Consider the following 62629-nt stretch of genomic DNA (forward strand, 5'->3'; position numbering starts at 1 on the left):
GTCAGCATGATCGTCCTAAGGAAAATGAACTCGGACACGCCCAGCCTCAGAATTCTCGCCCTTCCCGAACAGGTGTTGAATGTCCCTTGTCCTCGCTGCCCCCTGAACAGGACCCCGTGGCTGCTCCGTCCCCGGGGAGCAGCTGCTGCCTGGGAAGAACCTCGTTGCCTCTGTTGCTGCCCATGGATTGCCCTGCACTACTGCCTCTGTGCCTGCAAGTTAACTGATTTATGAGTTTAAGAGAAATCCATTAGGTCATAAATTTGTGGCTGGAGAAACATGAAGGCCTCAGTGTGGGTTCGGGCACCTGTGCTCACACACCGAGGAGGGGAGCGCTGGGAGCCTGAAGGAGGCAGCTTGGAGCCGCACGCAGGGCCTGGGCTGAGTCCTGGCTCCTGTGCCCGGGGCTGCCACTGCCTTGGTTTCCCAGCCCCTGGGGCTCTGTTTCTGGCTCTGTCAAGGGGGTGTGAGTGACAGGAGCACCTGCCTCCCAGGAAGCACCTGGAACAGCACCAGACTCCCCTGGCTGCTGGGTAGGGCTGGGTCCTTAGAGGCCTTGATGTCTGGTGGGGTTCTGGGAGCTGTCAGCCTCTGTGGGTCTTGGGCTGTGGGGGAGCTGGCTCCTTCCTGTGACCCCACTGGCCTTTCCTTTGTCCTTGCCCCTTCTCCTTGCCTCTCTGTCCCTCCGCTGTTGGAGGCCCCAAGCCTGATTTGGGGCTCTCTCTCCCCTTCTCTGTCCTCTGTTCCTATCCAGTCCAGGTGGCCGCTGTTCCTCCCCTGACCTGGGAGCCCTGGGGTCAGAGCCCTGGGCGTCAGCATCCGGGAGCAGATGCCAGGAGCTGGCTCAGGGCTCAGGTTCAGAGACAACTCTTTCCCGGGACTGAAGGAAGCTCCTTAGGCCAGGTGCATGGAGTGGATTCTCTCTGAGGACAGCATTATCACAGAGAAATGTTCACGAGTCAGGCAGCTCCCAGAACTGGAGCAGGTGCTGAGGACCCCACTCCATGACAGGTGGGACAGCCTTGCTGGACAGCAGGAAGTGAGGTGGGGAGATCAGCACCAGGGCTCCAGTTCAGTCCCACACCTGCCAGTCGGGCACCTCTTAACTAGTTAATTGTTCACAGCCTCATTAATGAACTGCCTCTGGGTCTTGTGCCGCAGCCCCAGCCCCGTGGCCCTGATGAATCTGTTTGGGTTGGGAGTGTGGGCCCAGTGCTGGTGCCTGGTCCAAGTCCATGATTCCCATGAATTTTCTTTAATACCTGGTAAGGCTTCCCTGATGTCACCTTTTCATCCATAGCTGGAGCAGAGGTAGGCTAGGTGACGTTTCATCAAATTAGGAACGTCCGAGCGAAGGGTCTTGTTAGCACATGAGTTCCAAGACTCTGTTAACTTTAGATGCTACCCCGGTCCGGTGTCTCCAGAAACCAGATAGGGGAGGCCCCGACAGCTGGGTGCAGGGTGGAGCCTTGGGGCGTCCTAGGTGCTGGGCCCTCCCTTCTGGGACTACACAGCGCCATCACCAGGAGAGCCCCTCCCTTGCCTGGCTCTCTGTGCTGTGGTCTGGCTCCCTGCAGAGGGTGGTGGGATGCATTCTGAATCCTCTGGTTACCTTGCTGGGTGCACTGCTGCGGGAGAGGCCGGCATGGGAGTTCTGCGGTGCGGGAAGCTTCCGGTGGTGCCCAGGACAAGGCCCTCCATCTGGCGTCCTCAGAGTGCCCTGGGGATCCCTGCAGTGGTTCGTGCAGACCCAGAGGGCGCCTGGAGCGGGGTGGATGGGAACCCCGGAGCCACCCCTTGCACAGGCGTCCACTGAGCAGCTGCACACCAACGGGGCCGTGGCAGTGGGCAGTTCTTTCCACTCTCTCGCCCCGGGATTAGAACCACCTGCAGGCTGGAAGCCACAGAGGCCCGGGCATCTCCCCAGGGAGACGCAGGTGTTCCATATCAGGGAGAGTTTGTAGTGGTCACCTGGGTCCTAGGAACCGCTGAGCGCGGCCTTGCCTTGGTGTGGGTGATTTTGGGGATGTGAGTTTGGGCACAGCTGGGAGCAGGCCTGGGGCTGTGGGGTCCTCCTGGGGCAGGGCGGCAGCACCTCTGATTTAGCCCGCAGAACTTGTTTCTGTCTTCCCAAAGCCCAGTCCCACGACTGCACACTGCACAGAGGGGAAGCCGCAGGGCGCATGCTCCTGACCCAGCGCCCTGGGGAGTCTCTTTCCAGACCTCTTACTGCGCATCCGTGTGTCCAATCAGGAGCTGAGGACGACCGTGGTTAAGAACCCAGGTCAGGGCCAGGCCACCCTGCTTGGAGTCCTGGTTCTCCTGTCTGTGCCTGGTGTCCTTGGCCGTGCAGCGTCTGTGTGGGGCCACTATCTGTGAGGTGGGCACAGGCTGTGAGGAGGCAGCGTGGGTGTGGGTAACCAGCAGAGCACATGTGGGGCAGGTGCGGCCTGGGCGGGCTCACTGCAGTCACTTGATCCTGGAGGCTGCTCCTCGGGGCCTGGGTCCCTCGGCTGTCACAGTGCCCAGAGGAACCGCCCCTTCTTGTCTCCACAGGGTGGTGTCCGAGCATGGACACCCAGGATTCGGCACGGTGCCTCTGCTTTCACAACTCCCAGGGGTCTCAGAGCAGGCGTGCACACACCCTGCACACGCAGCCCCGAGAGGGTCTCTGGTGGACACAGCTGGGAGTGGGCGGGTTCATGCAGAGGCCGCGTGTACCTGGCTTGTTAGGAAGGCCGTGCCCCGGCCCCCTGTGCAGCGGCACTGAGGGCTCTCACCCCACAGGCCAGCGGGCAGGATGAGTGCTGTCCCTGCAGATGCTGCGGTGTGGGTGCTGGGGTCGCATTCATGGGCCCCCTGTTCCCTGTAACGTGGAGCGTCCGTGTGGCCAGGCCGTGTGGGTGTCCTGCAGGATGTCGCGTCATGGTCTCTGCCTGTGGCAGTGTCTGCAGCTGTGGATTCTGAGGTCTTGTCACGACAGGCAGGTCCTCATGTGTCACCAACACCAATTCTTTGTGATTGCAAACACTTTTTTAAATACATTTTTTAAAGATTTATTTATTAATTTCAAAGTCAGAGTTATACTGTCTTTCTCTCAATCACCCTTATATCCACTGGTTCCCTTACCAATTGAAAGCAATGGCTAGAGCTGTGGTGATCTGAGACAGGGAGCCAGGAGCTTCTTTTGAATCTCCCAGGTGGGTGCAGAACTTGGGCCATCTTCTACTGCTTTCCCAGGCCATAGCAGAGAGCTGGATCCAAAGTGGAGCAGGCGGGACTCAAACCAGCGCCCAGATGGGATCTGGCCACAGCAGGTGGTAGCTTTACCCACCACGCCTCAGTGCCAGCCCCAAGCACTTCCCTCCTGCCTGTCTTGTCTTTCATATGTCTTATTTACGGGGCCTTCCTTTGAGGTATCTCACGCACTGTGGACGTGACCCTGTGACTCGTCCCCCACACTGGTTCTAGGTGTACACCTGTCTCTATCGAGCTCACTGTGTGAGAGCTGGGCTCAGGGAGGCTGCAGATGGCGCAGTGACAGAGACACTGGACTCAGATCCCTTTCTTTCTCCCTTGCTTTCCTCTGCCCCACCAGGGCGTCTGCAAACCTAGCCCTGGGAGAGTGGAGGGAGGGTCTGACACAGGCCAAGTGAGCCTGAGTAGGAAGTGCTAGTGTGGCCGGGGCTGCTCCCTCCTGGCTGCATGGGCGCTGCTGGGGAATCAGAGCCCCGGACCCCACAGGGCGGGGGCACAGGTGAGCCTGGCATAGGGACCCTTGGAGAGTGCCCAAAGTGCACCCCAAGGCAGCACTGGACAGACGGGGTCTCTACTATTTAGGAAAGTACTGAAGGCTAAAAGGTCACTGCTTAAGATGAGCCCCACCCATTCTATTCCTTAGCTCAGGTCACAGCCTCTGTCCCCATCCGGGCACAGACACCAGGCAGAGTGACCAGGGTCATGCGGGAGGGGCCCAGTGTCCCTGATCTTCAGTGGTTCAGGGCTGTCCCTGGGGACGTCCATCCGCAGGCCCCTCCTCCTCCTTTGTGTGCAGGGAAAGTGAGTTCTGGCATCTGGACGCCCACGTGACAGTCTGCCTGAGTTCCCTTCCCTGACACCAGGGAGGCAGAGCAATTCCCTCCCTTGGGAGAGGGGGCCTCAGGCTCCAGGTCCAGGGGCTGCCTCCCCTCCCCCACTGGCTCCCTGTGGAGCTGGGCCTCTGCCTCAGGCTCAGCTTGCATTCACAGCCTCAGCCCCACCCCTGCAGACCTGGGCTGTGGGCATTGGCCCCTCCTTAACAAACAGGGAAACTGAGGCCAAGAGGAAGAGCCAGGCCCCTCCCCAGTGAGCGGTTCCTCCCAGGCCCAGGTGGCTGCTGATTCCTGCCCCACACAGGGAGCAGCTGGGGCAGAGCCGGGGCGTCAGCACCCGGGAGCAGCTGCCAGCCCTGGGCCCAGGGGCTCAGTGTGGGGGAGACAGCTCCACCTGTGACAGAGGAACGTCCTTAGGCCAGTGCATGGAGTGGAGTGTATCTGAGAAGAGCATCATGATACAGAAGTGATTCACGCATCAGAATCAGGTTCTGAGGACTCTATTCCCGTGATTTTTTTTAGCACCTGAGAAGGCTTCCCATGGTGTCCTTGTTCTTCCTCCTAGAGGTAGAAAGAGGTGGCTAGTGATGTTTAATTGAATTATCAACGTGCAAACACAAAGCTGTGTTTTAGGATCTAGGTTCTGTGACTCCTTGTTGACCCTGGCCACTGCCTTGGGACAGTTGTTCCGTGGGACCCAATGACTGGATCCGGGCAGGCAGGGGGAGCCGGGCCCAGGGTGGAGCCTCAGAACTCGGCAGTTGCTGAGCCCGCCCCTCTCCTGCCCCCGGGATGGGAAAGAATGAGCAACCCGGGGTGTCTTTGAGTTTCTGTGGAGCCCAGATGGGTGTCTCCAGCACCGTGGGGATGTGCCCTCGCCATGGGCAGCACCACCCAGCCCACCCAGAACTCGGAGAGAACAGGGCCGCAGGGCAGGGGCAGCTCGGGGCTCTCATGGAGCCTGCGCGTCTCAGTGCTCCCCCTCAGGGCTCAGAGCCCCCGGTGCTGTGGCTTTTCCACTCTGCAACTCACACCTGTGACCTGAGACGACCAGCTGCAGCCTTAAGCCAAGAACCCCGGCGACTCCTTGTGCAGGGTCCTGCGGACTTGGTCTGTGTCCGCTCCAAGCTCTCCTGGGTTCTTATGGGCAGATGGCCACCCCTGGGACTTGGCAGCCCCTATTACAGGTGAGCCCCTCCCCCTGACAGACCCCTTCACCTGCACCGCCTCTTGCGCCATGTGTTTGGCTCCCAGGTAACTGTGGCTGGACCGGATTCTGAATCCTCTGGGGAACATTGCTGGGTGGAGAGGTGGGGAGAGACGGGGTTGGGGTTTCTGTGGTTCTGGAAGCTCCCAGGTGGGTGGGGGTCAAGGACCTCAGTCAGGTGTCCTCAGAGCCTCTGTGGATCCCTGCTGTGGACAGTGAGAACCAAGAGGGCCCATGTGTCTGGGTGTACGGAGACCTGGGAGCTGCCCCTTGCACAGGGGTCCACTGACCAGCTGCAACTATTGGGGCGTGGTAGCGGGCGGCTCCTCCCTCCATCGCCCTGGAATTAGAACCAGCTGTGAGCTGGAAGGAGCAGTCGGGGCATCTCCCCGGGAGATTCAGGTGTTAAGCACTAGGAATATTTTATATTGAGTCACCTGAGTCCCAGGAAAGATTGTGTCTGGGTCTTGCGGTGGTGTGGGTATTTCATGAGTTGTGAGCATGGGCATTGCTAGGAGCAGGCGTGGGCTGAGGGTGTCCTCTTGGGCCAGGGCAGCAGGACCACTGATTAGGCCCCAGTTAGGTTCTGCCTCGTCAAATTCCAGTCCCCTCTGACACCCACACGTGGACGTGGGGAGGTCTCAGGAGAACGGGTGCCTTCTGGGTCTGCAAGGTGCAGGGCCACCCTGAGGGCAGGACCAGGAGTGCGCTCTGGGCTGAGCTGGTGGCCCTGGTGCTTGTGCCTCCTGTGCCCAGGGCTGGCAGGAGGGGCCAGGGCCACGGGCAGTGGAGAGAGGGAGGTGGACAGGTCTTCTGTGTGTCCTGTGTGCTGTGGCCGTGGGCGTGTGGCAGCCCTGGCAGGCTGCAGCCCCTCCAGGGTGGGGGCAGACACAGCACCGCCCTGGCTGACTCCTGCCCCCCACCCCAGGGTCCTCATCTCCAGAGGGGCGGCCTCGGCCTCTGCCAGCACCCGCATGTGTGTGCAGGAAACTGCTCAGCGCAGGGCACGCCTGGGCCCGAGGCGTCCAGGACCAGGAGGTGGGGAGCCCAGCACCCTGGGGCTCAGTGCTCTGAGGGCTCCGGGGACTCCCACTGGAGGAACCAGGTGATGTCAGCTCCCAGAGTCTGTTGCCTGGACAGCGTGTGGGTGCTGCCTTGGATACCCATGTGGAGTGTGCCTCGTCCTCACTGCCCCAGGCACAGGACCCCAGTGGCTTTTCCGTCCCCCGGGGAGCAGCTGCTGCCTGGAAAGAACTTGTAGCCCTGTGTGGGTGCTCACGGATGTCCCTGCACCACCGCCGCTGCTGCCTGCAAAGTGCCTGGTTTGTAATTTATGACAGATGTGATGTCGAGAAATGTGCATGGAAAATCGTCAGGACTCAGTGACCATAATGGGCACCTGTGGCCACACACGGGGAGCAGAGCACTGGAGCCTGGACAGCCAGCTTGGAGCCGCGCCCGGGGCCTGGGCTGAGTCCGGCTCCAGTGCCCGCTGCTGCCACTGCTTGGTTTCCCACCCCCTGAGTCTCTGTCTCTGGCTCTGTTAAGGTTGCATGAGCAATAGGAGCCCCTGCCGTATAGGGTGGCCCCCCCACCCCGGGAGGCACCCAGAATAGTTCCCAACTCTCCTGAGCTCCTGAGTGGTGCTGGGTCCTTAGGGGCCATGGGCAGCCCGGGCGGGGTTCTGGGAGCTGTCAGCCGTCTGTGGGTCCTGGGCTATGGGGGAGCTGGCTCCTTCCTGTGACCCCCACTGGCCTTTCCTTTGTCCTTGCCCCTTCTCCTTGCCTCTCTGTTCCTCCCGTGTTGGAGGCCTCAAGCCTGATTCGGAACTCTCTCTCCCCTTCTTTGTCCTCAGGGAGAACCAGGAGCAGCCAGGCCAGGAATACCTGCACCTCCCAGAGCTCCCTCTTGTTCTCCTACACAGGGAAGCCCCAGTGCCTACTGTGGCTGTCTTCCCTTGGCTGACCTATCAGCTGTACCCCTGCCCAGGACTCCTGGCTCTCTGGGTGTCCCACATCCAGTATTGACCTGACCCACAGCCCCCACACTGGGAAATGGTGGTGGTCATCCTGCCTCCCAGGCTGGGGCCAGAGTGAGTGAGGTTATGGCTGCGAAGCTCCAGCAGGGGACGAGCCCATAGGGGAGTCCTCAGGGCAGACAGAGGCTGTGCTGGGGTCTCCCCCAAGATCCGGGACACCAGGACCTGCAGGAGCCCCCCCCCTTCATGTTGCAGTGGATTCGTTTCTGGGAGGAGGAGCACGGTGGGGGCAAGAGGCGCAGAGTCACCACACACCCCGGGAGTCGGGTGAAAGCAGGCCTGAGGCAGGCAGCCTGCAGACTCTTCAGTTGCTACAACAGCTTATATAGCCAAGGCAGCCAATCTGGTGAAGGGGCGGTCTATGCCCTAACCAATCACAGCCTGTTGCCAGGCAGTTTCTGAAGCCATCCAATCACAGCCTGTTGCTCGCGGCCATGTTGGCCTGGCAATCTCAGTCCACCACACCTGCAGGCTCTGTAGGAGAGGTTTCCCCACCAGGTTGCACACTGTGGCCTGTGGGATGGGCCAGGTCAGTCATGTTTGCTGTGGGTTTTGTGTACAAAGTTAGTGGTGCTGACATTTCTCTCTCCTCTGTCTCCCTGTCTCTGTCCTCCTCTCCATCTATTTGCCTTCGAATAAGTAAGCAAATCCTTTTAAACAAAAAGGGAAGTGAGCAGCTGGGACCTGAACAGACACTGGTACGGGACGCAGGCCCCGTGAGCCGTGGCTTTACAGCTCCGTCACAGCACCGCTGACTTGAGTGACAGAACATTTGATGTAGCGTCGCGATGCCAGTGACGCTGCACCATGGTTTGAGAGTGATCATCCAGGGGGTGAAGAGAAAGGAGTGGATACACTGAGTCTGCAAAAGGCAAAATTATGGAAGATGCTAAGACTAGAAATGAAAAGGTTTTGAAATACCCTACAGGGTTTAATTTCTCAAAACACTAATATCTCTCTCTTCAACCTAAGAAAGAATTGTGCAGTCTTTGTCTTACTCAAGTGGAAAGGTTCCTGTGCAAACCAGCAGAGGGCAGCACCGGCTGCGGTTTCCTGCTCTGACATCAGAGGGCACCATTGTGACCTCATGCCCGCTGCCTGCACAAAGCCTTGGCTGGGCCTGGGTTCTGTCATTTGCCCAGGAAGCGCTGTCCCGGGGACCTGGGGCTGGGAACAGCTGCCTGTGTTTCCCTTGTTTGTTTTTTTTCCTCCTGCTGCTGTTGTTTTAGTCAAATATGTTTTTTCTTTTTCCATTTTGATTATTTTGTTTTCTTATTTTGTTTATTTTTTTCCTCCAACATTTATAGTCTCTTGTAGCTTTCTTATTGATTTTCCTAGAATATTTCATTTCCATTTGGATTTCTTGTCACTTTTTCATTGGCTTCCTCTTGTTTGTGGTTTTTCTTTGTATTTTCTCCCATTGTTGGGTTTCTATTTTTTCATTCTGTGTTTTTTTCTCTTTTTTATTCCTTTTTTTAAAATAAGACCAGGAGGCCATCTGCATTACTTGTTATATAGTTCAGGTTCTTGGGATTTTTTTCTTTGTGCTTTATTATTGATTTATTTGTGTTTTCTCACTTTTAACGGTTCTGATAGGGTTAGTCTCAGTTGTGAGTCTAGTTGAGTTCATTCAGTTCATGTTTTCTGTTCGTGATGTGAGCTGACGTTGTCCATTTTATGTTTTGATTTCTGTTCACTTCATTTCTGTTTATTTCATCTTCTTTTGTGCTCAAGGAGTCAGAGCCATGAGAGCTGATCTGTGTCAGCTGCTGGCTCGGGGTCTCCCAGACGTCAGCCCTGCTGACCCTTCCTGGGGGAGCCCTGGAGAGGGAGAGGAATCCGGAGGAAGAATCGGATCCTGCTGCTGCTGTTGGGTCAAATTTGTTTTTTTCTTTTTCCATTTTTGATTATTTGTACTTTTTCTATTTTACTTTGTTTCCTGCCACCATTCATATTCATTTAGTTTTTTCTCATTTTAACATTTTATTCCACTAGAACAGTCTCCATTGTTGGTGTGGTGTAGTTGATACAGTTCCTGTTTTCTGTTGGTGATGGGAGCAGAGTGAGTTTGTTCATTTTTGTGTTTTGATTTCTGTTCATTTGATTTCTGTTGTTGCATTTTCATTTGTGCACCACTCGTCTCCCTTCCTGGGAGCCCCGGGAGAGGGAGCAGAATCCCGAGGCCAGAATCGCATCCTGGATGGGGACTTCCTGGGGGGGGGCCTGACTGCGGTCCCCCAAGCCCTCTGTGTCCCCAGTGGCTCCCGCGTCCCTCAGCAGAGCGGGGCAGGAGGTGTCCATGGCGGCTCCTGGGGCCCGAGCTGAGAAGGCTGTCAGGTGGGACAGGTGCTGTCTGCACGGGGGCGGGAGAAAGGGTTGTTACTGCGAGGTTCTGCCTGCGGGGGACTCTGTTGTGGTCTCCCATGTTTGCAGGGCAGGGGTGGTGGCAGTGCGGGCCCCTCTGTCCTGTGCACAGGTAACTACTGCCCAGTCTGGGTGGCTCTACAAGGTTTAGGATCCAAAGAAGCCCAGAAACCTGATCTGCACCAGCAAGAAGACTTCCTGTGGAAGGACCTCTTGGTGGTGAGGGACTCACCCTCAGGGACAGGAACCAGGGACCAGGCCATTGCATGCCAAAGCCCATGTTCCCCGCATGTAAGCTTGTCCCTGGCCAAGCCCTCTGACCTCTCAACTCCAGGAGGGTCCTGGGGCCACCAAACGGTCTACACAGCAGATGCTGCAGCTGAGCTGTGTCTCTGGTGCCCCCAGGTCACCACGATCTTCCATGGGAAGACAGACTCTGAGACGTCCAGCCTCCAGAATCCTTGCCTCGGTGCTCTCTAGCATAGAGTGTCCCTTGTCCTCGCTGCCCCAAGGACAGGACCCCGTGGCTTCTTTGGCTGCCCCAGGTCACCATGATCGTCCACGGGAAGATGGACTCTGAGATGCCCAGCTTCAGAATCCTCGCCCTTCCAGAACACATTTCGAAGGTCCCTCATCCTCGCTGCCCCACGGACAGGACCCTGTGGCTCCTCCGTCCCCGGGGAGCAGCTGCTGCCTGGGAGAACCTCGTTGTCTCTGTTGGTGCCCATGGATTGCTCTGTACTACTGCACTGTGCCAGAATGAACAGATTTATGAGTTAACAGAAATCCATTAGGTCAATAAATTGTGAATGGAAAAACATGAAGGACTTAGTGTTGGTTTCGGGCACCTGTGGCCTCACACGGGGCTCGGAGCGCTGGGAGCCTGGAGGAGGCAGCTTGGAGCCACACCGGGTCCAGGGCCTGGGCTGAGTCCTGGCTCCACTGCCTGCTGCTGCCCACCTTGGTTTCCCTTCCTCTTGGCCTCTGATTCCATCTCTGTCAAGGGGGTGTGAGCAATAGGAGCCCCTGCCGTGGAGGGTGGCCCCCACCCCGGGAAGCAGCCAGAATAGTTCCCACCTCCCCTGGCTGCTGGGTAGTGCTGGGTCCTTAGGTGCCATCAGCAGCCTGGGCGAGGTTCTGGGAGCTGTCAGCCGTCTGTGGGTCCTGGGCTGTGGGGGAGCTGGCTCCTTCCTGTGACCCCTACTGGCCTTTTCCTTTGTCCTTGCCCCTTCTCCTTGCCTCTCTGTCTCTCCCCTGTTGGAGGCCCTGACCCTGATTTGGGGCTCTCTCTCCCCTTCTTTGTCCTCAGGGAGACCCAGGAGCAGCCATGCCGGGAGCACCTGCACCTCCCAGAGTTCCCTCTTGTTCTCTTGACACAGGGAAGCCCCAGTGCCAACTGCAGCCATCTTCCCTTTGCTGAGCTCTCGGCTCCACCCCAGGTCAGCAGTCCAGCCTCTCCTGGGTGTCCCACATCCTGCATTGACCTTACCCGCGGTCCCCTCCCTGAGATGGTGGTGGTCACCCTGCCGCCCAGGGCTGGGGCCAGAGTGAGTGAGGTTATGGCTGCGAAGCTCCCAGCAGTGGACGAGACATCTGAGGAGTCCTCAGGACAGAGGCTGTGCTGGGATCTTCCCAGACATCCGGGACACCAGGAGCAGGCAGGAGTCCCCCTGCCGTCTTAGGAGAAGTTTGCACACACCAGGTTGCAAACTGCCAGCCCATGGGCCGGACCTGCTCCCTTGAGTTTGCTGTGGTTTGTGCTGTGTGCAAAGTTGTGGTGCTGAGGTTGAGATCTTCAGATACCACGGAGCTGTCGGGGCTTCTCTGGGCACAGGGGAAGGTGTGGCAGCACCAGGCCCCGGGGTCTGTGGCCCCAGTGGCTGCATGTGCTCAGACACGCCCCCGCCCTCTGCAGGTGCCCCCAGAACCCCTGGCTGGGAGAGGCTGGGGTTGGTTGGGCCAAGAACCTTTCCGTGTGCAGTGTCTGAGACTCGGCCAGGTGATTCCCACTGACAGAGCCGCGCTGCTGGGTACTCAGAGCCCCAGAGGCCACAGGCGTGAGGGGCACAGGTGAGCCTGGACCTAGGCTGCCTTGGTGCTGGGTGCCCACCCCTCCCCCACTGGCTCCCTGGCTCCCTGTGGAGCTGGGCCTCTGCCTCAGGCTCAGCTTGCATTCACAGCCTCAGCCCCACCCCTGCAGACCTGGGCTGTGGGCATTGTCCCCTCCTTCACAAACAGGGAAACTGAGGCCGAGATGAAGAGCCAGGCCCCTCCCCAGTGAGTGGTTCCTCCCAGGCCCAGGTGGCTGCTGATTCCTGCCCCACCCAGGGAGCAGCTGGGGCAGAGCCGGGGCGTTAGCACCCGGGAGCAGCTGCCAGCCCTGGGCCCAGGGGCTCAGTGTGGAGGAGACAGCTCCACCTGTGACAGAGGAACGTCCTTAGGCCAGTGCATGGAGTGGAGTGTATCTGAGAAGAGCATCATACAGCAAAAATGATACAAGAACCAGGCAGCTCTGGACATGGAGCAGGTTCTGAGGTTGCTCATCCAGGACAGGTGCACAGCACTGCTGGACCGCGGGAAGTGGTTGTCGAAATAAGCGCCATGGCTCCAGGCAGTGCCCACAGCTGTGGGGCGGTCACGGCTGAACTAGTTAATTTCGAATTAGTACACTAGATACAGGGCCTTGTGCCACAGCCACAGCACAGGGCCTGGATGAAGCTGTCTGAGTTGGGTCTTGGGCCCAGTGCAGGTGCCTGGTCCAAGTCTATGTCTTCCTTGAATTTTATTTAGCACCTGATAAGGCTTTTCCGTGCAGAGGTAGAAAAGAGATATCTAGGTGACATTTTATTAAATTAAGAACGTCTGAGTGCATAGACGTGTTTAGGATCTCGGTCTGTGACTCCTTGTTGACCCTGGCCACTGTGCTGGAACGGTTCTTCTGGGCTCCTGCAATGAGGATATCTGGGGAGGCAGGGGGAGCCGGGCCCAGGGTGGAGCCTCAGAGTGCCTGCAGGTGTGGAGCCTGCGCCTCTCCTGGCCCCTGCGATGGGAAAGACTGAGCGAACCGGGGTGTCTGTGAGTTTCTGTGGGGCCCAGATGAGCGCGTCCAGCACTGTGGGGATGCGCCCTCGCCGTGGGCAGCACCATCCAGCCCACCCAGAACTCGGAGAGAACAGGGCCGCAGGGCAGGGGCAGCTCGGGGCTCTCATGGAGCCTGCGCGTCTCAGTGCTCCCCCTCAGGGCTCAGAGTCCCCGGTGCTGTGGCTTTTCCACTCTGCAACTCACACCCGTGACCTGGGACTCCGGCTGCAGCCCGAGACCGAGAAGAACCCGGCGGCTGCTGGGTCCTGGGTCCTGGGTCCTGCGGACTCGGTGTGCACCTGCTCCCAGCTCTCCTGGTTTCCTACTTGGCAGAAGGCTGCCCCTGGGACTTGGCAGCCGCCATCACAGGTGAGCCCCTTCCTCTGACAGACCCCCTCCCCTGCACCCCTCCTTTGCACCCTCTCTTTGGCTCCCGGGAACCGTGGCATGACGATTCTGAATCCTCTGGGGACATTGCTGGATGCAGAGGTGGGGGAGAGGTGGGGTCTGGGATTTCTGGGTTCTGGAGGCTTCCATGTGGGGCAGGGGACAAGGACCTCTGTCAGGCGTCCTCAGAGCCTCTGCGGATCCCTGCTGTGGACTGTGAGAACCAAGAGGGCTCGCGTGGCTGGGTGGTGGGGCTCTGGGGGCTGCCCCTGACACAGGCGTGCTCTGACCAGCTGCACACTGAAGGGGCTGTGGCGGCGGGTGGCTCCTCCCACACCCCTCCGGGATTAGAACCACTTGCTGGCTGGAAGCCACAGAGTCCTGGGCATCTCCCCTTGAGGATCCAGGTGTTAAATATGAGGAATGTTTTCCACTGACTCGCAGAGGTCCCAGGAAATGTTGAACCTGGGCCCTGGGTAGTGTGCGGGTTATGTGGGGTGTGGTTTTGGGCACAGGGAAGAGCAGACTGGGGCTGTGGGCGTCCTCTTGGGGCAGGGGCAGCAGGACCCCTGATTAGGCCCCAGTTTTGTTTCTCCTTGGTCAAGCCCAGTCCCCTCTTACACCCACGTGGACTGCGGGGATCTCAGGAGAACGGGTGCTGCCGGGGCCTCGAGGTCCATGCGCAGCCCAAGGGAAGGCCTGAGCTCTGGGCTGCGCTGGTGGCCCGGGTGCTGTGACTCCCTGGCCCAGTTCTGGCAGGAGGGGCCAGGGCCACGGGCAGCAGAGAGGGAGTGAGGTTATGGCTGCGAAGCTCCCAGCAGTGGATGAGCCCATAGGGGAGTCCTCAGGGCAGACAGAGGCTGTGCTGGGGTCTCCCCCGAGATCCGGGACACCAGGACCTGCAGGAGCCCCCCCTGCAGCCTCTGTAGGAAAGGTTTCCCCACCAGGTTGCACACCGGTAGGCTGTGGGATGGCCCAGGTCAGTCACGTTTGCTGGGGCTCCTGCTGTGCAAAGAGTTTGTGGTGCTAACACGGGGACCTTCTCTGTCTCCCTCTCTCTGTCCTTCTCCATCTGCCTTCGAATAAATAAAGAAATCCCTTTAAAACTAAAAGTGGAGCAGCTGGGACCTGAACAGACACTCGTTCGGGACGCAGGCCCAGTGAGCCGTGGCTTTACAGCTCTGTCACAGCACCGCTGACTTGAGTGACAGAACATTTGATGTAGCGTCGCGATGCCAGTGACGCTGCACCATGGTTTGAGAGCGATCATTCAGGGGGTGAAGAGAAAGGAGTGGATACACTGAGTCTGCAAAAGGCAAAATTATGGAAGATGCTAAGACTAGAAATGAAAAGGTTTTGAAATATCCTCCAGGGTTTAATTTCAAAACACTAATATCTCTCTCTTCAACCTAAGAAAGAATTTCTCTTTTTTTTTTTAAGTGGAAAGGCGCCTGTGTAAACCAGCAGAGGGCAGCACCGGCTGCGGTTTCCTGCTCTGACATCAGAAGGCACCATTGTGATGTCATGCCCGCTGCCTGCACAAAGCCTTGGCTGGGCCTGGGTTCTGTCATTTGCCCAGGAAGCGCTGTCCCGGGGACCTGGGGCTGGGAACAGCTGCCTGTTTGTTTTCTTGTTTTGTTTTTATTCTTCAAGCTGCTGTTGTTTTGGTCCAATTTGTTTTTTCTTTTTCTGTTTTGATTATTTTGTTCTTTTTTTCTATTTTATTTATTTTGATTTCCTCCAGTATTCGTATTCTTTTTCCCTTTCTTATTGATTTTCCTTAGATATTTCATTTCCATTTGGATTTTTTCTTCACTTTTTTCCTTGGCTTTCCTCTTGTTTGTGGTTGTTCTTTATATTTTCTCCCATTATTTGGTTTACCTTTGTTCACTTTGAGTTTTTTTCTCATTTTTATTCCCTTTTTTTAATAAGACTGTGAGTCTGCTTGGATTTTTATTACAGTGAAGTTTTATGAATTTGTTTCTTTATGATTTATTCCTTTTTTGTGTTTTCTCACTTTTAACTGTTTCGATGGGGTTAGTCTCAGTTGTTAGTCTAGTTGAGTTCATTTAGTTCCTGTTTTCTGTTGGTGATGTGAGTTGAGTTTGTCCATTTTCTGTTTTGTTTTATGTTCATTTGATTTCTGTTTGTTTCATGTTCGTTTGTGCTCAAGGAGTCAGAGCCGTGAGTTCTGATCTGTGTCAGCTGCTGGCTCGGGGTCTCCCAGGCGTCAGCCCTGCTGACCCTTCCTGGGGGAGCCCTGGAGAGGGAGCGGAATCCGGAGGAAGAATCGGATCCTGCTGCTGCTCTTTGGTCAAATTTGCTTTTTCTTTTTCCATTTTGAATACTTTGTCCTTTTTCTATTTTACTTTGTTTCCTGCCACCATTCATGTTCATTTTGTGTTTTCTCATTTTAACATTTTCTTCAAAAGAACAGTCTCCGTTGTTGGTGTGGTGTAGTACACACAGTTCATGTTTTCTGTTGGTGACGGGAGCAGAGTGAGTTTGTTCATTTTTGTGTTTTGATTTCTGTTCATTTGATTTCTGTTGTTGCATTTTCATTTGTGCACCACTTGTCTCCCTTCCTGGGAGCCCCGGGAGAGGGAGAAGAATCCCGAGGCCAGAATCGCATCCTGGATGGGGACTTCCTGGGGCAGGACTGACTTCGGTTCCCCAAGCCCTCTGTGTCCCCAGTGGCTCCCGTGTCCCTCAGCAGAGCGGGGCAGGAGGTGTCCATGGCGGCTCCTGGATGAGCTGAGAAGGCTGTCAGGTGGGACTGTGGTGTCCCCGGGGGGGGTGTGTGGAAGGGTTGTTACTGCGAGATTCAGCCTGGGGGATTCTCCGTTGTGGTCTCCCATGTTTGCAGGGCAGGGGTGGTGGCAGTGCGTTCTCCTCTCTCCCCTGCACAGGTAACTAATGCCCAGTCCAGGTGGCTCTAAAGGTTTAGGATCCAAAGAAGCCCCGGAAACCTGATCTGTACCAGCAAGAAGACTTCCTGTGGAAGGACCTCTTGGTGGTAAGGGACTCACCCACAGCTGGCGGGGTCACCCCAGAGAGCCAGGGTGTCCATTGGCTTTGCATCGGTGTGCAGGAATGGAGCAGGTGCATAGAGGAGGGGGGAAGGACTCACACTGATGCCCATGGCCCTCCTTGGTCAGGGGAGAGTGCAGAGGGGCTGTGGGCTTCACCCCTGCCGGTTCTGGAGGCTCCAGCAGCATGAGCCATCCCGCGTGGGCTGGCTGTGTGCAGCTCTGTACCAGGGTCTAAGGAGGGGAGAGGCCGTGGCAGCTCCTGACAGGCCCCAGGCTGCAGCAGCCGGGGGTCCCTCTCCTGAGACGTGGAGCCGAGGTCTCGGCACTGCTTGTCCTTCCCCTCTGCCCCAGCCCTGGGCCAGGCAGTGTGGCCAAGCGCCTAGGAGCATCCTCACCGCCATCCCATCCTCAGGACAGACAGCCTGCCCCGGGGTCTCCATGGGAGATGCAGCAGCTCCCACCTGGACAAGGGAGCGCAGACGCTGGGCAGGTGGAGGTGGGGCTGCCAGGTGCAGGGAGACCGTGTCCTGGGCATTTCTGTCCTTCCTGCAGGCCATGGCTCCTGTGCCGGAGGCCCCTGGCCCATTTCCCAAGGGCGGGGAGTGAGGGGAGCGCATCTGTTCCTCTGAGACTCAGACATCCGGGTCCCGTCCCTCCTGAGAGCCCCTGACCTTCCAGTGGGGCCCTTCAGTCCTTGGAGCCTCACCGTGCCCCCCTGGGAGATGGGTGTCTCTGAGGGCCACAGTGGCCCCATGAGTCTTGCACACAAGGCCCTGCAGGTGTGCGACGGGCGGTGAGCACGTGAGAGAGGGGACCCCTCTGTGGCTGCCGGGCTCGGTGTTCCCTGCCATGAGCTGTAGACCAGGCCAGCAGCCAGGGCTGTGCTGGGCCCTGGCAGGGGCGCTGGCATCCCTACAGCTCTGTTCTGCCAGCACTGTCTCCCCGTGTCTGTCCTCGGGGGGCTGAGCCCCAGGGTGGTCATCTCCTCTGGCTTTGATGAGGCACCTGCCACCTCCCTGCTGGTCTGTGGCCTTGTCACTAGTCAAAGTGCCCTGGGGTGTCACAGGACAGGAACCAGGGACCAGGCCATGGCATGACAGGGCCGTGTTCTCCCCTTGTCAGCTTGTCCCTGCCCCAGCCCTCTGACCTCTCAAATCCAAGAGGGCCCTGGGGTGACCAAAGGGTCTACCCGGCAGATGCTGCAGCAGAGCTATGTCTCTGGTGACCCAGGTCTCCCCATCATCCACGGGAAGACGGACTCCAAGACTTCCAGCTTCAGAATCCTTGCCTCTGAGGTCTGCAGGAGTAGAGTGTCCTTCTTTCTCACTGCACCAAGGACAGGACCCTGAGCTTCTCTCCCTGCCCACAGGTCACCACCATCGTCCTCTGGAAGCTGGACTCCGAGACTCCCAGCTCAGTATCATCGCTCTTCCAGAAGAGGTGTTGAATGTCCCTTGTCCTCGCTGCCCCAAGGACAGGACCTTGTGGATTCTCTGCTGCCCCCAAGTTACCACGATCGCCCACTGGAAAATGGACCTGAGAATCCCATTTTCAGAATCCTCGCCCTTCCTGAACAGGTGTTGAATGTCCCTCGTCCTCGCTGCCCCAACGACAGGACTCTGTGGCTCCTCTGTCCCCGGGGAGCAGCTGCTGCCTGGGAAGAACCTTGTTGCCTCTGTTGGTGCCCATGGATTGCCCTGCACTACTGCCTCTGTGCCTGCATGTTAACTGTTTAAATAGGAGTTTAAGAGAAATCCATTAGGTCATAAATTTGTGGATGGAGAAACATGAAGGACTTAGTGTTGATTCGGGCACCTGTGCTCACACACCGGGGAGGGGAGCGCTGGGAGCCTGAAGGAGGCAGCTTGGAGCCGCGCCCGGGGCCTGGGCTGAGTCCTGGCTCCAGTGCCCGTGGCTGGCACTGCCTTGGTTTCCCACCCCCTGGGGCTCTGTTTCTGGCTCTGTCAAGGGGGTGTGAGTGACAGGAGCACCTGCCTCCAAGGAAGCCCCCGGAACAGCACCAGACTCCCCTGGCTGCTGGTAGGGCTGGGTCCTTAGGCCTTGATGTCTGGCGGGGTTCTGGGAGCTGTCAGCCTCTGTGGGTCCTGGGCTGTGGGGGAGCTGGCTCCTTCCTGTGACCCCCACTGGCCTTTCCTTTGTCCTTGCCCCTTCTCCTTCTCTCTGTCCCCACCCCTCCTTGTTGGAGGCCCTGAACCTGATTTGAGGCTCTCTCTCCCCTTCTTTGTCCTCTCTTCCTATCCAGTCCAGGTGGCCTCTGTTCCTCCCCTGACCTTGGAGGCCTGGGGGTCAGAGTCCTGGGCGTCAGCATCCAAGAGCAGATGCCAGGACCTGGCTCAGGGCTCAGGTTCAGAGACAACTCTTTCCCGGGACTGAAGGAAGCTCCTTAGGCCAGGTGCATGGAGTGGAGTCCATGTGAGGACAGCATTATCACAGAGACATGGTCACGAGTCAGGCAGCTCCCAGAACTGGAGCAGGTGCTGAGGACCCCTCTCCATGACAGGTGCGACAGCTTTCCTGGACAACAGGAAGTGAGGTGGGGAGATCAGCACCAGGGCTCCAGTTCAGTCCCCACACCTGCCAGTCGGGCACCTCTTAACTAGTTAATTGCTCACTACCTGATTAATGAACTGCCTCTGGGTCTTGTGCCACAGCCCCAGCCCCGTGGCCCTGATGAATCTTTGGGTAGGGGGTGTGGGCCCAGTGCTGGTGCCTGGTCCAAGTCCATGATTCCCATGAATTTTCTTTAACACCTGGTAAGGCTTCCCTGATGTCATGTTTTCATCCCTAGGTGGAGCACAGGTCGGCTAGGTGACGTTTCATGAAGTTAGAAGTGTTCGAGCGAAGGGCCTTGTTAGCATCTGTGTTCCAAGACTCTGTTCACCTTGGCTGTTGCCCCGGTCCGGTGTCTCCAGAAACCAGATAGGGGAGGCCCTGAGAGCTAGGTGCAGGGTGGAGCCTCTGGGTGTCCTAGGTGCTGGGCGCTCCCTTCTGCTGCTCCCAGACGGGAAGATTGGGTGACTGGATGCAGCTTTAGGAGTGTGTGGATCCTAGATGGGAGTCTGAGCAGGCATGGGCTCCACCTCCGAGTGGGCAGCACCATCATCACTGGGGACCTCGGAGACAGGAGGGCGGCAGAGGAAGGGCGAGCTGGGCTCTCTCTGTGCCTGCGGTCTTAGCTCTCCCAGCTCAGGGTCAGAACCCAGGTCCTGTGGCTTTCTGATCTGGAGCTCGAACCCGTGGACCCTGGGCTCACAGTGCAGCCTGAGTCTGAGAAGGACATCAGGGGGTCAGGATCCTGCGGGCTCAGTCTGTGCCTGGCCCCCAGCGCTCCTGGTTCCCCGCCTTGCAGACAGAGCGCACTGGGACTACACAGTGCCATCACCAGGTGAGCCCCTCCCTTGCCTGGCTCTCTGTGCTGTGGTCTGGCTCCCTGCAGAGGGTGGTGGGATGGATTCTGAATCCTCTGGGGACCTTGCTGGGTGCACTGCTGCGGGAGAGGCCGGCATGGGAGTTCTGGGGTTCGGGAAGCTTCCGGTGGTGCCCAGGACTAGGCTGTCTGTCTGGCGTCCTCAGAGCGCCCTGGGGATCCCTACAGTGGGACATGCAGACCCAGAGGGCGCCTGGGGCGGGGTGGATGGGAACCCCGGAGCCTCCCCTTGCACAGGCGTCCACTGAGCAGCCGCACACCAACGGGGCCGTGGCAGCGGGCGGCTCTTCCCAGTCTCGCCCCGGGATTAGAACCACCTGCAGGCTGGAAGCCCAGAGGCCCGGGCATCTCCCCGGGGAGACGCAGGTGCTCCATATCAGGGAGAGTTTGTAGTGGTCACCTGGGTCAAAGGAAATGCTGAGCGTGGCCTTGCCTTGGTGTGGGGGACTTTAGGGGTGTGAGTTTGGGCACAGCTAGGAGCAGGCCTGGGGCTGTGGGGGTCCTCCTGGGGCAGGGCGGCAGCACCTCTGATTTAGCCCTGCAGAACTTGTTTCTGTCTTCCCAAAGCCCAGTCCCACGACTGCACGCTGCACAGAGGGGGAAGCCCCAGGGCGCATGCTCCTGACCCAGCGCCCTGGGGAGTCTCCTTCCACACCTCTTACTGCGCATCCGTGTGTCCAATCAGGAGCTGAGGACGACCGTGGTTAAGAACCCAGGTCAGGGCCAGGCCGCCCTGCTTGGAGTCCTGGTTCTCCTGTCCGTGCCTGGTTTCCTTGGCCGTGCAGCGTCTGTGTGGGGGCCGGCATCTGTGACGTGGGCACAGGCTGTGAGGAGGCAGCGTGGGTGTGGGTAACCAGCAGAGCACATGTGGGGCAGGTGCGGCCTGGGCGGGCTCACTGCAGTCACTTGATCCTGGAGGCTGCTCCTCGGGGCCTGGTTCCCTCGGCTGTCACAGTGCCCACAGGAACCGCCCCTTCCTGTCTCCACAGGGTGGTGTCCGAGCATGGACACCCAGGATTTGGGCACAGTGCCTCCACTTTCACAACTCCCAGGGGTCTCAGAGCAGGTGTGCATACACCCTGCACACGCAGCCCCGAGAGGGTCTCTGGTGGACACAGCTGGGAGTGGGCGGGTACACGCAGAGGCCGCATGTACCTGGCTTGTTAGGAAGGCCGTGCCCCGGCCCCCTGTGCAGCGGCACTGAGGGCTCTCACCCCACAGGCCAGCGGGCAGGATGAGTGCTGTCCCTGCAGATGATGGGGTGTGGGTGCTGGGGTCACATTCATGGGCCCCCTCTTCCCTGTAACGTGGAGCGTCCGTGTGGCCAGGCCGTGTGGGTGTCCTGCAGGATGTCACGTCATGTTCTCTGCCTGTGGCAGTGTCTGCAGCTGTGGATTCTGAGGTCCTGTCACGACAAGCAGGTCCTCTTGTGTCACCAACACCAATTCTTTGTGATTGCAAACACTTTTTTTAAATACATTTTTTAAAGATTTATTTATTAATTTCAAATTCAGAGTTATACTGTCTTTCTCTCAATCACCCTTATATCCACTGGTTCCCTCACCAATTGAAAGCAACGGCTAGAGCTGTGGTGATATGAGACAGGGAGCCAGGAGCTTCTTCTGAGTCTCCCAGATGGGTGCAGAACTTGGGCCATCTTCTACTGCTTTCCCAGGCCATAGCAGAGAGCTGGATCCAAAGTGGAGCAACCGGACTCAAACCAGCACCCAGGTGGGATCTGGACACAGCAAGCAGCGGCTTTACCCACCACGCCTCAGTGCCAGCCCCAAAACTTCCCTCCTGCCTGTCTTGTCTTTCAACTGTCTTATTGTACGGAGCCTTCCTTTGAGGTATCTCACGCACTGTGGACGTGACCCTGTGACGCGTCCCGCACACTGGTTCTAGGTGCACACCTGTCTCTATCGAGCTCACTGTGTGAGAGCTGGGCTCAGGGAGGCTGCAGATGGCGCAGTGACAGAGACACTGGACTCGGATCCCTTTCTTTCTCCCTGGCTTTCCTCTCCCCCACCAGGGCGTCTGCAGACCGAGCCCTGGGAGAGCGGAGGGAGGGTCTGACGCAGGCCCAGTGAGCCTGAGTAGGAAGTGCTAGTGTGGCCGGGGCTGCTCCATCCTGGCTGCGTGGCGCTGTTGGGAATCAGAGCCCCGGACCCCACAGGGTGGGGGCACAGGTGAGCCTGGCATAGGGTGCCTTGGAGGGTGCCCAAAGTGCACCCCAAGGCAGCACTGGACAGACGGGGTGCCTGCTATGCAGGGAACTACTGAAGGCTACAAGGTCACTGCTTAAGATGAGCCCCACCCATTCTATTCCTTAGCTCAGGTCACAGCCTCTGTCCCCATCCTGGCACAGACACCAGGCAGAGTGACCAGGGTCGTGCGGGAGGGGCCCAGTGTCCCTGATCTTCAGTGGTTCAGGGCTGTCCCTGGGAACGTCCATCCGCAGGCCCCTCCTCCTCCTGTGTGTGCAGGGAAAGTGAGTTCTGGCATCTGGACGCCCATGTGACAGTCTGCCTGTGTGCCCTTCCCTGACACCAGGGAGGCAGAGCAATTCCCTCCCTTGGGAGAGGGGGGCTCAGGCTCCAGGTCCAGGGGCTGCCTCCCCTCCCCCACTGGCTCCCTGTGGAGCTGGGCCTCTGCCTCAGGCTCAGCTTGCATTCACTGCCTCAGCCCCACCCCTGCAGACCTGGGCTGGGGCATTGTCCCCTCCTTCACAAACAGGGAAACTGAGGCCAAGAGGAAGAGCCAGGCCCCTCCCCAGTGAGCGGTTCCTCCCAGGCCCAGGTGGCTGCTGATTCCTGCCCCACCCAGGGAGCAGCTGGGGCAGAGCCGGGGCGTCAGCACCCGGGAGCAGCTGCCAGCCCTGGGCCCAGGGGCTCAGTGTGGAGGAGACAGCTCCACCTGTGACAGAGGAACGTCCTTAGGCCAGTACATGGAGTGGAGTGTATCTGAGAAGAGCATCATAATACAGAAGTGATTCACGCATCAGGAGCAGGTTCTGAGGACTTCTTTCCTGTGAAATTTTTTAGCACCTGAGAAGGCTTCCCATGGTGTCCTTGTTCTTCCTCCTGGAGGTAGAAAGAGGTGGCTAGTGATGTTTAATTGAATTATCAACGTGCAAACACAAAGCTGTGTTTTAGGATCTAGCTTCTGTGACTCCTTGTTGACGCTGGCCACTGTCCTGGGACGGTTGTTCCGGGCATCACCAATGACTGGATCTGGGCAGGCAGGGGGAGCCGGGCCCAAGGTGGACCCTCAGACCTCGGCAGGTGCTGAGCCCCCCTCTCCTGCCCCCGGGATGGGAAAGACTGAGCACCCGGGGTGTCTGTGAGTTTCTGTGGAGCCCAGATGAGCGTGTCCACCACCCGAGGGGATCCGCCCTCACCGTGGGCAGCACCACCCAGCCCGCCCAGAACTCGGAGAGAACAGGGCCACAGGGCAGGGGCAGCTCGGGGCTCTCATGGAGCCTGCGCGTCTCAGTGCTCCCCCTCAGGGCTCAGAGCCCCGGCGCTGTGGCTTTTCCACTCTGCAACTCGCACTCGTGACCTCGACTCCCGTATGCAGCTTGAAGCCAAGAACCCTGGCGACTCCTTGTGCAGGGTCCTGCGGACTTGGTCTGTGCCCGCTCCCAGCTCTCCTGGTTTCCTACTTAGCAGATGACCACCCCTGGTACTTGGCAGCCCCCATTACAGGTGAGCCCCTCCCTGTGACAGACCCCTTCCCCTGCACCACCTCTTGCGCCATGTGTTTGGCTACTTGGACACCCTGGCTGGACCAGATTCTGAATCCTCTGGGGAACATTGCTGGGTGGAGAGGTGGGGAGAGACGGGGTTGGGGTTTCTGTGGTTCTGGAAGCTCCCAGGTGGGTGGGGGGCAAGGACCTCAGTCAGGTGTCCTCAGAGCCTCTGTGGATCCCTGCTCTGGACCGTGAGAACCAAGAGGGCCCACGTGGCTGGGTTGACGGAGACCTGGGGGCTGACCCCTGCACAGGCATCCACTGAGCAGCTGCACACTAATGGGGCGTGGTAGCGGGCGGCTCCTCCCACTGTTGCCCCAGAATGAGAACCAGCTGCTGGGTGGAAGGAGCAGTCTGGGCATGTCCCTGGGGAGATTCAGGTGTTAAGCACTAGGAATATTGTGTATTGAGTAACCTGGGTCCCAGGACAGGTTGCGTCTGGGTCTTGCGGTAGTGTGGGTATTTTATGAGTTGTGAGCATGGGCATTGCGAGGAGCAGGCGTGGGCTGAGGGTGTCCTCTTTGGGCAGGGGCAGCAGGACACTGATTAGGCCCCAGTTAGGTTCTGCCTCGTCACATCCAGTCCCCTCTGACACCCACACGTGGATGTGGGGAGGTCTCAGGAGAACGGGTGCCTTCTGGGTCTGCAAGGTGCAGGGCCACCCTGAGGGCAGGACCAGGAGTGCGCTCTGGGCTGAGCTGGTGGCCCTGGTGCTTGTGCCTCCTGTGCCCAGGGCTGGCAGGAGGGGCCAGGGCCACGGGCAGTGGAGAGAGGGGGGTGGACAGGTCTTCTGTGTGTCCTGTGTGCTGTGGCCGTGGGCGTGTTGTCCCGCCCTGGCAGGCTGAAGCTCCTCCAGGGTGGGGGCAGACACAGCACCGCCCTGGCTGACTCCTGCCCCCCACCCCAGGGTCCTCATCTCCAGAGGGGCGGCCTCGGCCTCTGCCAGCACCCGCACGTGTGTGCAGGAAACTGCTCAGCGCAGGGCACGCCTGGGCCCGAGGCGTCCGTGACCAGGAGGTGGGGAGCCCAGCACTCTGGGCTCAGTGCTCTGAGGGCTCCGGGGACTCCCACTAGAGGAACCAGGTGATGTCAGCTCCCAGAATCAGTCTCCTGGACAGCGTGTGGGTCCTGCCTTGGATACCTGTGTGGAGTGTGCCTCGTCCTCACTGCCCCAGGCACAGGACCTCCTGTGCCGGAGGCCCCTGGCCCATTTCCCATGGGCGCAGAAGGAGGTGAGCACATCTGCTCCTCTCTGAGACTCAGACCTCTGGGTCTCGTCCCTCCTGAGTGCCCCTGACCTTCGAGTCGGGCTCTTCAGTCCTTGGAACCTCAACGTGCCCTCCTGGGAGATGGGTGTCTCTGAGGGCCACAGTGGCCCCATGAGTCTTGCACACAAGGTCCTGCACGGTGCTGGACGGGCGGTGAGCACGTGAGAGAGGGGACCCCTCTGTGGCTGCTGGGCTCGGAGGTCCCTGCCATGAACTGTAGAGCAGGCCAGCAGCTGGGGCTATGCAGGGCCCTGGCAGGGGCGCTGGCAACACTAAGCTCTGTGCTACCAGCACTGCCTCCCCGTGTCTGTCCTCGGGGTCTGAGCCTCATGGTGGGCATCTCCTCTGGCTTGGATGAGGCACCTGCCACCTCTCTGCTGGTCTGTGGCTTGTCACCAAAGTGCCCTGAGGAGTCACAGGGACAGGAACCAGGGACCAGGCCATGGCGTGACAGGGCCATGTCTCCCCTTGTCAGCTTGTCCCTGCCCCAGCCCTCTGACCTCTCTAATGCAAGAGGGCCCTTGGGCGACTAAAGGGTCTACACGGCAGATGCTGCGGCAGAGCTATGGCTCTGGTGAGCCCGGTCTCCCCACCTTCCACGGGAAGACAGACTCCAAGACTTCCAGCTTCAGAATCCTTGCCCCTGTGGTCTCCAGGAGTAGAGTCTCCTTCGTCCTCGCTGCCCCAAGCACAGGACCCCGTGGCTTCTCTGGCTCCCCACAGTCACCACCATCATCCACAGGAAGATGGACTCTGAGACGCCCAGCTCAGAATCCTCGCCCTTCCAGAAGAGGTGTTGAATGTCCCTCGTCCTTGCTGCCCCAAGGACAGGACCCCATGGCTGCTCCATCTCTGGGGAGCAGCTGCTGCCTGGGAAGAACCTCTTTGCCTCTGTTGGTGCCCATGGATTGCCCTGCACTACTGCCTCTGTGCCTGCAACGAACAGATTTATGAGTTAGACAGAAATCAATTACATCAATAAATAGTGGCTGGAGAAACATGAAGGCCTCAGTGTGCGTTCGGGCACCTGTGCTCACACATGAGGAGCGGGGCGCTGGAGCCTGGAGGAGGCAGCTTGGAGCCGCGCCCGGGGCCTGGGCTGAGTCCCTGCTCCTGTGCCCGGCTGCCACTGCCTTGGTTTCCCACCCCCTGGGGCTCTGTTTCTGGCTCTGTAAGGGGGTGTGAGTGACAGGAGCACCTGCCTCCAAGGAAGCCCCCGGAACAGCACCAGACTCCCCTGGCTGCTGGTAGGGCTGGTCCTTAGAGGCCTTGATGTCTGGCGGGGTTCTGGGAAATGTCAGCCTCTGTGGGTCCTGGGTTGTGGGGGAGCTGGCTCCTTCCTGTGACCCCCACTGGCCTTTCCTTTGTCCTTGCCCCTTCTCCTTGTCTCTCTGTCCCTCCCCATTGGGAGCCCCCAAGCTTGATTTGGGGCTCTCTCTCCCCTTCTCTGTCCTCTGTTCCTATCCAGTCCAGGTGGCCGCTGTTCCTCCCCTGACCTGGGAGCCCTGGGGTCAGAGCCCTGGGCGTCAGCATCCGGGAGCAGATGCCAGGACCTGGCTCAGGGCTCAGGTTCAGAGACAACTCTTTCCCGGGACTGAAGGAAGCTCCTTAGGCCAGGTGCATGGAGTGGAGTCTCTCTGAGGACAGAATTCTCACAGAGAAATGGTCATGAGTCAGGCAGCTCCCAGAACTGGAGCAGGTGCTGAGGACCCCTCTCCATGACAGGTGGGACATCATTGCTGGACAACAGGAAGTGAGGTGGGGAGATCAGCACCAGGGCTCCAGTTCAGTCCCACACCTGCCAGTCAGGCACCACTTAACTAGCTATTTGCTCACAGTCTAATTAGTGAACTGGATACAGGGCCTGTGCCTCAGCCACAGCACAGTGCCTGGATGAAGCCATCTGAGTTGGGTCTTGGGCTCAGTGCATGTCCCTTATCCAGTCCGTGGCTTCCCATGAATTTTATTTAACATCTGGTAAGGCTTCCCGTGACGTTGTCTTCCGTCTAGAGGTAGAAAGAGGTGGCTGGGTGACGTTTAATTGAATTCTGAAATCGGAATACAAAGCCTTGTTTTAGAAACTTGGTTCTGCGACTCTGGTTGACCCTGGCCGGTGTACTGGGACGGTTGTTCCGGACAACCAATGACTGGATCTGGGGAGGCAGGGGGAGCCGGGCCCGGGGTGCAGCCTCAGAGCGCCTGCAGGTGCTGAGCCCCCCTCTCCTGCCCCTGGATGGGAAAGACTGAGCACCCGGGGTGTCTGTGAGTTTCTGTAGAGCCCAGATGAGTGGGTCCAGCACCCGAGGGGATCTGCCCTCGCCGTGGGCAGCACCACCCACCCCACCCAGATCTCGGAGAGAACAGGGCCGCAGGGCAGGGGGAGCTCGGGGCTCTCATGGAGCCTGTGTGTCTCAGTGCCCCCCCTCAGGGCTCAGAGCCCCCGGTGCTGTGGCTTTTCCACTCTGCAACTCGCACCCGTGGCCTGGGACTCCCGGCTGCAGCCCGAGACCGAGAAGAACCCGGCACCTGCTGGGTCTGGTCCTGGGACCTGGGGACTCGGTGTGCATCTGCTCCCAGCTCTCCTGGTTTCCTACTTGGCAGACGGCTGCCCCTGGGACTTGGCAGCCGCCATCAGAGGTGAGCCCCTTCCTCTGACAGACCCCCTCCCCTGCACCCTTCCTTTGCACCCTCTCTTTGGCTCCCGGGAACTGTGGCATGACGATTCTGAATCCTCTGGGGACATTGCTGGATGCAGAGGTGGGGGAGAGGTGGGGTCTGGGATTTCTGGGTTCTGGAGGCTTCCATGTGGGGCAGGGGACAAGGACCTCTGTCAGGCGTCCTCAGAGCCTCTGCGGATCCCTGCTGTGGACTGTGAGAACCAAGAGGGCTCGCGTGGCTGGGTGGTGGGGCTCTGGGGGCTGCCCCTGACACAGGCGTGCTCTGACCAGCTGCACACTGAAGGGGCTGTGGCAGCGGGTGGCTCCTCCCACACCCCTCCGGGATTAGAACCACCTGCTGGCTGGAAGCCCCAGAGTCCTGGGCATCTCCCCTTGAGGATCCAGGTGTTAAATATCAGGAATGTGTTCCACTGACTCGCAGAGGTCCCAGGAAACGTTGAACCTGGGCCCTGGGTAGTGTGCGGGTTATGTGGGGTGTGGTTTTGGGCACAGGGAAGTGCAAACTGGGGCTGTGGGCGTCCTCTTGGGGCAGGGGCAGCAGGACCCCTGATTAGGCCCCAGTTTTGTTTCTCCTCGATCAAACCTAGTCCGCTCTGACACCCATGTGGGCTGCGGGGGTCTCAGGAGAATGGGTGCTGCCGGGGCCTCGAGGTCCATGCGCAGCCCAAGGGAAGGACTGAGCTCTGGGCTGCGCTGGTGGCCCGGGTGCTGTGACTCCCTGGCCCAGTTCTGGCAGGAGGGGCCAGGGCCATGGGCAGCAGAGAGGGAGGGAGAAGGGGCTTCCTGGGGGCCCTGGGGGCTCTGCTCTGGCTGTGGGAGTGCGGTCCCGTCCTAGTAGGCTGTAGCTCAGCAGGGTGGGAGCAGACACAGCACCGCCCTCCTGAACTGCGTTGCCGGGTGCTCATCTCTGCAGGGGCGGCCTCAGCCAGCTTGTGTTTGCAGGAAGCTGCTCAGCGCAGGGAACCCCTGGGCCCAAGGCTCTGTGACCAGAGTTCCGAGGAGCCCAGCACCCTGGGTCTCAGTGCCATAAAGGGCTTTAGGGAGCCCACGAGCTGTCACTTCCACGTGGGTTTCTCTGCTTTGTTGGATGTGGCGCCCATTTCCCGGAAGGGCCCAGCAGTCATGCTCACCACCTTCAGGAAGCGCTGGGACCCGAGCCAGCCCTGCCAGTGAGGGATCTTGCAGTCTACAGCAATGCTGGCACCTGCAGCTACACGGCCCTGTCCATCAGTGAGGAGGTGCTGGCAGCACCTCCACTGCTCTGGCGGGTTGGGGTTGGCCCTCCAGCCCTGAGGCAGACCTGTGGCTGTGTCTTGGGGGCATGGCTCAGAGTCCCCAGACCCTGGCCCATAGGGAGGACAAGGCAGACAGACATGGCACTGTAGCACGCCCTCCCTGGAGCAGCAGGAGCAGCGGCTGTGAGTGAAGCACGTCCTGCAGCTCACCACGGAGCCCACCAGTGGCAGCGCTGTGGGCCCCAGGGACCATCAGAACAGGGCTCACTCCAAGACAGAGCTCAGCCCAGGCAGGTGGCAATGAACCTGGACCCAGTGCCCAGAACCCTCAACAGCCAATGCCAGTCATAGCTCTATAGTTGGCAGAACAAGTTTGAGTCAGGGACAGAACCCTCAGCAGGGGCACCTCCAGGGACACCACCACCTGCCATCAGGGTCACCATCCTATGACAGCCTGCGGGGACAGACGCTCAGCAGCTGACCTACCACAGGGTCACCGCAGAAGCCAGGACTCGCCTGCCCTCGGCAATGACCTCATCCCAAGAGGCAGAGCCACCTCTGCCCAGTGTGAGCGCCCACCAGGAGGGTGGAGCAGGGGAAGAACAGGGCCAACAGCGGTCACAGCCCTGGGCACTGACCAGGCCACCAGGGTGGGATCTGCCTCCACCTCTGCCCCTGGTCCTTTGCACCCACCGAGTTAGAACTTCAGAGTGGGCGTGTGTAAGGGAGGCCACTGCACGGTGTCTGTGGTTGGGGGAGATTGGAGCCCTGGGGCTGTCCCTGTCAGGAAAGTGGCAGATGCTCACTGGCCCTCAGGGGCAGAGTGGGGCCTTCCAGTGGTAAAGGGACTCGGGTGAGGGACGTCGGGCCCCTGGGTCAAGGTTCTGTCCTCACATCTGGCACCAGGTCTTCAGGCCATGTCCAGCCCTGATGCCAGGCCCAAGGGCAGGGGCAGCCCGAATGCAGGGCCCAAGGCTCAGGGAGGCAGGGCACCAGGCCCCAGGTTGCCCTGTGACCTGGCTGCATGGGGTGAGCGCCCCCTGCTGGGTCCCTGGAGAGGTGCTGTTGGGCAGTGCTGAGTGCAGGCCCAGGAGGGAGCAGGCACTGCTGAGCTGACCTTCTTGGCCCCTGCTCTGTGCCTCTCTGTCCCTGCCCTGGGGGAGGCCCTGAGCTGAATTTGGGGCTCCCTGTCCACTTCTTTGTCCTCAGGGGGACCCAGGAGCAGCCAGGCCAGAGGCACCTGACACTCACTGTGTCCTGTCCTCTGCTCTCCCACAGGGAACCCCCAATGGTTGCTCGTCCCGTCTTCCCTTTCCTGGCCTATGGGCTCCAACCCAGGCCGGGACTGCTGCCTCCCTGGGTGTCCCATATTGATCCCGTATGGACCTGACACACCCCAGGCTGGGAAATGGTGGTGGTCATCCTGCCTCCCAGGCTGGGGCCAGAGTAAGTGAGGTTATGGCTGCAAAGCTCCCAGCTGTGGACGAGCCCATAGGCTAGTCCTCAGGGCAGGCAGAGGCTGTGCTGGTGTCTTCCCTGAGTTCCGGGACACCAGGACCTGCAGGAGCCCCCTGCAGCATCTGTAGGAAAAGGACTCCCCACCAGGTTGCACACTGGTAGCCTGTGGGATGGCCCAGGTCAGTCATGTTTGCTGTGGCTCCTGCTGTGCACAGTTTGTGGTGCTAACACGGGGACCTTCTCTGTCTCCCTCTCTCTGTCCTTCTCCATCTGACTTCGAATGAATAAAGAAATCCCTTTAAAAAAAAAAAAGTGGAGCAGCTGGGGCATGTACAGACACTGGTACGGGACGCAGGCCCCGTGAGCCGTGGCTTTACAGCTCCGTCACAGCACCGCTGACTTGAGTGACAGAACATTTGATGTAGCGTCGCGATGCCAGTGACACTGCACCATGGTTTCAGGTGATAATTCAGGTGTTGAAGAGAAAGGAGTGGATACACTGAGTCTGCAAAGGGCAATATTATTAAAGATGTTAATACTAGAAATGAAAAGCGTTTGAAATATCCTACAGGGTTTAATTTCTCAAAACACTAATATCACTCTCTTCAACCTAAGAAAGGATTGTGCAGTCTTTGTCTCACTCAAGTGGAAAGGTTCCTGTGCAAACCAGCGTGGGGCAGCACCTGCTGCAGTTTCCTGCTCTGACATCAGAAGGCGCCATTGTGACGTCATGCCCGCTGCCTGCACAAAGCCTTGGCTGGGCCTGGGTTCTGTCATTTGCTCACGAAGCGCTGTCCCGGGAACCTGGGGCTGGGAACACCTGCCTTGTTTCCCTTGTTTGGTTTTTGTTCCTCAAGCTGCTGTTGTTTTGGTCCAATTTTTTTTTCTTTTTCTGTTTTGATTATTTTGTTCTTTTTTTTCTATTTTATTTATTATGATTTCCTCCAGTATTCGTATTCTTTTTCCCTTTCTTACTGATTTTCCTTGGATTTTTCATTTTCATTTGGATTTTTTCTTCACTTTTTTGTTGGCTTTCCTCATGTTGGTGGTTGTTTTTATATTTTCTCCCATTGTTGGGTTTCTCTCTGTTTACTTTGAGTTTTTTTCCTTTTTTTAATTCCTTTTTTTTTATTAAGACTGTGAGGCCGTCTGCTTTGCTTGTTATTCAGTTCAGGTTCTTGGGATTTTTTTCTTTATGTTTTATTATTCATTTATTTGTGTTTTCTCACTTTTAGCTGTTTTGATAGGGTTAGTCTCAGTTGTGAGTCTAGTTGAGTTCATTTAGTTCCTGCTTTCTGTTGGTGATGTGAGCACCTCTCTAACAGGTGCCCCCAGAACCCCTGGCTGGGAGAGGCTGGGGTTGGTTTGGCCAAGAACCTTTCCACGTGCAGTGTCTGAGACTCGGCCAGGTGATTCCCACTGACAGAGCCGCGCTGCTGGGGACTCAGAGCCCCAGAGGCCACAGGCGTGAGGGGCACAGGTGAGCCTGGACCTAGGCTGCCTTGGTGCTGGGTGCCCACCCCTCCCCCACTGGCTCCCTGTGGAGTGGGCCTCTGCCTCAGGCTCAGCTTGCATTCACTGCCTCAGCCCCACCCCTGCAGATCTGGGCTGTGGGCATTGTCCCCTCCTTCAGAAACAGGGAAACTGAGGCCGAGATGAAGAGCCAGGCCCCTCCCCAGTGAGCGGTTCCTCCCAGGCCCAGGTGGCTGCTGATTCCTGCCCCACCCAGGGAGCAGCTGGGGCAGAGCCGGGGCGTCAGCACCCGGGAGCAGCTGCCAGCCCTGGGCCCAGGGGCTCAGTGTGAGGAGACAGCTCCACCTGTGACAGAGGAACGTCCTTAGGCCAGTACATGGAGTGGAGTGTATCTGAGAAGAGCATCATATAGCAAAAATGATACAAGAACCAGGCAGCTCTGGGAATGGAGCAGGTTCTGAGGTGGCTCATCCAGGACAGGTGCACAGCACTGCTGGGCCACGGGAAGTGGGTGCAGAGATCAGCGACATGGCTCCAGGTCAGTCCCCAACCTGCAGGGCGGTCACGGCTGAACTAGTTAATTGCTAATTAGTGAACTAGATACAGGTCCTTGTGCCACAGCCACAGCACAGGGCCTGGATGAAGCTGTCTGAGTTGGGTCTTGGGCCCAGTGCAGGTGCCTGGTCCAAGTCCATGTCTTCCTTGAATTTTATTTAGCACCTGATAAGGCTTTTCCGTGCAGAGGTAGAAAAGAGATATCTAGGTGACGTTTTATTAAATTAAGAACGTCTGAGTGCATAGACGTGTTTAGGATCTCAGTCTGTGACTCCTTGTTGACCCGGGCCACTGTGCTGGGACGGTTCTTCTGGGCTCCTGCAATGAGGATATCTGGGGAGGCAGGGGGAGCCGGGCCCAGGGTGGAGCCTCAGAGTGCCTGCAGGTGCGTAGCCCGCGCCTCTCCTGGCCCCTGCGATGGGAAAGACTGAGCGAACCGGGGTGTCTGTGAGTTTCTGTGGGGCCCAGATGAGCGCGTCCAGCACTGTGGGGATGCGCCCTCGCCGTGGGCAGCACCATCCAGCCCACCCAGAACTCGGAGAGAACAGGGCCGCAGGGCAGGGGCAGCTCGGGGCTCTCATGGAGCCTGCGCGTCTCAGTGCTCCCCCTCAGGGCTCAGAGCCCCCGGTGCTGTGGCTTTTCCACTCTGGAACTCACACCCGTGATCTGGGACTCCCAGCTGCAGCCTGAGACTGAGAAGAATCCGGCGGCTGCTGGGTCCTGGTCCTGGGTCCTGCGGACTCGGTGTGCACCTGCTCCCAGCTCTCCTGGTTTCCTACTTGGCAGAAGGCTGCCCCTGGAATTTTCAGCCACCATCAGAGGTGAGCCCCTTCCTCTGACAGACCCCCTCCCCTGCCCCCTTCCTTTGCACCCTCTCTTTGGCTCCCGGGAACTGTGGCATGACGATTCTGAATCCTCTGGGGACATTGCTGGATGCAGAGGTGGGGGAGAGGTGGGGTCTGGGATTTCTGGGTTCTGGAGGCTTCCATGTGGGGCAGGGGACAAGGACCTCTGTCAGGCATCCTCAGAGCCTCTGCGGATCCCTGCTGTGGACTGTGAGAACCAAGAGGGCTCGCGTGGCTGGGTGGTGGGGCTCTGGGGGCTGCCCCTGACACAGGCGTGCTCTGACCAGCTGCACACTGAAGGGGCTGTGGCGGCGGGTGGCTCCTCCCACACCCCTCCAGGATTAGAACCACCTGCTGGCTGGAAGCCACAGAGTCCTGGGCATCTCCCCTTGAGGATCCAGGTGTTAAATATCAGGAATGTTTTCCACTGACTCGCAGAGGTCCCAGGAAATGTTGAACCTGGGCCCTGGGTAGTGTGCGGGTTATGTGGGGTGTGGTTTTGGGCACAGGGAAGAGCAGACTGGGGCTGTGGGCGTCCTCTTGGGGCAGGGGCAGCAGGACCCCTGATTAGGCCCCAGTTTTGTTTCTCCTTGGTCAAGCCCAGTCCCCTCTTACACCCACGTGGACTGCGGGGATCTCAGGAGAACGGGTGCTGCCGGGGCCTCGAGGTCCATGCGCAGCCCAAGGGAAGGCCTGAGCTCTGGGCTGCGCTGGTGGCCCGGGTGCTGTGACTCCCTGGCCCAGTTCTGGCAGGAGGGGCCAGGGCCATGGGCAGCAGAGAGGGAGTGAGGTTATGGCTGCGAAGCTCCCAGCAGTGGATGAGCCCATAGGGGAGTCCTCAGGGCAGACAGAGGCTGTGCTGGGGTCTCCCCCGAGATCCGGGACACCAGGACCTGTAGGAGCCCCCTGCAGCATCTGTCAGAGACGTTTCCCCACCAGGTTGCACACTGGTAGCCTGTGGGATGGCCCAGGTCAGTCATGTTTGCTGGGGCTCCTGCTGTGCACAGAGCTTGTGGTGCTAACACGGGGACCTTCTCTGTCTCCCTCTCTCTGTCCTTTTCCATCTGCCTTCGAATAAATAAAGAAATCCCTTTAAAACTAAAAGTGGAGCAGCTGGGACCTGAACAGACACTCGTTCGGGATGCAGGCCCAGTGAGCCGTGGCTTTACAGCTCCGTCACAGCACCGCTGACTTGAGTGACAGAACATTTGATGTAGTGTCGCGATGCCAGTGACGCTGCACCATGGTTTGAGGCGATCATTCAGGGGGTGAAGAGAAAGGAGTGGATACACTGAGTCTGCAAAAGGCAAAATTATTAGAGATGCTAAGACTAGATATGAAAAGGTTTTGAAATATTCTACAGGGTTTAATTTCAGAAAGCATAATTGTCACTCTCTTCAACCTAAGAAAGGATTGTGCAGTCTTTGTCTTACTCAAGTGGAAAGGTTCTTGTGCAACCAGCAGAGGGCAGCACCGGCTGCGGTTTCCTGCTCTGACATCAGAAGGCGCCATTGTGACATCATGCCCGCTGCCAGCACAAAGCCTTGGCTGTGCCTGGGTTCTGTCATTTGCCCAGGAAGGGCTGTCCTGGTGACCTGGGGCTGGGAACAGCTGCCTGTTTGTCTTCTTGATTTGTTTTTGTTCCTCAAGCTGCTGTTGTTTTGGTCAAATTTGTTTTTCCTTTTCCATTTCAATTATCTTGTTTTTGTTAATTTTTTCTATTATTATTTCCTCCAGCATTGATAATATTTTCCATTCTTATAGATTTTATTTGGATATTTAATTTCCATTTGGATTTTTTCTTCACTTTTTTCATTGGCTTCCCTCTTGTTTGTGGTTGTTCTTTATATTTTCTCTCATTGTTGGGTTTCCGTTTTTTCACTTTGAGTTTTTTTCTCATTTTTATTCCCCCCCCCTTTTTAAAATAAGACTGTGAGGCCGTCTGCTTTGGTTGTTATACAGTTCATGTTCTTGGGATTTTTTTCTTTATGCTGTTTACTCATGTATTTGTGTTTTCTCACTTTTAACTGTTTCGATAGGGTTAGTCTCAGTTGTGAGTCTAGTTGAGTTCATTTAGTTCCTGTTTTCTGTTGGTGATGTGAGCTGACTTTGTCCATTTTGTGTTCTGAGTTCTGTTCATTTGATTTCTGTTTGTTTCATCTTCGTTTGTGCTCAAGGAGTCACAGCGTGAGAGCTGATCTGTGTCAGCTGCTGGCTCGGGGTCTCCCAGACGTCAGCCCTGCTGACCCTTCCTGGGGGAGCCCTGGAGAGGGAGAGGAATCCGGAGGAAGAATCGGATCCTGCTGCTCCTGTTGGGTCAAATTTGTTTTTTTCTTTTTCCATTTTGATTGCTTTGTACTTTTTCTATTTTACTTTGTTTCCTGCCTCCATTCATGTTCATTTTGTGTTTTCTCATTTTAACATTTTATTCCACTAGAACAGTCTCCATTCTTTCTGTGGTGTAATTGATTCAGTTCATGTTTTGTGTTGGTAATGGAAGCAGAGTGAGTTTGTTCATTTTTGTTTTTGATTTCTGTTCCTTTGATTTCTGTCGTTACATTTTCATTTGTGCACCACTTGTCTCCCTTCCTGGGAGAGCCCCGGGAGAGGGAGAAGAATCCCGAGGCCAGAATTCCAACCTGGATGGGGACTTCCTGGGGCGGGGACTGACTGTGGTCCCCCAAGCCCTCTGTGTCCCCAGTGGCTTCCACGTCCCTGAGCAGAGCAGGGCAGGAGGTTTCCATGGCGGCTCCTGGGGCCCGAGCTGAGAAGGCTGTCAGGTGGGACAGGTGCTGTCTGCCCTGGGGAGGGAGAAAGGGTTTTTAATGGGAGAATCAGCCTGTGGGAGACTTTCACCTGCACCAACTCTGTGTGCAGGGGAGGGGCAATGGCAGTGCGGGCCCCTCTGTCCTGTGCACAGGTAACTACTGCCCAGTCCAGGTGGCTCTACAAGGTTCAAGACCAAAGAAGCCCAGAAACCTGATCTGCACCAGCAAGAAGACTTCCTGTGGAAGGACCTCTTGGTGGTGAGGGACTCACCCACAGAGGGCGGGGTCACCCCATGCAGTCAGGGTGTCCATTGGCTTTGCATCTGTGTGCAGGGAATGGAGCAGGTGCATAGCGGGAGGGGAGGACTCACCCTGATGCCCATGGGCCCTCCTTGGTCAGGGGACAGTGCAGAGGGGCTGTGGGCTTCACGCCTGCCGGTTCTGGAGGCTCCAGCAGCATGAGCCATCCCGCGTGGGCTGGCTGTGTGCAGCTCTGTACCAGGGTCTAAGGAGGGGAGAGGCTGCGGCAGCTCCTGACAGGCCCCAGGCTGCAGCAGCCGGGGGTCCCTCTCCTGAGACGTGGAGCCGAGGTCTCGGCACTGCTCGTCCTTGCCCTGCTGCCCCAGCCCTGACCAGGCAGTGTGGCCGAGTGCCTAGGAGCATCCTCACCGCCATCCCATCCTCAGGACAGACAGACTGCCCCGGGGTCTCCACGGGAGATGCAGCAGCTCCCACCTGGACAAGGGAGCGCAGACGCTGGGCAGGCGGAGGTGGGGCTGCCAGGTGCAGGGAGACCGTGTCCTGGGCATTTCTGTCCTTCCTGCAGGCCATGGCTCCTGTGCTGGAGGCCCCTGGCCCATTCCCCAGGGGCGCGGACAGAGGTGAGCGCATCTGCTCCTCTCTGAGACTCAGACGTCCAGGTCCCGTCCCTCCTGAGAGCCCCTGACCTTAGAGTTGGGCCCTTCAGTCCTTGGAGCCTCACCGTGCCCCCTGGGAGATGGGTGTCTCTGAGGAGCACAGTGGCCGCATGAGTCTTGCACACAAGGTCCTGCACAGTGCCTGACGGTCGGTGAGCACGTGAGAGAGGGGACCCGTCTGTGGCTGCCGGGCTCGGAGGTCCCTGCGGTGAGCTGTAGACCAGGCCAGCAGCCGGGGCTGTGTTGGGGCCTGGCAGGGGCGCTGGCATCCCTACAGCTCTGTGCTGCCAGCACTGCTTCCCCGTGTCTGTCCTCGGGGGGCCGAACCCCAGGGTGGGCATCTACTCTGGCTTGGATGAGGCACCTGCTACCTCCCTGCTGGTCTGTGTGCTTTGTCACCAGTCAAAGTGCCCTGGGGTGTCACAGGGACAGGAACCAGGGACCAGGACATGGCATGACAGGGCCATGTTCTCCCCTTGTCAGCTTGTCCCTGCCCCAGCCCTGTGACCTCTCAAATCCAAGAGGGCCCTGGGGTCACCAAAGGGTCTACACGGCAGATGCTGCAGCAGAGCTATGTCTCTGGTGACCCAGGTCTCCCCATCTTCCACAGGAAGACGATTCCAGGACTTCCAGCTTCAGAATCCTTTCATCTGTGCTCTCTGCGTAGAATGTCCCTCATTGCTGCCCCAAGGACAGGACCATGTAGCTTCTCTGGTTGCCCTCAGTTCACCACGATCCTCCACAGGAAGATGGACTCCGAGACACCCAGCTTAGAATCCTCGCCCTTCCAGAAGAGGTGTTGAATGTCCCTTGTCCTCGCTGCCCCAAGGACAGGAACCCATGGCTGCTCCGTCCCCGGAGAGCAGCTGCTGCCTGGGAAGAACCTCGTTGCCTCTGTTGGTGCCCATGGATTGCCTTGCACTACAGCCTCTGTGCCTACATGTTAACAGATTTTTAAGTTTAAAAGAAATCCATAGGTCAATAAATAGTGGCTAGAGAAACATGAAGGAATCAGTGTGGGTTCGGGCACCTGTGCTCACACACCGGAGAGTGGAGCACTGGGAGCCTGGAGGAGGCAGCTTGGAACCGCGCCCGGGCCTGGGCTGAGTCCCGGCTCCAGTGCCCGCGGCTGCCACTGCCTTGGTTTCCCACCCCCTGGGGCTCTGTTTCTGGCTCTTTCAAGGGGGTGTGAGTGACAGGAGCACCTGCCTCCAAGGAAGCCCCCGGAACAGCACCAGACTCCCCTGGCTGCTGGGTAGGGCTGGGTCCTTAGAGGCCTTTGATGTCTGGCGGGGTTCTGGCAGCTGTCAGCCATCTGTGGGTCCTGGGTCTGTGGGGGAGCTGGCTCCTTCCTGTGACCCCCACTGGCCTTTCCTTTGTCCTTGCCCCTTCTCCCTGCCTCTCTGTCCCCCCCCCCCCCCCGTTGGAGGCCCAAGCCTGATTTGGAGCTCTCTCTCTCCTCTGTCCTCTGTTCCTGTCCAGTCCAGGTGGCCGCTGTTCCTCCCCTGACCTGGGAGCCCTGGGGTCAGAGCCCTGGGCGTCAGCATCCGGGAGCAGATGCCAGGACCTGGCTCAGGGCTCAGGTTCAGAGACAACGCTTTCCCGGGACTGAAGGAAGCTCCTTAGGCCAGGTGCATGGAGTGGAGTCCATGTGAGGACAGCATTATCACAGAGAAATGGTCACGAGTCAGGCAGCTCCCAGAACTGGAGCAGGTGCTGAGGACCCCACTCCATGACAGGTGCGACAGGTTTGCTGGACAACAGGAAGTGAGGTGGGGAGATCAGCACCAGGGCTCCAGTTCAGTCCCCACACCTGCCAGTCAGGCACCTCTTAACTAGTTAATTGCTCACTACCTGATTAATGAACTGGATACCGACACTAGTGCCACCAGCGACAACACAGTGCCTTGATGAAGCTGTTTAGGTTGGGTCTTGGGCCCAGTCAAGGTCCTGACCAAGTCTGTGATTCCAGTGAATTTATTTAGCTCCTGGTAAGGCTTCCCGAGACGCTGTTCTTCGTTTTAGAGATAGAAGAGGTGGCTGGGTGACCTTTTAATTGAATTATCAGCGTCCGAGTGCAAAGCTGTGTTGGAGGATCAAAGTTCGCGACTCCTTGTTGACCCTGGCCGATGACCTGTGACAAAAGGAACTTCCTTAGGCCAATTACATTGCGTGGTGTTTGAGAAGAGCGTTATAAAACACAAATGATACAAGAATCGGGCAGCTCCCAGAACTGGAGCCGGTTCTGAGGTCTCTAGTAAATGACAGGTGCACAGCATTACTGGAAACCGGGATGTGCGGTCCAGAAATCAGCACCATACTCCAGTTCAGTCCCCACACCTGCCGGTCGGTCACAGCTCAACTAGCTAATTGCTCGCAGCCTAATTAGTAAACTCGATAGTGGGCCTTTTGCAGCCCACCACAGCACAGCGCCTGGATGAAGCTGTCTGAGTTGGGTCTTGGGCCCAGTGCTGGTGCCTGGTCCAAGTCCATGATTCCCATGAATTTTATTTAACACCTGGTAGGGCTTCCCATGACGCTGTTCTTCTGTCCAGAGGTAGAAAGGAGGTGGACTAGGTGACGTTTAATTGAATTATCAATGTCCGAGCACAAAGCTGTGTATTAGGATCTAAGTTCTGTGGCTCCTTGTTGACCCGGGCCACTGTGCTGGGACGGTTGTTCCGAGCACCACCAATGACTGTAACCAGAGAGGCAGGGGGAGCTGGGCCCAGGGTGGAGCCTCAGAGCGCCTGCAGCTGCTGAGCCACCCTGCTCTTGGCCCTGGAGGGGAAAGATTGAACGACCCGAGGTGTCTGTGCGTTTCTGTGGAGCCCAGAGCAAGCACCCAGCACCGTGGGGATGCGCCCTCGCCGTGGGCAGCACCACCCAGCCCGCCCAGAACTCCGAGAGAACAGGGCCGCAGGGCAGGGGCAGCTCAGGGCTCTCATGGAGCCTGGGCGTCTCAGTGCTCCCCCTCAGGGCTCAGAGTCCCAGGTCACAGGTGAGCCCCTCCCCCTGACAAGCCCCTCCCCCTGCACTGCTGTCTGTGCCCTGTGTTTGGCTCCCAGGGAACCTTGGCTGGAATGGATTCTGAATCCTCTGGGGACCTTACTGGGTGCACAGGTGCGGGTTAGGTGGGGTCTGCGATTTCTGGGGTTCTGGAAGCTTCCATGTGGGGCAGGGGACAGGAACTCCGTCAGGAATCCTCAGAACACGGTGTGGATCCCTGCTGTGGTCTCCGAATCAAAATGACCCAGGTAGCTGGGGGGACGGAGCCCCGGGAGCTGTCCTTGCACATGCGTCCACTGCCCAGCTGCACACTAAGGGGGCGTGGTAGAGGGTGGCTCCTCCCACACTCACCCTGGGATTAGAACCACCTGCTGGCTGGAAGCCACAGAATCCTGGGCATCTCCCCGGGGAGTTTCAGGTGTTCAATATCAGGAATATTTTATATTGACTCACCTGGCATGAAACGTGGAGCCTGGGCCTTGGTTAGGGTGGGGGGATTTCAGGGGTGTGAGGTTGTCCATGGCTAGGAGCAGGGCTGGGGCTGTGGGTGTCCTCTTGGGGCAGGAGCAACAAGACCTTTGATTAGGCCCCAAGTTTGGTTCTACCTTGGCAAAGCCCAGTCCCCTCCATACCCAAACATGGACGTGGGGGGGCCTCAGGAGAACGAGTGCCTGCTGGGTTCAAGTGTAGTGCCAGCCCGAGGGAAGCCCAGAGTGAGCTCTGGGCTGAGCTGGTGGCCCGGGTGCTTGGGACTCCTCCGCCCAGGGCTGGCAGGAGGGGCCAGGGCCACGGCCAGCAGACAGAGGGAGGGAGAAGGGGCTTCCTGGGGACCTGGTGGGCTCTGACTCTGGCCTTGGGCATGAGGTCCTGACCTAGTAGGCTGCAGCTCCTCCAGGCAGGGAGCCGACACAGCACGGCCCTCCTGAACTGTGCTGCCGGGTGCTCATCTCTGCAGGGCGGCCTCAGCCAGCTTGTGTGTGCAGGAAACTGCTCAGCACAGGGAACGCCTGGGTCCGAGGCGTCCATGAGCAGGAGGTCGGGGAGCCCAGCACCCCATAAAGGGCTTTAGGGAGCCCACGAGCTGCCACTTCCACGTGGGTTTCTCTGCTTTGTTGGATGTGGCACCCATTTCCCAGAAGGCCCCCACCATCGTGTTCACCGCCTTCAGGAAGCGCCAGGACCCCGAGCCGGCCCTGCCAGCGTCGGATCCTGCAGTCTGCATGTGATGCCGTAAACATGCAGCGACCCGGCGCTGTCCATCAGTGAGGAGGCGCTGGCAGCACCTCCACCGCTCTGGCAGGTTGGGGTTGGCCCTCCAGCCCAGAGGCAGACCTGTGGCTATGGCTTGGGGGCGTGGCCCAGACCCCCCAGGCCCTGGCCCATGAGGAGGACAAGGCAGAGAGACCCGGTGCTGCACAGCGCCCTCCAGGAGCAGAGGAGCAGTGGTTGTGGGTGGAGCACCTCCCACTGCTCACCACGGAGCCCCCCAGGGCAGCTCTGTGCACCCCTGTCACTGCTCAATGCAAACTCCAAAGGCAGAGCTCAGCCCAGGCAGGCAGCAATGAACTTGGCCCACATTGCCCTAGGACTCAACAACCAATGCCAGTCACAGCTCTATAGTTGGCAGAACAAGTCAGAGTCAGGGACGGAACCCTCAGCAGGTGCACCTTCAGGGACACCAACACCTGCCATCAGGGTCACCATCCTGTGACAGCCTGCGGGGATAGTTGCTAAGCAGCTGACCTACCACAGGGTGACGGCAGAAGCTAGGACTCGCCTGCCCTCGGCAGTGACCTCATCCCAAGAGGCACAGCCAATCCACGAGGGGCGAGCAACACACCAGGAGGGTGGAGCAGAGGGAAGAACAGGCCCAACAGCAGTCACAGCCCTGGGCACTGCAGCAGAAGGGAGGGCTCAGGGCTCTCCCCATTCGGGGTCTGAACCCCTGGTTCTGTGGCTTTTCTACCGTGGAGCTCGCACCAGTGGGCCCAGAACTGACGGCTGCAGCCTGAGACCCAGAAGGACCCCGGGGGCTCCTGGGCCCTGGTCCAGTGGGCTCCGTCTGTTCTGGTTTCCCACCTCGCAGACCTTGGCCGCTCCTGGGACTTGGCAGCCACCATCACAGGTGAGCCCCACCCTCACACACCTCTTCCCCTGCCCCTCTCTGTGCTGTGGGTCTGACTCCCTGGAGAACCATTTCTGGAGCAGATTCTGGTTCCTCTGGGGACCTTCTCTGGCACACTGGTGAGGAGAGGGTGGGGCTAGGATTTCTGTGGTTTGGAAGCTTCCATGTAGGGCAAGCGTCAAGGGCCCCGGTTTGCCATCCTCAGAGCGATATTCGGATCCTTGCTATGGACCGTGAGATCCAAGAGTGTCCACGTGGCTGAGTGTGCCGAGCCCCAGAGCTGCCCCTTGCACAGGCATCCACTGCCAGCTGCCACACTAACGGGGCCGTGGTAGTGGGCGGCTCCTCCTACACTCGCCCCGGGATTAGACCCCCCTGCTGGCTGGAAGCCACAGAGGCCTGGTATCCCGCTGGGAGATTCAGGTGTTAAGCATTCGGAATACTTTGTATTGACTCGCCCGGGTCCCAGGGACTGTTGAGCCTGGGCCTGCACTGGTGTGGGGGTTTTATGGGAGAGGAGTTTGGGCACAGCTCAGAGCCGGCCTGGAGCGGACGTGTCCTCCAGAGGCAGGGGGCAGGACCTCGGAGCAGGTCCCCAATCTGTTTCTGCCTTTTCTTGCTAAACACCCGCAGACACCCACGTGTGGACTTGGGGAGCTCTGGGGAGAATAGTTGCCTGCCCAGTCTACAAGGTCCCAGGCCGGGCTGAGGGAGTGCACTCTGGGCTGAGCTGGTGGCCCGGGTGCTGGTGACTCCTCAGCCCAGTGCTGGCAGGAGGGGCCAGGGCCATGGGCAGCAGACAGAGGGAAGGAGAAGGGGCTTCCTGGAGGCACTGTGGGCTCTGCTCTGGCCATGGGCGTGTGGTCCCGCCCTGGCAGGCTGCAGCTCCTCCAGGGTGGGGGCAGACACAGCACCGCCCTGGCTGACTCCTGCCCCCCACCCCAGGGTCCTCATCTCCAGAGGGGCGGCCTCGGCCTCTGCCAGCACCCGCACGTGTGTGCAGGAAACTGCTCAGCACAGGGCACGCCTGGGCCCGAGGCGTCCATGACCAGGAGGTGGGGAGTCCAGCACCCTGGGGCTCAGTGCTCTGAGGGCTCCGGGGACTCCCACTAGAGGAACCAGGTGATGTCAGCTCGCAGAGTCTGTTGCCTGGACAGCGTGTGGGTGCTGCTCTTGGAGACCAGTGTGGAGTGTGCCTCGTCCTCACTGCCCCAGGCACAGGACCCCATGGCTTCTCCGTCCCCCGGGGAGCAGCTGCTGCCTGGGAAGAACTTGTAGCCCTGTGTGGGTGCTCACGGATGTCCCTACCAGGTTTGTAATTTATGACAGATGTCATGTCGAGAAATGTGCATGGAAAATCGTCAGGACTCAGTGTCGGTTACGGGCACCTGTGACCACACATGGGAGTTGGAGCACTGGGAGCCTGGAGGAGGCAGCTTGGAGCCGCGCCCGGGGCCTGGGCTGAGTCCGGCTCCAGTGCTGGCTGCTGCCACTGTCTCAGTTTCCCAACCCCTGGGGCTCTGTTTCTAGGCTCTGTCAAGGTTGCATGAGCAATAGGAGCCCCTGCCATGGCGGGTGGCCCCCCCCACCCCGGGAGGCACCCAGAATAGTTCCCAACTGTCCTGAGCTACTGAGTGGTGCTGGGTCCTTAGGGGCCATGTGCAGCCTGGGCGGGGTTCTGGGAGCTGTCAGCCTCTGTGGTCCTGGGCTGTGGGGTAGCTGGCTCCTTCCTGTGACCCCCACTGGCCTTTTCTTTGTCCTTGCCCCTTCTCCCTGCCTCTCTGTCTCTCCCCTGTTGGAGGCCCCGAGCCTGATTTGGGGCTCTCTCTCCCCTTCTTTGTCCTCAGGGAGACCCAGGAGCAGCCAGGCCGAGAGCACCTGCACCTCCCAGAGTTCCCTCTTGTTCTCCTGACACAGGGAAGCCCAGTGCCTACTGTGGCTGTCTTCCCTTTGCTGAGCTCTCGGCTGTGCCCCAGCCCAGGACTCCTGGCTCTCTGGGTGTCCCACATCCAGTATTGACCTGACCCACAGTCCCCACGCTGGGAAATGGTGGTGGTCATCCTGCCTCCCAGGGCTGGGGCCAGAGTGAGTGAGGTTATGGCTGCAAAGTTCCCAGCAGTGGATGAGCCCATAGGCGAGTCCTCAGGGCAGACAGAGACTGTGCTGGGCTCTCCCCTGAGATCCGGGACACCAGGAACTGCAGGAGCCCCCCCCTTGATGTTGCAGTGGATTTGTTTCTGGGAGGAGGAGCGCGGTGGGGGCAAGAGGCACAGAGTCACCACACAGACCCTGGGAGTCGTGTGAAAGCAGGCCTGAGAGAGGCAGCCTGCAGACTCGTTTATTTCAGGTGCCACAACAGCTTATATAGCCAAGGCAGCCAATCCGGTCAAGGGGCGGTCTATGCCCTAACCAATCACAGCCGGTAGCCAGGCAGTTTCTGACACCATCCAATCACAGCCTGTTGGCAGGCTGACTCCGCTGTCATGTGATTTTCACAACCATCCAATCACAGCCTGTTGCCTGGCAGACTCTGCTGTCATGTGTTTTTCGTAAGCATCCAGTCACAGCCTGTTGCCCGCGGCCATCTTGGCCTGGCCTTCTCAGTCCACCACACTGCAGGCTCTGTAGGAGAGGTTTCCCCACCAGGTTGCACACTGTGGCCTTTGGGATGGGCCAGGTCAGTCATGTTTGCTGTGGGTTTTGTGTACAGAGTTTGTGGTGCTGACATTTCTGTCTCCTCTGTCTCCCTCTCTCTGTCCTCTCCATCTATTTGCCTTCGAATAAGTAAGCAAATCCTTTTAATCAAAGAAGTGAGCAGCTGGGACATGAACAGACACTCACATGGGGCGCAGGCCCCGTGAGCCGTGGCTTTACAGCTCTGTCACAGCACCGCTGACTTGAGTGACAGAACATTTGATGTAGCGTCGCGATGCCAGTGACGCTGCACCATGGTTTGAGAGCGATCATTCAGGGGGTGAAGAGAAAGGAGTGGATAAACTGAGTCTGCAAAAGGCAAAATTATGGAAGATGCTAAGACCAGAAATGAAAAGGTTTGAAATATCCTACAGGGTTTAATTTCAAAACACTAAAATCAAACCCTCTCTCAACCTGAGAAAGAATTTCTCATTTCTTTCTTTTTTTTAAAGTGGCAAGGTTCCTGTGCAAACCAGCGTGGGGCAGCACCTGCTGTGGTTTCCTGCTCTGACATCAGAAGGCGCCATTGTGACGTCATGCCCGCTGCCTGCACAAAGCCTTGGCTGGGCCTGGGTTCTGTCATTGGCCCAGGAAGTGCTGTCCTGGGGACCTGGGGCTGGGAACAGCTGCCTGTGTTTCACTTGTTTGGTTTTTGTTCTTCAAGCTGCTTTTTTTTGGTCAAATTTGTTTTTTCTTTTTCTGTTTTGATTATTTTTTTTCCTATTTTTTTTCCTCCAGCATTCATAGTCTTTTTCCATTTCTTATTGATTTTCCTTGGATATTTCATTTCCATTTGTATTTTTTCTTCATTTTTTTCCTTGGCTTCCCCCTTGTTTCTGGTTGTTCTTTATATTTTCTTACATTTTGGGTTTCCCTTTGTTCACTTTGAGTTTTTTCTCATTTAATTCCCTTTCTTTAATAAGACCGTGAGGCCGTCTGCTTTGGTTGTTATACAGTTCAGTTTCTTGGGATTTTTTTCTTTATGGTTTATTATGTATTTGTGTTTTCTCACTTTTAACTGTTTCGATAGGGTTAGTCTCAGTTGTTAGTCCAGTTGAGTTCATTTGGTTCCTGTTTTCTGTTGCTGATGTGAGCTGACTTTGTCCATTTTGTGTTCTGATTTCTGTTCATTTGATTTCTGTTTGTTTCATGTTTGTGCTCAAGTAGTCAGAGCCATGAGAGCTGATCTGTGTCAGCTGCTGGCTCGGGTCTCCCAGACGTCAGCCCTGCTGACCCTTCCTGGGGGAGCCCTGGAGAGGGAGAGGAATCCGGAGGAAGAATTGGATCCTGCTGCTCCTGTTGGGTCAAATTTGTTTTTCTTTTTCCATGTTGGTTACTTTGTACTTTTTCTATTTTGTTTCCTGCCACCATTCATGTTCATTTTGTGTTTTCTCATTTTAACATTTTCTTCCATAGAACAGTCTCCTTGTTGGTGTGGTGTAGTGGATACAGTTCATGTTTTCTGTTGGTAACGGGAGCAGAGTGAGTTTGTTCATTTTTGCGTTTTGATTTCTGTTCATTTGATTTCTGTTGTTGCATTTTCATTTGTGCACCACTCGTCTCCCTTCCTGGGAGCCCCGGGAGAGGGAGAAGAATCCCGAGGCCAGAATCGCATCCTGGATGGGGACTTCCCGGGGCGGGGACTGACTGCGGTCCCCCAAGCCCTCTGTGTCCCCAGTGGCTCCCGCGTCCCTGAGCAGTGCGTGGCAGGAGGTGTCCATGGCAGCTCCTGGCCCGAGCTGAGAAAGCTGTCAGGTGGGACTGTGGTGTCCCCGGGGGTGGGGGGGAAGGGTTGTTACTGCGAGATGGAGCCTGGGGGGACTCTCAGTTGTGGTCTCCCATGTTTGCAGGGGAGGGATGGTGGCAGTGTGTTCTCCTCTCTCCCCTGCACAGGTAACTACTGCCCAGTCCGGGTGGCTCTACAAGGTTTAGGATCCAAAGAAGCCCCAGAAACCTGATCTGCACCAGCAAGAAGACTTCCTGTGGAAGGACCTCTTGGAGGTGAGGGACTCATCCACAGGGGTGCGGGGTCACCCAGACAGCCAGGGTGTCCATTGGCTTTGCATCTCTGTGCAGGAATGGAGCAGGTGCTTAGGGGAGGGGGAAGGACTCACACTGATGCCCATGGCCCTCCTTGGTCAGGGGAGAGTGCAGAGGGGCTGTGGGCTTCACCCCTGCAGGTGCTGGAGGCTCCATCAACATGAGCCATACCGCGTGGGTACTGGCTGTGTGCAATTCTGTACCAGCGTCTAAGGAGGGGAGAGGCCGCGGCAGCTCCTGACAGGCCCCAGGCTGCAGCAGCCGGGGGTCCCTCTCCTGAGACGTGGAGCCGAGGTCTCGGCACTGCTCGACCTTGCCCTCTGCCCCAGCCCTGGGCCAGGCAGTGTGGCTGAGCGCCTAGGAGCATCCTCACCGCCATCCCATCCTCAGGACAGACAGCCTGCCCCGGGGTCTCCATGGGAGATGCAGCAGCTCCCACCTGGACAAGGGAGCGCAGACTCGGGGCAGGTGGGGTGGGGCTGCCAGGTGCAGGGAGACCGTGTCCTGGGCATTTCTGTCCTTCCTGCAGGCCATGGCTCTGTGCTGTAGGCCCCTGGCCCATTCCCCATGGGCGCAGACGGAGGGGAGGGCATCTGCTCCTCTCTGAGACTCAGACGTCTGGGTCCCGTCCCTCCTGAGAGCCCCTGACCTTCGAGTCGGGCCCTTCAGTCCTTGGAGCCTCAACGTGCCCCCCTGGGAGATGGGTGTCTCTGAGGGCAACAGTGGCCCCATGAGTCTTGCACACAAGGGCCTGCATGGTGCCTACGGGCGGTGAGCACGTGAGAGAGGGGACCCGTCTGTGGCTGCCGGGCTCGGAGGTCCCTGCTGTGAGCTGTAGACCAGGCCAGCAGCCGGGGCTGTGCTGGGCCCTGGCAGGGGCGCTGGCAGCCCTACAGCTCTGTGCTGCCAGCACTGCCTCCCCGTGTCTGTCCTTGGGGGGCCGAGCCCCAGGGTGGGCATCTCCTCTAGCTTGGACGAGGCATCTGCCAGCTCCATGCTGTTCTGTGGCCTTGTCACCATTCAAAGTTCCCTGGGGTGTCACAGGGACAGGAACTAGGGACCAGGCCATGGCATGACAGGACCGTGTTCTCCCCTTGTCAGCTTGTCCCTGCCCAGCCCTCTGACCTCTCAAATCCAAGAGGGCCCTGGGGTGACCAAAGGGTCTACATGGCAGATGCTGCAGCAGAGCTATGTCTCTGGTAACCCAGGTCTCCTCGAACTTCCACGGGAAGACGGATGCCAAGACATCCAGCTTCAGAATCCTTTCATCTGTGCTCTCCAGTGTTGAATGTCACTTATCCTCGCTGCCCCAAGGACAGGACCATGCAGCTTCTCTGGCTGCCCCCACGTCACCACGAGCATCCACTGGAAGATGGACCCTGAGACACCCAGCTTAGAATCCTCGCCCTTCCCGAACAGGTGTTGAATGTTTCTCATCCTTGCTGCCTCAAGGACAGGACCCTGTGGCTCCTCTGTCCCCGGGGAGCAGCTGCTGCCTGGGAAGAACTTCGTTGCCTCTGTTGGTGCCCATGGATTGCCCTGCACTACTGCCTCTGTGCCTGCAAGTTAACTGATTTTTAAGTTTAAAAGAAATCCATTAGGTCAATAAATAGTGGCTGGAGAAACATGAAGGCCTCAGTGTGGGTTTGGGCACCTGTGCTCACACACGGGGAGCGGAGCGCTGGGAGCCTGGAGGAGGCAGCTTGGAGCCGCGCCCGGGGCCTGGGCTGAGTCCTGGCTCCAGTGCCCGTGGCTGCCACTGCCTTGGTTTCCCACCCCCTGGGGCTCTGTTTCTGGCTCTGTCAAGGGGGTGTGTGTGACAGGAGCACCTGCCTCCAAGGAAGCCCCCGGAACAGCACCAGACTCCCCTGGCTGCTGGTAGGGCTGGGTCCTTAGAGGCCTTGATGTCTGGCGGGGTTCTGGGAGCTGTCATCGTCTGTGGGTCCTGGGCTGTGGGGGAGCTGGCTCCTTCCTGTGACTCCCACTGGCCTTTCCTTTGTCCTTGCCCCTTCTCCTTGTCTCTCTGTCCCTCCCTGTCGCTCCCCCTCTTCGTGGAGGAACGACACAGGACCCTGCGCTGTTCTTTTCGTCTGCTTGGCCCTCCCTGGGTTTGCTGCTGGTTCTTCCCGGGTTGGCTACTATCCCTTCCACCTCCGTGGAAGGGCAGTTCCCCCTGGCCACATTCCCCACTTCCGCAGGGGAGCGGCACACCGCCGGCCGGCTCTTCTCGGGGGCTGCACAGGTGTTCCCCTTAGATGTTCCCCTTAGATGTTCCTGGTGCATGCCGTCTCTCTCCTCCTTTATAGTCCTCCTCCGCCAATCCCAACTCGGCTGCCCACACGCCGAGTACGCTGCTCTCCAATCAGGAGCAAGTCCTACAGTTAATTGGTTGAACTGGAGGCAGCTGTGCGGAAGCTGTTTACTCCTCTCCCAGCGCCATATTGTGGGAGAGCAGATGCATAGAATAAGTCTTAATTCCAGTAACTCAGTCTAGTCCGGTTTGCTCCCCACACCTCCCCTGTTGGAGGCCTCAAACCTGATTTGGGGCTCTCTCTCCCCTTCTTTGTCCTCTGTTCCTATCCAGTCCAGGTGGCCTCTGTCCCTCCCCTGACCTGGGAGCCCTGGGGCTCAGAGCCCTGGGCGTCAGCATCTAGGAGCAGATGCCAGGACCTGGCTCAGGGCTCAGGTTTAGAGACAACTCTTTCCCGGGACTGAAGGAAGCTCTTTAGGCCAGGTGCATGGAGTGGAGTCCATGTGAGGACAGCATTATCACAGAGACATGTTCATGAGTCAGGCAGCTCCCAGAACTGGAGCAGGTGCCGAGGACCCCACTCCATGACAGGTGTGAGAGCTTTGCTGGACAACAGGAAGTGAGGTGGAGAGATCAGCACCAGGGCTCCAGTTCAGTCCCCACACCTGCCAGTCGGTCAACTCTTAACTGGTTAATTGCTCACAGCCTCATTAATGAACTGGATACCGACACTAGTGCCACCAGCGACAGCACAGTGCCTGGATGAAGCTGTGTAGGTTGGGTCTTGGGCCCAGTGCAGGTCCTGACCAAGTCCGTGATTCCAGTGAATTTCTTTAGCACCTGGTAAGGCTTCCCGAGATGCTGTTCTTCATTTTAGAGATAGAAGAGGTGGCTGGGTGAGCTTTTAATTGAATTATCAGCGTCCAAGTGCAAAACTGTGTTGGAGGATCATGGTTCGCGACTCCTTGTTGACCCTGGCCGATGACCTGTGACAAAAGGAACTTCCTTAGGCCAATTACATTGCGTGGTGTTTGAGAAGAGCATAAAACACAAATGATACAAGAATCGGGCAGCTCCCAGAACTGGAGCCGGTTCTGAGGTCTCTAGTAAATGACAGGTGCACAGCATTACTGGAAACCGGGACGTACGGTCCAGAAATCAGCACCATGCTCCAGTTCAGTCCCCACACCTGCCGGTCGGTCACAGCTCAACTAGTTAATTGCTCGCAGCCGAATTATATAAACTTGATAGCGGGCCTTTTGCAGCCGACCACAGCACAGCGCCTGGATGAAGCCATCCTGGCATGAAACCTGGAGCCTGTACCTTGGTTAGGGTGGGGGGATTTCAGGGGTGTGAGGTTGTCCGTGGCTAGGAGCAAACCAGGGACTGTGGGTGTCCTCTTGGGGTAGGAGCAACAAGACCTTTGATTAGGCCCCAAGTTTGGTTCTGCCTTGGCAAAGCCCAGCCCCCTCCATACCCAAACATGGACGTGGGGGGGCCTCAGGAGAACGAGTGCCTGCTGGGTTCAAGGTGTAGTGCCAGCCCGAGGGAAGCCCCAGAGTGCGCTCTGGGCTGAGCTGGTGGCCCGGGTGCTTAGGACTCCTCCACCCAGGGCTGGCAGGAGGGGCCAGGGCACAGCCAGCAGACAGAGGGAGGGAGAAGGGGCTTTCTGGGGCCCGGGTGGGCTCTGGCTCTGGCCTTGGGCGTGCGGTCCTGACTTAGCAGGCTGCAGCTCCTCCAGGCAGGGAGCCCACACAGCACGGCCCTCCTGAACTGTGCTGCCGGGTGCTCATCTCCTCAGGGGGGCCTTGGCCAGCGCGTGTGTACAGGAAACTGCTCAGCACAGGGCACACCTGGGCCCGAGGCATCCATGACCAGGAGGTCGGGGAGCCCAGCACCCTGGGTCTCAGTGCCATAAAGGGCTTTAGGGAGCCCACAAGCTGCCACTTTCACGTGGGTTTCTCTGCTTTGTTGGATGTGGCGCCCATTTCCTGGAAGGCCCCCACCATCGTGTTCACGGCCCTCAGGAAGCGCCGGGACCCTGAGCCGGCCCTGTCCAGTATCGGATCCTGCAGTCTCACACAATGCCGTCCACCTGCAGTGACACAGCCTTGTCCATCAGTGAGGAGGCGCTGGCAGCACCTCCACCGCTCTGGCGGGTTGGGGTTGGCCCTCCAGCCCTGAGGCAGACCTGTGTCTGTGGCGTGGGGGTGTGGCCCAGACCCCCCAGGCCCTGGCCCATGAGGAGGGCAAGGCAGACAGACCCGGTGCTGCACAGCGCCCTCCAGGAGCAGAGGAGCAGTGGTTGTGGGTGGGGCACCTCCCGCTGCTCACCACAGAGCCCCCAGGGCAGCTCTGTGCACCCCTGTCACTGCTCAAAATGCTCACTAGAAAGGCAGAGCTCAGCCCAGGCAGGCAGCAATGAACTTGGCCCACGTTGCCCTAGGACTCAACAGCCAATGGCCAGTGACAGCTCTGCAGTTGGCAGAACAAGTCAGAGTCAGGGACACAACCCACAGCAGGTGCACCTCCAGGGACACCATCACCTGCCATCAGGGTCACCATCCTGTGACAGCCTGCGGGGACAGATGCTCAGCAGCTGACCTACCACAGGGTGACCGCAGAAGCTAGGACTCGCCTGCCCTCGGCAGTGACCTCTTCCCAAGAGGCACAGCCAATCCACGAGGGGTGAGCACCCACCAGGAGGGTGGAGCAGGGGAAGAACAGGGCTAACAGCAGTCACAGCCCTGGGCACTGACCAGGCAACCAGGGAGGGATCTGCTGCCACCTCTGCCCCTGGTCCTTTGCACCCAGCGAGTTAGAACTTCAGAGTGGCCGTGTGTAAGGGAGGACACTGCACGGCGTCTGTGGTTGGGGGAGATTGGAGCCCTGGGGCTGTCCCTGTCAGGAGGGTGGCAGATGCTCACTGGCCATCAGGGGCAGGGTGGGGCCTTCCAGTGGTAAAGGGACTCGGGCGAGGGACGTGGGGCCCTGGGTCAGGGTTCTGTCCTCACATCTGGCACCAGGTCTCCAGGCCATGTCCAGCCCTGATGCCAGGCCCAAGGGCAGGGGCAGGGCAAATGCAGGGCCCAAGGCTCAGGGAGGCAGGGCACCAGGCCCCAGGTTGCCCTGGGAACTGGCTGTGTTCCCCCTGCTGGGGCCCTGGAGAGGTGCTGTTGGGCAGTGCTGAGTGCAGGCCCAGGAGGGAGCAGTTACTGCTGGGAAGCTGACCCTTGTGTGTTGCTCCCCCATTCGCGGAGGAAGGACACCAAACCCTGCGCTGTTCTTTTGTCTGCTCGGCCCTTCCCGGGTTAGCTGCCGTTCCCTCATTCGTGGAGGAACGATGCTGTCCCGGGTTAACTGCCGGCCCCTCCACCTCCACCGAGGAGCGGCACACTGCCAGCCGGCTCTCTCGGGGGCTGCTCAGATGTTCCTCAGGTGTCCTGCAGATGTTCCTGGTGCATGGTGTCTCTCTCCTCCTTTATAGTCCTCTTCCACCAATCCCAACTCTGCTACCCACACGCCGAGCACGCTGCTCTCCTCCAATCAGGAGCAGCATCAGCTCCTGCAGCTTATCAGTCAAACTGATGAGGCAGCTGCGTAGTTATTTGCTCCTCCCCAGCGCCATATTGTGGGAGAGCAGATGCATAGAATTAGTCCTAGTTGCAGTAATTTAGTCTAGTCTCTGTTGCTCCCCACACTTGTCAGCCCAGCCTGAAAATCCCATGGGAAGGGGAGGAGGCAGAGCGTCCCTGGGAGGGGGGTCGGCAGCTCTGATCCCCCTGAGAGCTCAGGATTCCCGTCACAGCCCCTCTGTGATCAGGGTCGGGCTCCCCAGGGGCTGCACCTGTGCCCAGGACAGGAGCTCCTGCCTGGTGGTGGCTCCTGAACACATCCCAGGAGCCAGGGCCACAGGGCGGTGGGCTGGGCCTCTGCTGACCTCTGGTGGCCACCCCAAGGCAGTGCCTGCTGGTCCCTCCCTGCTCTCTGCCCATAGATCTCCTGGACTGGGGAGTCTCAGGGGGGCGGAACCTGGGGCTCTCTGGTCTGAGGACGCAGTGTCTGGGCTGTCAGAGCGGCGGCCTTGGGACCAGGTGGAGAACTGCACGTGTACGGAAGGGGGTCAGGCACTGGGGTTGTGACTCTTCCTCGGCCAAACCTGAACCTCACACCTGTCACAGTGCCTGCCCCTGAGACCCCCGTGGGCCTGTGGCCTGGGTCACAGAGGGGCCTGCCAACCTGGGGAGGGAACAGCACACTGGGCGGTGGGGAGCCGGGTCCTGCTGAGCCCGTTCCGACTCTGTCCCTGTTTCGGCCCCCACTGCTCCTGGCACTGCCCAGCTCCAGGGTCACCTCTGGAGCAGGCTGTGTCCTCTGGGGGTGGGCAGGCCAGGATAACCGGGGGTCCCACACGGGGGGACAGGTGGAGCCCAGTGGGAGGGGCAGCGGCAGCACAGGCTCCACCAAGCACGGGGTGGATCCCTTCACCTGCTCTGCAATCGTCCATTCCAGGCCTGGCCCACGACTGCAGGCTGCAGAGAGGAGAAGCCGCAGGGCAACTCCTGACCCAGCACCCTGGAGTCTCCTTCCACCCACTTCCTTCTGCGCACTCGTGTGTCCAGTCAGGAGCCCTGGACGGCCGTGGTCAGTAACACAGCTCTGGGCCAGGTGCCGGCGTCCGGTCCTGCTTCTCCTCTCCCTGCCTCCCCTCCCAGTGGCTGGGATGAAACTGTGCTGTGTGGGTCTGGGGGCCCAGTTCAGGAGCCTGGTCCAAGTCCATGGCTTCCTGGGAATTTTATTAAACACCTGGTAAGGCTTCCTGTGACATCATTTTTCTGCCTAGAGAAGAAAAGAGGTGGCCTGGTGACGTCTTACTGGAGTTATGAAGGTCTGAGCACAGAGCCATGTTTTAGGATCTCAGTTATGGGACTCGTCGTTGGCCTTGGGCCCCTGCTGCTGGGACGGTTGGTCCTGGTGCCACTGTGACCGGATCAGGGGACATGGGGTGTGGGTGCAGGGTGGAGATCCAGGGCATCAGCACACACTGGGCCCGCCCCCCTCCTGTCCTGCGCATGGGTAAGACTGTGCACCCGGGCCATCTTTGACGGTGTATGGATCCTCAATGAGAGAGCCAGGGCACGCATTGGGATCTGCATCTGAGTGGCAGCACCGTAAAATCAGGCGGACCTGGGAGAGAACAGGGCCGCAGAAGATGGAGGGCTCAGGGCTCTCGTGCAGCCTGTGGGTCTCCGTTCTCCCCACTCAGGGTCTGAACCCCAGGTTCAGTGGCGTTCCTACCACGGAGCTCGCACCAGTGGGCCCGGGACTGACGGCTGCAGCCTGAGACACAGAAGGACCCTGGCGGCTCCTGGGTCCTGTGGACTCCGTTTGCGCCTGCTCCCAGCTCTCCTGGTTTCCCACCTCGCAGACGGCTGCTCTTGGGACTTGGCAGCCTCCACCACAGGAGAGCCCCTTCCCCTAACACACCCCTTCCCTGCACCCCTCTCAGTGCTGTGGGTCTGACTCCCTGGAGAACCAATTCTGGAGCAGATTCTGAATCCTCTGGGACCTTCTGGGCACACTGGTGAGGAGAGGGTGGGGCTGGGATTTCTGAGGTTCTGGAAGCTCCCAGGTGGGTGGGGGACAAGGACCTCAGTCAGGCGTCCTCAGAGCCTCTGTGGATCCCTGCTCTGGACCGTGAGAACCAAGAGGGCCCACTTGTCTGGGTGGACGGAGACCTGGGAGCTGCCCCTTGCACAGGCGTCCACTGAGCAGCTGCACACTAATGGGGTGTGGTAGCGGGCGGCTCTTCCCACACTCGCCCCAGGATTAGAACCAGCTGGGGGCTGGAAGGAGAAGTCCGGGCATGTCCCCGGGGAGATTCAGGTGTTAAGCACTAGGAATATTTTATATTGAGTCACCTGAGTCCCAGGACAGGTTGCGTCTGGGTCTTGCGGTCGTGTGGGTATTTCATGAGTTGTGAGCATGGGCATTGCTAGGAGTAGGCGTGTGCTGAGGGTGTCCTCTTGGGGCAGGGGCAGCAGGACCACTGATTAGGCCCCAGTTAGGTTCTGCCTCGTCAATTTCCAGTCCCCTCTGACACCCACACGTGGACGGGAGGTCTCAGGAGAACGGGTGCCTTCTGGGTCTGCAAGGTGCAGGGCCACCCTGAGGGCAGGACCAGGAGTGAGCTCTGGGCTGAGCTGGTGGCCCGGGTGCTTGTGCCTCCTGTGCCTAGGGCTGGCAGGAGGGGCCAGGGCCACGGGCAGTGGAGAGAGGGGGGTGGACAGGTCTTCTGTGTGTCCTGTGTGCTGTGGCCGTGGGCGTGCGGCCCCGCCCTGGCAGGCTGCAGCTCCTCCAGGGTGGGAGCACACAGCACCGCCCTGGCTGACTCCTGCCCCCTACCCCAGGGTGCTCATCTCCAGAGGGGCGGCCTCGGCCTCTGCCAGCACCCGCACGTGTGTGCAGGAAACTGCTCAGCGCAGGGCACGCCTGGGCCCGAGGCGTCCGTGACCAGGAGGTGGGGAGCCCAGCACCCTGGGGCTCAGTGCTCTGAGGGCTCCGGGGACTCCCACTAGAGGAACCAGGTGATGTCAGCTCCCAGAATCTGTCGCCTGGATGGCGTGTGGGTGCTGCTCTTGGAGACCCGTGTGGAGTGTGCCTTGTCCTCACTGCCCCAGGCACTGGACCCCATGGCTTCTCCGTCCCCCGGGGAGCAGCTGCTGCCTGGGAAGAACTTGTAGCCCTGTGTGCGTGCTCACGGATGTCCCTGCCTGGTTTGTAATTTATGACAGATGTCATGTCGAGAAATGTGCATGGAAAATTGTCAGGACTCAGTGACCATAATGGGCACTTGTGGTCACACAAGGGGAGTAGAGTGCTGGAGCCTGGAGAGGCAGCTTGGAGCTGCGCCTGGGCCTGGGTGGGTCCCAGCTCCAGTGCCTGCTACTACCTTGGTTTCCCACCCCCTGGGTCTCTGTCTCTAGGCTCTGTCAAGCTTGCATGAGCAATAGGAGCCCCTGCCTTTGAGGGTGGCCCCCCACCCCAGGAAGCACCCAGAATAGTTCCCAACTGTCCTGAGCTCCTGAGGGGTGCTGGGTCCTTAGGGGCCATGGGCAGCCTGGGTGGGGTTCTGGGAGCTGTCAGCCTCTGTGGGTCCAGGGATTTGGGGGAGCTGGCTCCTTCCTGTGACCCCCACTGGCCTTTCCTTTGTCCTTGCCCCTTCTCCTTGCCTCTCTGTCCCTCCCCTGTTGGAAGTCCTGAGCCTGATTTGGGGCTCTCTCTCCCCTTCTTTGTCCTCAGGGAGACTCAGGAGCAGCCAGGCCGGGAGCACCTGCACCTCCCGGAGTTCTCTCTTGTTCTCCTACACAGGGAAGCCCCAGTGCCTACTGTGGCCATCTTCCCTTTACTGACCTCTTGGCTCCACCCCAGCCCAGGACTCCTGCCTCCCTGGGTGTCCCATATTGATCCTGTATGGACCTGACCACTCCCCCACGCTGGGAAATGGTGGTGGTCATCATGCCTCCCAGGGCTGGGGCCAGAGTGAGTGAGGTTATGGCTGCGAAGCTCCCAGCAGTGGACGAGCCCATAGGCGAGTCCTCAGGGCAGACAGAGGCTGTGCTGGGGTTGTTATATCTTAATGTTAGCCGTCACAAAGCACACCGGACACTGGAGTAAGGGAAAGGGTTTATTGGGAACACCCTACAGACCGGAGTGAAGGGGTGGCGAAGGAAAAAAGAGAGAAAGAGTGTCTAAGAGAGAGAAACAGAGAGGAGAGGAGCTAGCAAAGAGAGAAGATAGAGCAGAGAAGAGGAGAGAGGAGAGCGGAGAGCAGAGTCAAGAGACCAGAGGAGGAGGCTAGAGAGCAACTGAGAGAGAGCAGGAGAGAAGGGGCAAGAGAACACGTGTTCAGGACCAGGCCCTTTTAAAACTTTGCCTGAGGGCGGGCAGAGAAGCAGGAGCAGCCAATCCCATTAGGATGGGGGTGGAGCCTGGCTCAGGTAGCTGGGCCATGCGGCCAACTGCGCCAGTTTCCTAACAGGGGTCTCCCCCGATATCCGGGACACCAGATCTTGCAGGAGCCCCCCACCCCCTGCATGTTGCAGTGGATTCGTTTCTGGGAGGGAGAGCGCAGTGGGGGCAAGAGGGCGTGGAGTCACCACACAGACCCCGGGAGTCGGGTGAGAGCAGGCCTGAGAGAGGCAGCCTGCAGACTCGTTTATTTCAGTTGCTACAACAGCTTATATAGCCAAGCCAGCCAATCCGGTCAAGGGGCGGTCTATGCCCTAACCAATCACAGCCTGTGCCAGGCAGTTTCTGAAGCCATCCAATCACAGCCTGTTGCCCGCGGCCATCTTGGCCTGGCCTTCTCAGTCCCCCACACCTGCAGGCTCTGTAGGAGAGGTTTCCCCACAAGGTTGCACACTGTGTCCTGTGGGCTGGGCCAGGTCAGTTCTGTTTGCTGTGGGTTTTGTGTACAGAGTTTGTGGTGCTGACATTTCTGTCTCCTCTGTCTCCCTCTCTGCCCTCTCCATCTATTTGCCTTGGAATAAATATATAAATCCTTTTAAAGAAACAGAGAAGTGAGCAGCTGGGACGTGAACAGACACTGGTACGGGACGCAGGCCCCGTGAGCCGTGGCTTTACAGCTCCGTCACAGCACCGCTGACTTGAGTGACAGAACATTTGATGTAGTGTCGCGATGCCAGTGACGCTGCACCATGGTTTGAGGCGATCATTCAGGGGTTGAAGAGAAATTAGTGGATACACTGAGTCTGCAAAAGGCAAAATTATGAAAGATGCTAAGACTAGAAATGAAAAGGTTTCAAAATATCCTACAGGGTTTAATTTCTCAAAAAACTAATATCACTCTCTTCAACCTAAGAAAGGATTGTGCAGTCTTTGTCTCACTCAAGTGGAAAGGTTCCTGTGCAAACCAGCAGAGGGCAGCACCTGCTGCGGTTTCCTGCTCTGACATCAGAGGGCGCCATTGTGACGTCATGCCCGCTGCCAGCACAAAGCCTTGGCTTGGCCTGGATTCTGTCATTGGCCCAGGAAGCGCTGTCCCGGTGACCCGGGGCTGGGAACAGCTGCCTGTTTTTCCCTTGTTTGGTTTATGTTCCTCCTGCTGCTGTTTTAGTCAAATTTGTTTTTTCTTTTTCCATTTTGATTATTTTGTTTTCTTATTTATTTTGTTTATTTTTTTCCTCCAACATTTATAGTCTCTTGTCGCTTTCTTATTGATTTTCCTAGGATATTTCATTTATTTGGATTTCTTGTCACTTTTTCATTGGCTTTCCTCATGTTGGTGGTTGTTCTTTATATTTTCTCCCATTGTTGGGTTTCTATTTTTTCACAATGTGTTTTTTTTTCTCTTTTTTATTCCTTTTTTTAAAAATAAGACCGTGAGACCATCTGCATTACTTGTTATATAGTTCAGGTTCTTGGGATTTTTTTTCTGTATGCTTTATTATTCATTCATTTGTGTTTTCTCTTTTAGCTGGTTCAACAGGGTTAGTCTCAGCTGTGAGTCTAATTGAGTTCATTTAGTTCATGTTTTCTGTGGTGATGTGAGCTGACTTTGTCTATTTTGTGTTTTGAGTTCTGTTCCTTTGATTTCTGTTTGTTTCATGTTCGTTTGTTCTCAAGTAGTCAGAGCCATGAGAGCTGATCTGTGTCAGCTGCTGGCTCGGGGTCTCCCAGACGTCAGCCCTGCTGACCCTTCCTGGGGGAGCCCTGGAGAGGGAGAGGAATCTGGAGGAAGAATCGGATCCTGCTGCTGCTGTTTGGTCAAATTTGTTTTTTCTTTTTCCATTTTTGATTGCTTTGTACTTTTTCTATTATATTTTGTTTCCTGCCACCATTCGTATGCATTTTGTGTTTTCTCATTTTAACATTTTATTCCACTAGAACAGTCTCCGTTGTTGGTGTGGTGTAGTGGATACAGTTCATGTTTTCTGTTGGTGATGGGAGCAGAGTGAGTTTGTTCATTTTTGTGTTGTGATTTCTGTTCATTTGATTTCTGTTGTTGCATTTTCATTTGTGCACCACTCGTCTCCCTTCCTGGGAGCCCCGGGAGAGGGAGAAGAATCCCGAGGCCAGAATCGCAGCCTGGATGGGGACTTCCCGGGGGGGGACTGACTGCGGTCCCCCAAGCCCTCAGTGTCCCCAGTGGCTCCCGCGTCCCTCAGCAGAGCGGGGCAGGAGGTGTCCATGGCGGCTCCTGGATGAGCTGAGAAGGCTGTCAGGTGGGACAGGTGCTGTCTGCACGGGGGTGGGAGAAAGGGTTGTTACTGCGAGGTTCTGCCTGCGGGGATTCTCTGTTGGGGTCTCCCATGTCTGCAGGGGAGGGGTGGTGGCAGTGCGGGCCCCTCTCTCCCCTGCACAGGTAACTACTGCCCAGTCCGGGTGGCTCTACAAGGTTTAGGATCCAAAGAAGCCCAGAAACCTGATCTGCACCAGCAAGAAGACTTCCTGTTGAAGGACCTCTTGGTGGTAAGGGACTCACCCACAGAGACAGGGACAAGGGACCAGGCCATGTCATGACAAGGCCCACGTTCCCCGCATGTAAGCTTGTCCCTGGCCAAGCCCTCTGACCTCTCAACTCCAGGAGGGTCCTGGGGCCACCAACAGGTCTACACGGCAGATGCTGCAGCTCAGCTGTGTCTCTGGTGCCCCCAGGTCACCACGATCTTCCACGGGAAGATGGACTCCGAGACGCCCAGCTTCAGAATCCTCACCCTTCCAGAAGAGGAGTCGAAGGTCCCTCATCCTCGCTGCCCCAAGGACTGGATCCCTTGGCTCCTCCGTCCCCGGGGAGCAGCTGCTGCCTGGGAAGAACTTCGTTGTCTCTGTTGGTGCCCATGGATTGCCCTGCACTACTGCCTCTGTGCCTAGAGTTAACAGATTTATGAGTTAACAGAAACCCATGAGATCAATAAATTGTGAATGGAAAAACATGAAGGACTTAGTGTTGGTTTCGGGCACCTGTGCTCACACACGGGGGAGCAGAGCGCTGGGAGCCTGGAGGAGGCAGCTTGAGCTACACCGGGTCCAGGGCCTGGGCTGAGTCCTGGCTCTACTGCCCGCTGCTGCCCACCTTGGTTTCCCTGCCCCTTGGCCTCTGATTCCATCTCTGCCAAGGGGGTGTGAGCAATAGGAGCCTCTGGTTGCAGGGTGGCTGCCGCGGGAAGCACCCAGAATAGTTCCCACCTCCCCTGGCTGCTGGGTAGTGCTGGGTCCTTAGGTGCCATCGGCAGCCTGGGCGGGGTTCTGGGAGCTGTCAGCCGTCTGTCGGTCCAGGGATTTGGGGTAGCTGGCTCCTTCCTGTGACCCCCCACTGGCCTTTCCTTTGTCCTTGCCCCTTCTCCCTGCCTCTCTGTCCCTCCCCTGTTGGAGGCCCCGAGCCTGATTTGGGGCTCTCTCTCACCTTCTCTGTCCTCAGGGAGACCCAGGAGCAGCCAGGCCGGGAGCACCTGCACCTCCCAGAGTTCCCTCTTGTTCTCCTGACACAGGGAAGCCCAGTGCCTACTGTGCCCGTCTTCCCTTTGCTGACCTCTTGGCTCCACCCCAGGTCAGCAGTCCTGCCTCTCCTGGGTGTCCCACATCCCACACTGACCTTACCCACGGCCCTCTCCCTGAGATGGTGGTGGTCACCCTGCCGCCCAGGGCTGGGGCCAGAGTGAGTGAGGTTATGGCTGCGAAGCTCCCAGCAGTGGATGAGACATCTGAGGAGTCCTCAGGACAGAGGCCGTGCTGGGATCTCCCCAGACATCCGGGACACCAGGAGCAGGCAGGAGTCCCCCTGCCGTCTTAGGAGAAGTTTGCACACACCAGGTTGCAAACTGCCAGCCCACGGGCCGGACCTGCTCCCTTGAGTTTGCTGTGGTTTGTGCTGTGTGCAAAGTTGTGGTGCTGAGGTTGAGATCTTCAGATACCACAGAGCTGTCGGGGCTTCTCTGGGCACAGGAGAAGTTGTGGCAGCACCAGGCCCCAGGGTCTGTGGCCGCAGTGCCTGCATGTGCTCAGACACGCCCCCGCCCTCTGCAGGTGCCCCCAGAACCCCTGGCTGGGAGAGGCTGGGGTTGGTTTGGCCAAGAACCTTTCCACGTGCAGTGTCTGAGACTCGGCCAGGTGATTCCCACTGACAGAGCCGCGCTGCTGGGGACTCAGAGCCCCAGAGGCCACAGGCGTGAGGGGCACAGGTGATCCTGGACCTAGGCTGCCTTGGTGCTGGGTGCCTGCCCCTCCCCCACTGGCTCCCTGTGGAGCTGGGCCTCTGCCTCAGGCTCAGCTTGCATTCACTGCCTCAACCCCACCCCTGCAGACCTGGGCTGTGGGCATTGTCCCCTCCTTCACAAACAGGGAAACTGAGGCCAAGAGGAAGAGCCAGGCCCCTCCCCAGTGAGCGGTTCCTCCCAGGCCCAGGTGGCTGCTGATTCCTGCCCACCCAGGGAGCAGCTGGGGCAGAGCCGGGGCGTCAGCACCCGGGAGCAGCTGCCAGCCCTGGGCCCAGGGGCTCAGTGTGAGGAGACAGCTCCACCTGTGACAGAGGAACGTCCTTAGGCCAGTACATGGAGTGGAGTGTATCTGAGAAGAGCATCATGATACAGAAGTGATTCACGCATCAGGAGCAGGTTCTGAGGACTTCTTTCCTGTGAAATTTTTTAGCACCTGAGAAGGCTTCCCATGGTGTCCTTGTTCTTCCTCCTGGAGGTAGAAAGAGGTGGCTAGTGATGTTTAATTGAATTCTCAACGTGCAAACACAAAGCTGTGTTTTAGGATCTAGGTTCTGTGACTCCTTGTTGACGCTGGCCACTGTCCTGGGACGGTTGTTTCGGGCATCACCAATGACTGGATCTGGGGAGGCAGGGGGAGCCGGGCCCAGGGTGGAGCCTCAGACCTCGGCAGGTGCTGAGCCCCCCTCTCCTGCCCCCGGGATGGGAAAGACTGAGCACCCGGGGTGTCTGTGAGTTTCTGTGGAGCCCAGATGAGTGCCTCCAGCACTGTAGGGACCCACCCTCGCTGTGGGCAGCACCACCCAGCCCGTCCAGAACTTGGAGAGAACAGGGCCCCAGGGCAGGGGCGAGCTCGGGGCTCTCATGGAGCCTGTGTGTCTCAGTGCTCCCCCTCAGGCTCAGAGCCCCCGGTGCTGTGGCTTTTCCACTCTGGAACTCACATCAGTGACCTGAGATGCCCAACTGCAGCCTTAAGCCAAGAACCCTGGCGACTCCTTGTGCAGGGTCCTGCGGACTTGATCTGTGCCCGCTCCCAGCTCTCCTGGTTTCCTACTTAGCAGACAGCTGCCTCTGGGACTTGGCAGCCCCCATTACAGGTGAGCCCCTCCCTGTGACAGACCCCTTGCCCTGCACCGCCTCCTGCACCATGTGTTTGGCTACTTGGACACCCTGGCTGGACCAGATTTTGAATCCTCTGGGGAACATTGTTGGGTAGAGAGGTGGGGAGAGACGGGGTTGGGGTTTCTGTGGTTCCAAAGCTCCCAGGTGGGTGGGGGACAAGGACCTCAGTCAGGCGTCCTCAGAGCCTCTGTGGATCCCTGCTGTGGACCGTGAGAACCAAGAGGGCCCACGTGTCTGGGTGGACAGAGACCCGGGAGCTGCCCCTTGCACAGGCGTCCACTGAGCAGCTGCACACTAACGGGGCATGGTAGCGGGCGGCTCCTCCCAAAATTGCCCCAGAATTAGAACCAGCTGGGGGCTGGAAGGAGAAGTCCGGGCATGTCCCCGGGAGATTCAGGTGTTAAGCACTAGGAATATTGTATATTGAGTCACTTGGGTCCCAGGACAGGTTGCGTCTGGGTCTTGCGGTGGTGTGGGTATTTCATGAGTTGTGAGCATGGGCATTGCTAGGAGCAGGCGTGGGCTGAGGGTGTCCACTTGGGGCAGGGCAGCAGGA

General features: G+C 58.4%; 5 long non-coding RNA genes across 9 annotated transcripts in view; all 5 read left to right on the forward strand.

Annotated features, from left to right (window-relative positions):
• LOC138843970 (uncharacterized) overlaps positions 1-298 on the forward strand; it is a 3401-nt gene extending 3103 nt beyond the window's left edge. The window contains exon 3 of the long non-coding RNA XR_011379228.1: positions 1-298. This exon is cut by the window's left edge and continues 274 nt beyond it. This is a non-coding gene — a long non-coding RNA (uncharacterized lncRNA).
• A 6073-nt stretch (positions 299-6371) lies between these two features.
• Positions 6372-18076, forward strand: LOC103349201 (uncharacterized). 4 transcript variants are annotated; one of them, XR_011379226.1, is made up of 5 exons: positions 6372-7865; positions 9332-9991; positions 10106-15938; positions 16078-16184; positions 17570-18076. It is a non-coding gene; the product is annotated as an uncharacterized lncRNA (long non-coding RNA). The 4 variants fall into 4 exon arrangements; XR_011379225.1 differs by lacking the exon at positions 6372-7865 and having other exon boundaries at positions 7873-9673; positions 9813-9991; positions 17570-18075; XR_011379227.1 differs by lacking the exon at positions 6372-7865 and having other exon boundaries at positions 7873-9398; positions 9813-9991; positions 17570-18075.
• Positions 18077-30828: 12752 nt separating this feature from the next.
• On the forward strand, positions 30829-37599 carry LOC138843164 (uncharacterized). Of its 2 annotated transcripts, XR_011379233.1 has the most exons (4): positions 30829-32049; positions 32746-35691; positions 35832-35937; positions 37207-37599. It is a non-coding gene; the product is annotated as an uncharacterized lncRNA (long non-coding RNA). The 2 variants fall into 2 exon arrangements; XR_011379232.1 differs by having other exon boundaries at positions 30829-35691.
• A 6131-nt stretch (positions 37600-43730) lies between these two features.
• On the forward strand, positions 43731-48107 carry LOC138843972 (uncharacterized). Its single transcript, XR_011379234.1, has 3 exons — positions 43731-46179; positions 46318-46425; positions 47673-48107. It is a non-coding gene; the product is annotated as an uncharacterized lncRNA (long non-coding RNA).
• A 7925-nt stretch (positions 48108-56032) lies between these two features.
• LOC138843973 (uncharacterized) lies at positions 56033-59673 on the forward strand. Its single transcript, XR_011379235.1, has 2 exons — positions 56033-59209; positions 59396-59673. It is a non-coding gene; the product is annotated as an uncharacterized lncRNA (long non-coding RNA).
• The last annotated feature ends 2956 nt before the right edge of the window (positions 59674-62629 follow it).

The sequence above is a fragment of the Oryctolagus cuniculus genome, chromosome 10, assembly GCF_964237555.1.
Source record: "Oryctolagus cuniculus chromosome 10, mOryCun1.1, whole genome shotgun sequence".
NCBI lineage: Eukaryota > Metazoa > Chordata > Mammalia > Lagomorpha > Leporidae > Oryctolagus > Oryctolagus cuniculus.